Source organism: Dasypus novemcinctus, chromosome 6, assembly GCF_030445035.2.
Source record: "Dasypus novemcinctus isolate mDasNov1 chromosome 6, mDasNov1.1.hap2, whole genome shotgun sequence".
NCBI classification, from domain to species: Eukaryota; Metazoa; Chordata; class Mammalia; order Cingulata; family Dasypodidae; genus Dasypus; species Dasypus novemcinctus.
Window position 1 is genome coordinate 44715803 of NC_080678.1, and position 72089 is coordinate 44787891.

The following is a 72089-nucleotide window of genomic DNA, read 5'->3' on the forward strand; positions in this document are numbered from 1 at the left end:
ATTCAAATCAAAATACAATGAGATACCGTCTAACTCCCATAAGATTGGCAGCTGTGAAAAAAAACAGAAGAATACAAATGCTGGAGAGGATGTGGAGGAATGGGAACACTCATCCACTGCTGGTGGGAATGCAGAAGGATCCGACTATTCTGGAGGACAGTTTGGAAGTTTCTCAAAAAACTAACCATAGATTTGCCATATGACCCAGCAATTCCACTACTGGGAATATACCCAGCAGAACTGAAGGCAGGGACACAAACCAATATATGCACACCAATGTTCATAGCAGCATTGTTTTCTATCACCAAAAGTTGGAATTGACCCAAATGCCCATCAACAGATGAGTGGATCAATAAAATGTGGTATATACATACAATGGAATACTACTCGGCTGTAAGAACAAATACACTACAAACACACGTGATACCATGGATGAATCTTGAGAACCTTATGTTGAGTGAAGCAACCCAGGCATTGAAGGACAAATACTACATGACCTCAATGATATGAAATAAGTAAACCAAGCTGCCTCAGAGAGCTAGAGACTGCATGGTAGGCTTACAGGTAATTGGGGGCTAGAGGAAGAATGTAAGCTGACACCTACATGGGTGAAATCTATGATAAGCTGGAGGTAAGTATTTGTACAAGGAAGGGATAAAATGGGGGCATAGGGTTAACTTTGGTTGGGGCTTTGTGGGCTTGAGGGGGGCGAGGGATGGGAGGATGGACAATATTGCCAACGAAATTTTGTGGGAGAGTGGGGCAACATACGAACATAGGAAATTGTCAGGTATTTGGTTGAGATTATAATGCTGAGAAAACCTTTTTAAAAATATAATAAGGAAAGTTACCTGTTTAAGATGCTTAAAGGGAATAATCTGACACAGGACAGGCTCCTAAGGAATAGGTGAATGCTCATTTTGCTATAGTGGGTTATATCATTGGATAGACACCCACATAATGAGATTGAAGATATACCCACATCTTGGGGAGGACTGATGCCCTCAAATAGAGAGACTTGTATCTCTCAAGAAAAAGGATGGCTCCCAGGGCATTAGGGCAGTTGAGCATGTCAAGCCCTCAACACTGTTGCAAGTATCTCTGAACATGGCCCTTCAAGCAATGAAGAATGACTGTCACTGTGGGCCCTAAGGGGAGGGGGAAAGAGGTTTTAAATAGATGGAACCAATGTAACTGTGTGGGCAATAGAAGTTTCCCACGGTACGCAAGGATGGATATAAGATGTAAAATCACACCAAAAATATATAGGGGCTGATAGGCTAAAATGTAAATCATAATGTAAAACATAAGATAACTAAAAATTTAGAAAGTTGTATAGTCTAAAATATAAACCACAATGTAAACAAAAAAGTTACCTTTTTTGAAAGCTATTGTCTCAATATCTGTATCAGCTTCAGTAAATATAGTATGAACATGTAAAAAGATTATTGCTGTGGAAGGGAAAAGGTTTTATAATGGATATGTGGGAGTACTGTATATTGTATATATGAATTACTGTGATCTAAAACTCTTGTGAAGATAAGCTTAATAATTAGAAAAAAGAAAAGAAAAAGATAGGATGTAGACACTGAGGAAAAGATGTAAGTAGTTGTTTTGCCAATTTGCATACAGGGCAACACTTATCGCAGTGATGGAAGGCAAAACATCAAAAACAAAGCTTTTGCATTTTTAAATTTTTTGATACCCCAATTTATTTTTACTGTAATTTTTCCAAATCAATATGTATTCTATATCTAACCTTTAAACTCATTGCTATATTCCATTTTACTATTAATGGAACCTGGCAATATATTGGGCTTCACTTTTCAGGAAGTTTTGGATCACAGACAGGTTCAACAATGGCAGGGGAGGAATACTGGTGTGGGATGTTATTGACAGTGGACACATGGTTGGCAAGGAGTTCTACAGGGCATGTATCCAGGGTACATAAAAATGTTTGGATATTTTCATAGTGGACACAATTAAAAACAACAACTGAGGGAGTGCTGAGTTCTTAGCCAGGGGAGCTCTATAACAGTCCCTAAAGGAACAACAACAATCCCCTAAGTGCAACGGCAAAGACCAAAAAAGAATGAAGGTCCAACAATGAGCCCTTGATACTAATGACTATGCTTGTGAGCCTGTGCACCTGAAAGAAGAACAAGGCCTAGACCTGCAGGGTGCCTAAGAGTTACCTCCTGAGAGCCTTTGTGTTGCTCAAATGTGGCCATTCTCGAAGCCAAACTCAGCATGTAAATGCGTTGCCTTCTCTCCAACATGGGACATGACTCCCAGGGATGAGCCTCCCTGTTGCAGAAGGATTACTACCAAGTACCACCTGATGCTGTAACTAGAAAATGACCTTGAATAAAAGGGTCAACTCGGACCAGCAGACTATCTCAGTCTACACATAATACCAGGAGTTAAAAATGCTTTTTGACCTGAATCAAAAGGGAAATGGAAAGGACAAATGAGTTTATATGGCTATGAGTCTCCAAATCTCCAAAAAGAGCTGAGACGTTATCAGAGGGGTTGCCCTTATGCACACCTCAGCAGAGTCCCAGACACAGCAAAAGTAGATACAACCCTGGGTATTGGTTCTTCTGAGGTCTACAGGATCCCACAGGTTCTATGGACATGGCAGATGGAGTTCAGTGCCATGTCAGTTGGCCCTTCTTTGGAGTTTGTGTTTCTGTGTGATGGAGCTGGACTCAGATATGATCTTCGTTCATAAGCCTCTCCTGTTACTTTCACCAGAACTGTAGTTGGTGCTGGGGTTTAAAATATACCCAGGGGACCTGAATCTCTGGACTGACCACATGATAGCTAGGCCCTGAGCCTCAACAGACTTCAGCTGCTACACCTGGTTTATTGAACTTACCCCACTCATCTAACATGGAGTTGAAGAAGGTCAACCACCACAGCATAGATCCAAGAGTGCCTACAACTGAAAGCAGGAGGATTGCATCCAGCATCCATGTTGAATCTAAGTCCCCTCTTGATATAGATGTGGAGTGGACACAACCATTTCAAGGTCTACAGGATGGAGGAATAGAATATGAATTAGAGTGGACTTACTGATATTCTATTCATGAGCTATTGTGATTAGTAGTCTTAGAAAATATGGCATTCGTGTGGAGAAAGTGGCCATGGTGGCTACTGGGGGTGGGGAATGGGATGAAGAGTTGAGATGTGGAAGTGTTTTCGGAACTTGGAGTTGTCCTGCGTGATGCTGCAGGGACAGTTACTGGAAATTGTATGTCCTCCCATGGCCCACTGCGTGGAATGTGGGAGAGTGTGGGCTATGATGTGGACCATTGACCATGATGTGCAGCGGTGCTCAGAGATGTATTCACCAAATGCAATGAATGTCTCATGATGATGGAGGAGATTGTTGCTATGGAGGGAAGAGTGGGGTGATGGGTTTGGGGGGTGTATGGGGACCTCATTTTTTTGAATGTAATATTAAAAAAATAAAGACAAAAAAAGTGAAAAGAGAACCTGCAAAATTGGAGAAAATATTTTGTAACCATATATCTCATAGGAGACTTATATCCTGCATATATAAAGAACTCCTATATCTTGAAAATAAAAAGATAAGCAACCCATTTAAAAAATGGGAAAAAGATTTAAACAGACACCTCTCCAAAGAAGAAATACAAATGGCTAAAAAGCACATGAAAAAATGCTTCAAATAAATAGCTATTAAGGAAATGCAAATCAAAACTACAATGTGATACCATCTTACTCCCATAAAATTGGCAGCTATGAAAAAAAAGAAGACTACAAGTGCTGGACAGGATGTGGAGGAATGGGAACACTCATCCACTGCTGGTGGGAATGCAGAAGGATCCAGCCATTCTGAAGGACAGTTTGGCAGTTTCTCAAAAAACTAGCTATAGATTTGCCATATGAACCAGCAATTCCACTGCTGGGTATATACCCAGTAGAACTGAAAACAAGGACATGAACTGATATATGCACACCAATGTTCATAGCAGCATTGTTCACTATTGCTAAAAGTTGGAATCAACCCAAATGCCTATCAACAGATGAATGGATAAATAAAATGTGGTATATATATACAATGGAATACTACTCAGCTTTAAGAATGAATACACCACAAACACATGTGGTAACGTGGATGAATCTTGAGAACTTTACGTTGAGTGAAGCAACCCAGGCACTGTAGGACAAATGCCTCATGACCTCAATGATATGAAATAAGTAAACCAAGCTGTCTCAGAGAGCTAGAGACTGGATGATAGGCTTAAAGGAATTTGGGGGGTAGAGGAAGGTTGCGAGCTGACACCCACCTGGGCGAAATCTATGATAAGGTGAAGGTAAGTATTTGTACAAGGAAGGGGTAAAATGGGGGTATAGGGATACCTTTGGTTGGGGCTTTGTGGGCTCGAGGGGGGCTAGGGATGGGAGGATTGGTCAGATGGCCTAAGAAATTGGGGGGAGGGTGGGGGAACATATGGACATAGGAGATTCTCAGGTATGTGGTTGACAGTATAATGTTGAGAAAACTTTTTCAAAAATATAATAAGGGAGGTTACCTGTTTAAGATGCTTAAAGGGGAGAATCTGACACAGGGCAGGCTTCTAGGGAGTATGTGAGTGCTCATTTTGTCATAGTGGGTTATAACATTGGCTGGAGACCCATACATTGAGAGCGAAGGTATACCCACATCTTGGGGAGGACTGATGTTCGAGAGAGGGCATTGCATCTCTCGAGAGAAATGGTGGCTCCCAATGCATTAGGGCAGTCGAGCATGTTAAGCCCTCAACATTGTTGCAAGTATCTGAATATGGCCCTTCAAGCAATAAGGAGTGATTGTCATTGTGAGCCCTGAGGAGAAGGGGAAAGAGGTAATGAATAGGTGGACTCAGTGTAACTGTGGGGCAATGGAAGTGTTCCACAAAATTATGCAAGGATGGATATAGGACATGTTAAATTACACCAAAAATGTATAGGGGCCTATAGGCTAAAAGGTAAATCATAATGTAAAACATAAGATAATTAAAAATTTAGAAAATTGTATAGTCTAAAATATAAACCACAATGTAAACCCAAGTGTAACCTTGTTTGAAAGCTATTGTCTCAATATCTGTACATCAGTTTCAGTAAATAAAGTATGAACATATAGAAAGTTTATTCCTGGGGAAGGGACAAAGTGTCTATGTTGAATATGTGGGAGTACCATATATTGTATATATGAATTACTGTGGTTGAAAAATTTTGTGAAGACAAGTTCAACAATTAGGAAAAAAAAAAGAAAAAGAAAGGACTTAGATACTGAGAAAGAGATGGAAGAAGTTGCCTTGACAATTTGCATACAGGGCAACACTTATTGCAGTGATGGAAGGCAAAACATCAAAAACAATGCTTTTTCATTTTTTAGTGTTTTGATACCCAAATTTATTTTTACTTTAATTTTTCTAAATTAGTATGTATTCTATATCTAACCTTTAAACCCATTACTATATTCCATTTTACTATTAATGGAACCTGGCAATGTATTTGGCTTCATTTTTTTGGAGGTTTTGGACCACCAAGGGGTTCAATGGTGGTGGGGGAGGAATACTGGTGTGGGTGTTACTGGGGGGGGGGCACATGGTTGGGGGGAGTTCTCCAGGGTGTATGTGTGGGGTGAATAAAAATGTTTGGATATTTTCATAGTGGTTGGGAATGACGGCTGGGGGAGTCCTGAATTCCTGGCCAGGAGAGTTCTGTCGCATTCCCTAATAGAACAGCAACATTCCCCCGAGTGCAATGGGTAAGACCAATAAGGAAGGATGGTCCAACAATGAGCCCTTGATGCTAATGACTATGATTGTGAGCCTGTGTGCCTGAAATAAAAACTAGGCCTAGAGCAGCAGGGTGCCTAAGAGTTACCTCCTGGGAGCCTCCATGTTGCTCAAATGTGGCCAGTCTCAAAGCCAAGCTCAGCATGTAAATGCATTGCCTTCCCCCCAGCATGGGACATGACCCCTGGGGATGAGCCTCCCTGTTGCCAAGGGATTACTACCAAGTACCAGCTGATGATGTGGCTGGAGAATGACCTTGAATAAAAGGGTCAACTCAGACTAGCAGAATATCTCAGCCTACATGTAATATTGGAAGTTAAAAATGCTTTTTGACCTTGAATAAAAGGGGGAAATAGAAAGGACAAATGAGTTTATATGGCTATGAGTCTCCAAAAAAGATGTGGGAGGTCATCAGAGGGGTCACCCTTATGCACACCTCAGCAGAGTCCCAGAGACAGCTAAAGTAGATACAACCCCAGGTATTGGTTCTTCTGAGGACTACAGAGACCCACAGGTTCTGTGGTCATGGTAGATGGACTTCAGTGCCATGTCAGTTGGCCGTACTTTGGAGTTTGTGTTCCAGAGTGTGATGGAGTTGGACTCAGACGTGATCTTTGTTCGCAAGCCTCTCCTGTTACTTTTACTGGACCTGTGGTTGGACTGGGGTTTAGTGTATACTCAGGGGTCCTGAATCTCTGGACAGTCCATGTGATAGCCAGGCCCTGAGCCTCAACAGACTTGCAACTCCTACCCTCTGGTTTATTGGACTTACCCCAGCCAGTTAACAGGGAGGTGAAGAAGTCAACCGCCATACCAGGGAGCCAAGAGTGCCTACAACTGCAAACAAAATTGTATTCATCTTCCAAGTGGAATCTAAGCACCCTCTCGATATAGAGGTGGAGTGGACATAACCATCCCAGGGTCCACATAATGGAGGAATAGAGTCTGGATTAGAGTGGACTTATTGATATTCCATTCTGAAACTATTGTGATTAGTAATAAAAGTAAATGTATTGCATTGAGGTGGAGAAAGTGGCCATGGTAGCTGATGAGGGTGGGGCGTGGAAAGAAGAGATGTGATGTGGGGGCATTTTCAGGACTTGGAGTTGTCCTGGGTGGTACTGCAGGGACAGTTACTGGACATTGTATGTCCTCCCATGACTCACTGGGTGGACTGGGGGAGAGTGTAAACTATAATGTGGCCCATTGACCACGTGGTGCATCAGTGCTCAGAGATGTATTCACCAAGTGCAATGAATGTCCCATGATGATGGAGGAGGTTGTTGTTATGGGACGAGTGGGGTGACGGGGGTGGGGGGTATATGGGCACCTCATATATTTTTAATGTAACATTAAAAAAATGAGTAAAGACAAAAAACAAACAAACAAAAAAACACTACCCCCCCCAAAAAAAACAAAATGAAACACAAATAGAATAAAGATTTATTTATTTATTCCCCGCCTCTCCCCACCCCAAAAAGAAACCAGTCGTATGGTCTATAGCATACAGTTGGTATATTTTTGCAATACCCCCTATTAACAAGGTACCTTCTTTGCCACTGCAAGAATATTACAGTATTGTTATTAACTATATTCATAAATTACATTAATTGTATTTTCCCCACGCATTTGAATAGTCTTGCCACCTTGTTATAGTGATATACATTTGTTCCAGTTTATAGAAGAACATTCTTGTATTTTTAATATTAACCGCAATCCTCATCCACCCCCAGGTTCCCTAAGTTATTTAGTCCCAAGATTTTCTCTAGCTTTCTTGCAATTGACATTTACATCCCTAGACTACCCCTTTTAGCTACCTCTTTATAAACCAGCTTTGTTAATTATACTTAGTATAATGTCTTACCATCAACTTTATCTATTTCCACACTTTCAGAGTCAAGGTAATAAAAAAATCTACATACAGTAATCATAGTACCCCTTTCTTCTTAACCTGCATCATGTCACCTAAAAGCATATACTATAGGTTTTAAGTTCATGTGTTGGCTTATTTACTCAGCATAATATTCTCAAGATTCATCCTTGTTTCATTATGTGTCCCAATTTCACTTCTTCTTATAGTAGGATAGTTTTCCATTGTATGTATATACCATGTTTTGCTTATTTATTTAATTAGTTAATGGACACTTGGATTGTTTCTCTCTTTTGACAATTATGAATTATGCCACTGTGAACATCAGTGTGCAAATGTTTGTTCACTTTACTGTTTTCAGTTTTTCTGGATATATTCTTAGTGAGGGATTACCAGATCATATAACAGTTCTATATTCATCCATCTGAGGAAAATCAGTGTGCAAATATCTTTTGAATTCCTGCTCTCACATCTTTGGGTGTATGCCTAGTAGTGGTATTGGTGGCTTTAGAGGTTTCTCCCTTACAAGGTTTATAAGGATTAACTGATCACAAGGTTCATAATGGGTAAAAACAGTGACTTGCATTCCCATGATATAGCACAGTCCCCCATCCATAGCCTACATGCTTAGATACAGCTCATTTCCTCAAAAGAGTAGACAATGGAGCCACATGGCTCCACCAACCCCTTCTGTATCCCTAGAATTCACCACTCCATAGTCATACAAGGAAAAAAATTCACCTCTATAGCTCCCTATTGACACTACCAAGACCCCAAACCCCTCCCACTGATCTAACCATTTTCCCACCTGGAGATGTATTGTATAAATTCATGACTGCCTCTGCCAGAGGCGGGCTGAAGTCTCTTGTCAGACTCCTGACATATTGGTTGGGGGACTGAAATCTATTCTTCAGACCCCCTCCATTGAGAGAGCATCTAAAAAATTTTCTGCCTGCAATCATCAGTCTCCATGTTCCAGTGAGCACAATTTTTCTCTAACAGGTGGGTCATATGGTAATTCTATACTTATCTTTCTGAGGAACTTCCAAATTATTTTCCAGAGTGGCTGCACCATTTTATATCTCTTCCAAAAATGAAGGAGTCCATTCCTTGACATCCTCTTCAACACTTTTTACTCTCCATTTTATAAATAGCAGTCATTTCAGTGAGTGTTTAATGGTTTAATTGTGGTTTTGATGTGCATTTCCCTAAGGGCTCTTGATGTTGAACATCTTTATTGTGATTATTGGCCATTTATTTATCTTCTTTGGAGAAATGTCTATTCAAGTCTTTTGGCCATTTGAAAATTAGGCTGTTTGTATTCTTGAATTGTAGCAGATACACACACATACACACACACACATATAATTGTAAAAACCTTTATCAGTTATGTGGCTTCCAAATATTTTCTCCTGTTCCGTAGTTGTCTTTTGTATCCATATTGAAGTCCTTTGAAACATAAATGTTTTAAATTTTGATGGTCTCATTGATCTATTTTTTTCTTTTGTTGCATATGCTTTTGGTATAAAATCCAAGAAACCGCTGCCTAGTACATTTCTTGAAGATGGTCTGCTATACATGATTAGAGTAATTTTATAATGCTTGTTCTTATATTTAGGTCTTTGACCATTTATATTTTATTTTTTGTATATGATATGGGTGGAGGTCCCCCTTAAATTCTTTGAATATGGATATCTTGATTTCCAAGACACATTTATGTGGTAGGAACGAGAAAATACAGGGCTTTTATTGCGCAGCTGATTTTTATTGCCCTCTGTTGCTTAAGAAGCAACATCTCTTTGAATTTCCACATTAAGAGCCCAGGGTCTTTTCAAAATGCCAGAAGCAAGTGTCAGGAAAGCAAAGCCAACAAGAGCAGAGGCTGAGCTGAGGATGCTGCCCAGGCCTATGCCCTTTCCTCACCTGCCTAGTTTCTAGGTCGTCATCTACAAATACTCCAGAGTGGGCTGGCTAAACAACAGGACCTTATCTCACAGGTTTGGAGACCAGCAGTCCCAAATCATGCACTGGCAGACCATAGTTACTCCTGGCATCTGTGGTGTTTGGTGGGACTGGCCTACAGTCCTGTGGTCCCTTGGATTCTAGATGCAGCTCTGCCTGTGACACATGGTGACCTGCCTCTGCCCCTTCTCTGGTTTCCTGCTCCTCCTGCTCAGTCACCTTCCTATAAAGACTCCAGCCATAATGGATAAGAACCACCCTTACTCACTTTGGCCTCACATTAACTGATAACATATTCAAGAATCCTATTTACCCATAGTACTGAGAGTTAGAACTAGAACATGTCTTTTCTGAGGGACCCCAATCCCCAAAACCACCCTTTGGTCTCTCCAGCAGTGCACCTTCACCAGGCCCTTCCTCATCGCTGAGGGTCAGTGAGGTAGACCTTGATACTCTGTCAGCCACATTCCTCCTAGGCAGAGTTCCTGACAGGATACATAGGTACGGGTCCCAGCATTACCAGCCACTCATGTCCACCATGTGCTAAGCTTCTCAGTCACCCTAGCAGCTCTTATGACCAAGTTCCAGGTTGTACGACCCCTGGGAAGCCCATACTTCCCTATCCCTGCTCACCTGTGCAAGAAGATAGACACTGAAAGACAATGACCTGCCTGAGGCATGATCCTTAGGCGAATGGACTGCTCTGCCCTCAGGACACAAACAACCAGATCAGAGGGGATGATGGACATGAAGGTGACAGGAACTAGAGCACAGCATGAACATCTAGGTAGATTTTTAAGAGGGAATTCAAAGACCCTGTAGAAGATGCTTTCTACCAGAATTTGTTTAGACGATATGTTCTGGAAAGGTGCAGTAACAGGCCTAGATATAGTCTATGGGGGATGTACTATAAGGTGCAGTTTAATCCTGTGTCCAACAGCTGCATTCCCATGTATTCCCATCTGCCTCTGACACTTTGCTATTCTTACTGGTTTGTCACATAGATACAGAAAGTCTCGTCCCTTATGATGCTCCTTTAATTTTGGGAACCACAGGGTGCTTGGCCCATCCATTTTCTGAACCAAGACTGTTCACCTCTGAGTACCTGCCAAGAACCAGCTACCCTGTAAACACACTGGTGCTCTTCCAGAAACACAGAAAAGCAGTTGCTAGTGTTGTATTATATAGAGATAGTGAGCCTAGAGATATGGTCTCTAATGTCTAGAACCTATTTAAAACACTGATTGGGTTCACATAGAAGATGCTGTGACACAGATATTAGTGCCACTGTGATAGCTGCTGGAATCCGAAAGGTTCAGGCTCTGGAGCAGGCTCCAGACCACACAGTCTGACCTGTTGTTTGTAGGGTGAGACTGGTCTGGGCCCCGCATCTGATCTCATCTCTTCAGTACTGGATGCTTCAGCAATGCTCTCTTCTCCCACATTCCCCCACATGCCCACATGTAAGTTCTGGAAATGGATGGTGGTGATGGTAGCACAACAGTGAGAGTATAGTTAACAGCAGTGAATTATATATGTGAATTATACAAGCAATTGTGGTTAAAAGGTGATATTCTAGGTTCTATATATGTTATTAGGTAAAAATAAGAGATAAAAATTAAAAGGTAGAAATTAAAAGGTAAATCATAGGAACATACAACACAAGGAACCCTATTTTAAATGATGGACTATAGTTAATAGGGCGATCATAAATATGTTCTTTCATGAATTATCTCAAAGGTAACCACACTAAAGCAAGGTGTTATTAATAGAGTTATATAAGGGAAAAGCACACCTTAATATAAGTTATGGGCAACAATTAATATTACAATGAACCTATTCTTTCTGTGTTAATAATGAGGACAGACACTATACAGGACTGCCAAATTTTATACATGATTTTTTCTATAAAACTACAACTTCTCTAATTAAAAATTAATGCAAACAAACAAACAAACAAACAAACATCCCAGGGCCTATGTGTAACTCTGTCTCAGCCTGGATACAAGGGAGAGCTACTTCCATCCCCATCCTATAGTTGGAAGGCCCCAGACACCCAAGGGCCAGCCCGAGATCCCGTTAGGACGTCAATAGCTGCAGTCCAAAGGCAGCATCTTGAATAGGTGGGCACAGTGGGGTCGGCCCGTCCTTCCTGATGAGGTGTTGATGGCCCCAGTGACACAGGCAGTTCTTCTGGTAAGATGTGGATGAGGTGAGCAATAGCCTATGTCCAGACCTCTCTTCCCAGAGAAAGTTGATTATTCCTGTACCTTCTGGAGGCCCGCATAGCAAAGGGGCACAGATATGGGTGGGTCCAGCCCTACTCTGGATAGGTCATCTTACTTGCTAAAAGGGATTTAATTCTTGATTAAATCAAGGATTTTGAGATTATCCTGGATTAGCTGGTAGTTCCCATGTACACACTAGAGTCCTAGTAAGAAGGAAGCAGGGCCTTCAGAGTTATTGGTAGGAAATGTGGCAGCAGAAAATAGAGGTTGGAGTGATGTGAGCTAAGATTCATGAGTCAAGGATGCAGGCGGCTTCCAGAAACAGAGAAAGGCAGGGAAAAGGATTGTCCCCTAGAACCTCTGGATGCAATCAGAGCTGCTGATGCCTTAACATTAGCCAAACGAGACTGATGTTTGAGTTTTGACCTCCAGAACTGCGTGATAATAAGTTGTGTTGCTTTGAGGAACTAAGTTTGTGGTAATATGTTACAGCAGCAATAGGAATTGATATAAACAGTATCTACTTCATACATTTGTGAGAAAGATTCATGTAAAACATGCAAAGTGCCAAATACTGTGTAAGGAGAATCATGCTTCGTAAGCTTAGAAAAAAGTGGTGATGGAAGGGTGTTACAAATTTCAGAAAGACTTAGGATGGATTCACAGAAGTGGCATAGAACAAACTATAGGGCGCTTGTTTGCCTACATCTGTGCAAACAATTACATTAATATCTTTTCATTGCCAGGTAATTAGGTTTAAAAGGTACATAATGTAATTGAATTTGCACCTTCTTTTTTTAAGTTGTTTTCACATGTGAAATAACTATTTCCATTTCTTCTTCTGTAATCTGTACATTGGAATCATTTGCCCATGTTTCTGTTATCTCTGAAGTTTCCCTGGCAACCAGTTAGTAGAAAAACAACAAATTGTAGGATATTAGGTATAGTCTGAAGCTTAATTTTGTAAAGAATTGTATTAATGCATATGTCACATTATTTTTAAATACATATTTAAGTTTACATATATGTAGAGATATGTGTAAACAAATACACATATTTGTCATCTTAAAAATACATGCCAAATTTTAAATGGCTTCCCATGGGAGATGAGCTGGGAGATCTGTAACAGGTGAGGCCACTTCTCAGTTTCTACACTTCAAGACAGAAGGAGGAAAAAGATGACCATGATTTGAAATGTGTAAAATATCCAATTGTCTATGTTTTAGAGATAATGTGATGTTAATGACCTCGGGACAAAAGTATCAAATTACTATCACACTTAATGTTAAGTGTAGAAGGACATGGTAAGAACTAGTAAAATAATAAAGCCTGATGATATCTTGGAGACATATTGTTCTCTTGTTGGGGAGAGATGTGACAGATGGAAATTCTTTTATGAAGCCCAAAATGAAAAAGATTGTTTTGAATAATCCATTCCTGTGGGTGTGAGGCCCTTTTGGTTGGACTACGTCAGTGAGGCCTGATTCAGGTTGAGGCTTCTCCCTGTCTCTGGGTCTTATATAAATGGAGACCCAGAGAGAAAGGAAGCTGCTATATTTAGTCTGGCCTTGTGAGAGAAAGGACTCCAGGTTTGCCCATAGTGGAGTTCAAGGAGAGAAGCCCGAGGGGTCAAGGAGCTGAGGCCCAGAGAGAAATGTCTGATCAACCACAGAGTTCAAGGAGAAAGTCAAGAGAGACAGGCAGACCTGCCATCTTGCCTGACTGCCAATAGTGGGAGGCTGAGTTGCCAGCAGCTGATTTTGGTGAGAAAGCATCTCTAATGTTGCCTTGATTTGAACATTTCACAGCCTGGAACTGGAAGATTTTATCTAAACAAATTACCCTTTATAAGAGCCAAACCATTTCTGGTACTTTCTATCAGCAGCCCTGTGTCAAACTAAAACAGAAGACTAACATCCAGAACACATGATCAATAGTATGGAAACATATAATAATAATGGAACCTAAGTTGTTAAAACAGGAAGTATTAAAATAGTTCAAATCTTCCTTTAGTGTTGATGTTAACACCAAAGTGGGGACATGAATTCTCATAGCTCAATGCTCATTTCTCCCCATGGCTGATCTTCTCAATATGTCCCACAGCTTGGAACTGCTCGTTGACACACTTTCTGTCACCTTCAAATCCAAATCTACAGCGACTGTCTGCATCAATTGTCCATGAGATCTTGTCTGTACAGTTCTCTTTCATCTACTCTTTGTACTTCTGTTTAAGTGTTCAGCATGTCCTCTTGGACTGCGTTTACTTTTCTTCTTTCATTTCTTACTTTATTATGTATAAATGAAGGAAGGTCTCAGAAGAGAACCAAAAAAATAACACATTTCTTTAAAACACAAAGAACACTGCATGCCTGTGAATATACACTCAGTACCATTTCTTTTGCTATGATTCACAGTGATAGAGTAATAACTCAGTATAGATAAATTACTAAGGCATGTGGTGGGTCATATCATACTACAGAGCGGGGAGAATAGCAGGTAAACTTGTGCAGTGAAATGCAGAACACAGTCCTTAATGGAGGTTGGATTCCCCCTGGATCTTCAGGGCATGGGGAGATGTGGACAGGGGAGGTCAGAGAGGATACCCCCAGCAGAGGGAGGGAGGTGAACGATGCCCTGAGGAAGGCAGTTGTAGGTGACAACCCAGCAGCAGGCAAATGGCCTGCCCCTTCTTCAAGCAGGAATGAAACAAAGCTGGTACGAGGGCAGCACAGAGACAAACTCAGTCTCACCTGGGGTAGTGTCAATGTCCTTTGGGTTCACCAGAGACTTCAGGGTAAATTTCTGCAAGATGGTTGTCAGGAATAAAAACAGCTCCATGCAGGCCAGGCCCTCACCCACACAAATTCGTTTTCCTGGAAATCAAAAAGACAGGAACATGTTCTTGAATATTGCTGTTTCTGAACTACCACAGAACACTCAGTAGTTACATGTTGAATGATTGTACTTGGATGATTTGAAGACAGGACAGAGACACTTGCTAAATCTTATTTTAGTGGGCACTCCCTACTCTAAAATGTTGATTGAGAGCCAGAACTCTGCCAAGTACTTCATTGAGTATTCCCTCATTACAAATGCTCTTTTAACCCTGATGTTTCTGTCAATCTTTTCTTGAGAATCACAAAACATTGCTTGTCCAAGAGGGCTGAAGAGGGGAGTACTGTGAAGAGTGGGCTCACAAATATATCTGTGCTTCTGTTTCTACCTCTGATGCAAATATAAGTCAAGGTTTTTTCCCTCATGTTCTTTCAAAAGCATTTGCCTAAACCTCTCATCCCATCACTTAAAATTTTTGAGGGCTTCCTGTGCCTGCCCTATGGGTTCAGCCCAAATTATTTGACTGGGCCCTTTACAATTTTTCCCAGTCTGACATTCCATGATCTTTCCATCTTCTCTTTACACCCTAAACTCTCAGCTCCAGCCATACCATTCTTCATCAGTCTCCAACACACTATGCCATTTCAAGCCATAATGCCACACTTTTTTTTTCTTTTTCCTAAGATGCATTATTCTTGAACTTGTTTACAGCCTAGGTAAAAGTAAATTCCTCTTTACAAAATTGTGATACCCTCAGGCTGTAGATCCTACCCCTCACTGGATTTCTTCAGTGTCATATCCAGGCTTCCATTGAAACATGGATCACCTTGATTCACAACTCTCTCTTTATTTACTTATATACCCTTCTAAAATGTGCATTCCTTGAAGGCAGTCCTTCTCACCTTGGTTCCACACTGTCACATCCAAAACAAGCGTGAAAAGCCATAGAAAAACTTAATTCAATTTCACATCCTGAGACTCAGCACACACTGCAGAAGTGGAGACCCCACTATACAATACGAAGAGTCATGAATGAACAAAGAGCAAGGTGCTCTGTATTCGGTGATGCATTCTGCGAAATCCCAAGGGTTCATTTACCTGACAGTTATTTCGCAGGCAGGTCAGAATTTTTCCACCTAAAGCAAACATTCTGCTCCTTTCCTTGTGTCTATTACTTTTGTCATCATGCCTTGAACTCTTTTCTTTCCTTGCTCCCTGCCCCTTGTGACTGCTGAAATGCAATTTCTTCTATTCCAGTGTTACTTATTCCATTTTATGCTTCACTGCTGGTCATGTGTGAGGAGGAAGAAGGCAACGTCCCCTCTTGTCCCCTACTGCAGCCTGTGCTTCCTTCTCTCACAGATTTGGTCGTATTTGATTATAATGATCTGTCAACTTATCTCCTTCCCTCACTGCAGTATGAGCCACTTGAAGGCCTATTCTGTGCTTGTGGATTCTTATATCTGCAAGCTCATCAAAGGGGCAAGGGGCACCCTTAGAAGATACACAGGGAAGTGGTGGTATTTTTGATTCCTTGTTGGGGGAGGTGAGGACAGTTGAGGTGAGTTTCCCCTTCTAGGAGACTGTGTGGTAGCTCCGTGATATATCTGGAGGCAGAATTCAATCAATCCGTACTCTAGCTATCTCATTTGGCAGAATTTTTTCAGCTCCATTACAGCCCCTCTCATCTGACCCAATAATGAGGATGTCGGCTTCGGTGGGAACACAACAGGGAATGACTGGTGTGTGATGATCATGCACAAAAAGCAGTTCTACCAGCCCCAGTGTAAGCATTGTGGAAGCTCCAAATGATCCCCAAAAGAATCTCATCCCCTGAAGGACAGATGGACATCCATTTCTATTACCTGATGAGAAAGCCATGAAGTAGTCACTCTTCTTAAAGTTGCCACTCTCATCCAGAAAGTGGCCAGGATCAAACGTCTCTGGGTTGGGGAATTCTTTCTTATCATGCAGCACAGAAGTCAATGATATTAATACGGTCATGCCCTAAAATGGACAGATTGATAACCTGAATTACAAAGAATTCGTAGTGCTGGAAGAAATGTAGGAAATCATTTAGCCTAATGTCTTTGACATATAACTGTGGAAAACCATGTTTGAAGAAATGAAATGATGTTTCCAGGAAGACAGTCCAAGTAATAAGCAGGAATGTGCATAAGGCCAGTGGCTTCGATCTTGCTAAAGTTGCCTTCAGTCCATTTGAAGTACTGAGCACTTGAGTAGCTGAGTGACAAATTTTCAAAATCCTCTCTCCTTATCCCCAAGTTGGATGGAGCAGCAAGAGCTTGACTTCATCCCTTCAGTTTCACATGTGTAATATGTAAATTATAGTTTAAAATAGAAGTCTCTGTTGGCCCTTGAAAAGTCAGAAGTGTCTGATATCTGTTCATGGGCCTTTTTAAAATAGAGGTCTTATCTAATTAAAAATGACCTTTGCTGGGTTATAACACTTACAATAACTACTGTTGAATGTAAATAATGCAATTTGGGGAAGCAGACTTGGCCCAGTTGTTAGGGCATCCGTCTACCATATAGGAGGTCTGCGGTTCAAACCCGGGGCCTCCTTGACCCATGTGGAGCTGGCCCATGCACAGTGCTGATGCTCACAAGGAGTGCCCTGCCATGCAGGGGTGTCCCCCACCTAGGGGAGCCCCGCGAGCAGGGAGTGTGCCCCGTAAGGAGAGCCGCCCAGCGTGACAGAAAGTGCAGCCTGCCTAAGAATGGTGCAGCCCACTTGGAGATCTGACAGAACAAAAAGAAACATAGATTCCCATGCCGCTGACAACAAAAGAAGGGGACAAAGAATATGCAGCAAATAGACACAGAGAACAGACAACTGAGGTGGGTGGGGAAGGGGAGAGAAATAAATAAATCAATAAATCTTTAAAAAAATAATGCAATTTGTTCTCTTAATTAAAAATATAGAAGAGCTTTCTTTGCAGATAAATACAAGCTAAATAGTGATAGCAAAATTAGAACTGTCATTTTGCAACAATTCACTCAAGTTCATCAATTAATAGTAATTCTGCTGGGTGAATTTTTTGGAAATAGAATATTCATAAGGTCTTAAAGTATTATACTACAGATTGTTATTAATTACATATGAAAAACATCACGTATGCAGTGGAGAGCTCTTGTAGGTACTCCCCACTAAATGAGAAATTTAGCATCACCAGTAATTGGATAATCTGATACTATGTGCCACCATTTCTCTGATATAGAGCAAACACATCAACCATTTAGTGTTCTTGCCAAAAGTATGTAACTAGAATCTAATCCTGAAATACACCTCACAAAATCAGACTGAGAATCCTTTTATGTAACAATTGGTTGGACTCCTTTAAAATGTGAATGTATTAAAGGAAACAAGCACCCAAAGAAAGTTAGGAAACTAAAGGGCCAGATAAAAGAATAAATACAATAAAATAAAATCAGACAATTTACTCATAAAAATGTAAATGAAAATAAAAAAAAAAAGAAAAAAGAATAATGGAATATTATCTACCAGGGAATGGGGTCAGATTAAAGAATGGGGAGTTAAGGTACAGAGATTCTATTTGAAATGATTAAGTTTCAGTCATGAATGGTAGTGATGATAGCAGAACATTTTGAAGGTAACATGATACTGAATTATACATTTGAATGTGGTTAATAGGGGAAATCTTAGGTTGTGCATATGTTATTAAAAAATAAAAAAATTTAGACCACCTAGGATTGTACAATACAATAAACCCAATTGTAAATGATGGTCTGTAGTTAACAGTACAAATACAAAAATGTTCTTTCATGAATTGTAGCAAATGTAGCACATTAATGCAAGGTGTCACCTGTAGGATATTATTTGGGAATTCAGTATTGAGTGCATGATTTTTACTTAAACCTATATCTTCTCTAATTAAAAAAAGAATTCATGATACATGAAAATACATGAATCTGAAATTTCAGTTTCCATTGCTCTTGGAACACCGCCCTCTTCATACCTTTACGTTTTGTTCCGAGCGCTTTCATGCCACAATGGCAGAACTGAGTGTTGGCAACAGAGACCTTATGGACCCAAAACTGGAAGTGTTTTCCCTCTGACCTGTTACCAAAAAAGTCTGCAGATTCCTGTTTTAGATCATGATCTTCATGTAATGCAGTGAGTCCATCTGGTGGTAAATAAATTATTTATCTGACTGGTAGGAAAGGAGCAATCACCTACCCATAGCTGCATGTTCCTTATGTAGATGAAACGGTGCCATGTCCTCAGGCTCTGAGCATTCTAAGCTCAAAAGACCTGAGTTGGAACATAAGCCCTTAATGGGCGTCTGCTTAGCAGATGCAATTCTCCCTGCAGCCAAATGTTGTAGATAGTGAGATTGTTAGGCCCTCTCTGAATCTACGGTCTATTTTCAATTTTGTTTGTAATATAATAGGAAGAGAATTAAGTTTGATTGACAACCAAATATTAATAAAGTAAAGGCTTTTCCAGGTTGTGTCCTTGGATGAAAGAGTGTACTTGAAAGTTATAATCCTTGGTGGGAACAAGGTCCATTGCTTCATGGTAATGACCTTGATTCCCTCTTCCACAGATGGTATAGAAAGTGCAAACTTACCAAACTACCCAAATCTTTTTATCATCATAATAGATTTTTTAGCTGTTTTAATTTTATATAATAATAATATATGCTGCCATAAATTTGGGGATGAAGTATCTTATAGCATACGAACTAGAAATTATGAAAAGAAATAGAGAAACCACATGTTAGAAGGCACTGGAAAAGTAACAAGACAAAAGTTGCGGCCAAGTTTAAAGAGGTGGAAGAAACTTGGAGAGGTAAAATGACATCTTTAGTCAGTTTTAGGCTGTGTTCATTTTCAATTTTGAAGGAGGGAGGATGTTATATCCTTCTGTTATCTTAGTGGAGGAGGGCTGAATACTTTCTGAAAGAAGACAAACATTACATATGCCTCTCCATTTTGTATAAATAATCTTTGGCATTTAGCAAAAATTATGAGGTATCCCAAAAGATACCTTAGTGTTCACAAAAACAAGAGAGAATGGGATGAAAGGCAATAAAATATACCATGGTAGAGAATATTTCCCACCTATTTTAAGGCAACTATTACCTTAATATCAGAAATCTAAGAAGAAAAAGATGATAAAGAAAAATTGTGACCAACATATTTTATGAACATAAATACAAAATTAAAAAAAAATCCAGATATCTGTTTATATATTTACGTATGCATGTACATAGCTGAAGATATGTATGTGTGTGTGTATTTAGTGGGGGCATTGAGGCAAAAATATATGATGGTATCTGACAATCCATTTGATAATATTTTGAACCCATTTATGATAAAAACATGCAAAAATTAGAGAATAGGGGTATGTCCTTAATTAGATAAAGAATACTGAGAAAATATATTTAAATTGAGATCTACAAAAAACCAAAACACAGCCCCTCCCCCCCCCCCAGGAATGACCAGTAATTCATTGCTGGATTACTATCCTAGAAATCCTAGCATGCAAAATAATGCAGCAAATATAAATCAAAGTCATAAGAATTTCAAAACAAGAAATAAAACGAATATTAACCCAGATTGCAGGATGTGTTGGTAGAAAATCGAAATGAATTTACAGATAAATCATTAGCAAAATTAGGTCAATTTTTCCAGGATAGTGCATGTGACATCAAAATAATAAAATCAATTACATGCCCATATACAAAAAAAAGAGAAGGGAATGCTATTTAAAATAATTATGCTATTTATAATAACATAAAAATATTAATTACCTAGGGAAAAGCATAACAAAAATATGTAAACCACTACACTGAGAACATAACATAATTTAGAAAATTAAAGCAAGCACAAAGAAAATGCATGCATTTGCTATAATTAAGAATTGAAAGATTCAATATGTCAAGAAGTTATTTCTTTCTGATTGTATCTGTAGATTTAATGTTGCCCAACAAAACTCCTAGCAGAGTGTTTTGGGAATTTGACAAGCTGATATTAAAATTTATTCAGAGATGTAAACAGCTAAGAGTGGCAAAAACAATAACAAAGGGGAGCAAATTTGGAAGACTCAGACTGCCTGATATCAAAATTTGTTATGAAGCTTTATAATCCCAAACTGGAAACAATCCAATATCTATCAAGGTGTCATAGGTATGAGGGCTGAACTTTCCTCATCTCCCCTGAGTAGAGAGCATTGGAATCATGCCAGAAGTATGTGCCCTTCAAATGCACTGACATGCAGTGTAGGGGAAACAAGTCTTACCTTGGGGAAGAGGTAGTTTCTGAATTTAATGTCCTGGGTCACCGCATGGGGCACATTGCTGGGGATGAGGTCAATGTATCTCTGGATCTCGTGCACCACTGCGTCCGTGTAGGGCATGCTGCTCCTGTCCTGCATGCAGGGGCTCCAGTGTCTGCCAACCACAAGGTCAATCTCTTCCTGGACTTTAGCTGATAAGACAGAAGTAAACAATGATGCAAAAGGAGAAAAATGCACATTTGCCACAGCAATTCAGGATTACAGGCAGTATTACGAAAGTGTCCTACATCATTATAAACATGTTTACCTAGACATAGAGATCAAATTGCCATAATGTAGTTACATATAAATTTCCTATATGATAGGCATAAATGTAAATTGGTAAATAACTATTATTGGAACACAAGATAAATAATACATAGGAGTAATGAGATGTTTAAAATATCAATAGTATATAATTAACTCAAGAAATTGCTGTCTTTGCAGAAAGAAAAGCAGAAATCAAAAATAATGTTGTGTTGAAGTAATACATATGTTTTCTTTATTTTTTTTAATGTTACATAAAAAAAATATGAGGTCCCTATATAGCCCCCACCCCCCTCACCCCACTCCTCCCACATCAACAACCTATTTCATCATCATGGCTCGTTCATAGCATATGTTTTAAAATTAAATTCCACCCTTGGATCTATATGGGCATACATGTTTGTCTGTGCAAGCAACAACATTATACAATCCTAGGCCAAAGCAAATATGCATGTAGCAAATCATCTTCCCTGGAACTCAGAGAATGCACTGAAGCTGAAGGGCTTCTCCTATTGCCCCCACATTTCCTCACCCCTTTCAGTCAACATCCTTTTATTCAAAGTGTCATTTTTATTCCTTCATCAACTTTGGGCATGTTAGAGCTGGTGGCTGTAGTAATGGATCTTCTGGAACACAGTGAACATTGAATACACTAGGCAGTGTCCTGCCAACTTCTGCCCTGAACTTCCCCTTACCCACCATGTGTGGTCATACCTGCGACCTCCGGGTGCTTCAACAGGAGGTCAACATATCTCAGGGTGGTGCTCGTTGTCTCCGTCCCAGCACCAAACACATCTAATACAGTCATTACCAAGTTTTCAATGGTAAATTCAGAGTGTTGATTGTGTTTCTCCTAGGGATGATGTGATGAAATTATTTGTTGATATGTTTGCCTGCATATTTAATCACAATGAATCCAAAATAACTCAGATTGTTTTAAAATTAAGGAAACATAGAAATTAGAGAGTACAGGGTATGAAGATGTATTGTACAGTATATTAGAGACAATATGTTAGTTGTTCCAATCTTTATTTCCTACTCCTTTAAGCCTATCTTGCCTATTAATTCTATTTCCCTGTATAATTTAGAGTTTGATTGGCCAAGCAATACAGTTCATGTCCAGGAGATCTAAGCTGAACCCTGCTGATGCCACTTTACTCTTTATGTCTTGGTCAAAACACAGATGTGATCTTGGAGGTCAGGCAGATATCATCTTGGGATAGGAGGATATACATGAAGCTGAAGGCCTATATAGGAAACGTGGTAAAGAAAAATGGAAGGTACCCAATTTTGGGATGCTTCAGGGCTACCATGTTGGCCTTAGACTGACCCAACAGATTCTTTTTACTTGAGACAAATGAACCCACTATTTTTTAAGCCATTATTAACTGGGTTTTCCCCTACATGATGACTAGCAATAATTGACTGAAAAGGGTAAATAAGGTCTGTACCATGTATGCTGTTATAAGTCTGAGTCCAAGAGTTTGCAATTTTCTTCCGTTAAAGGCAATATTGAGTCTCTGCTGGAGACTCAATATTGCCTGCACCCTCATTGTGAAACCTAAATTGTGCAAAAGATAATATGGCAGCACAACCTAGAATGGGTTATAGAGAATTAATTCACCATACAGGGCGGGTCAGCGGTAATTTATTCCAGATACGAGTAATTAGGCAACTCAGTCTGGGAAACAAGAGCAAGAAGGAGTAGGAATACAAAGTGGAAGAGACACAGCAAACGTAAAGGCCAAGAGTTTCGGCATTAACTGCCCATGTGGGGTAAAGGAGAGAGACACAGTAGGGTTAATGCAGATGCCAAGGCCAAGGGACTGACTGAAAGGAGTGCTCAGGAATTGAAGTTGGGGTAGTGGAAAGCACTTGAACTATAGTTACCCTCCAGCCCCCTCCTGCCCCCTCATTCTCCTCTAGGTGTATGCCATGATCTTTTCCATCTTCATTTTACAGATGGCTAGTTTGTATTTTTCATTTCTTTGTAATTGCTTCGATTTCATCTGAAGTGTGCGTTCTGTTTCTCCTCAGGTAGATTACTAGTGCCTAAGAGAACAGGGCCCATGGATTCTATTTATTTAACAATTCAGGAAAATCTTCTGTGATGCTTTGTGCAGATCAATGCATACAATAGGGGCATAAAGTGTTCATCTATCATTATTTGTCTGATCACTTAAACATCCCTAGTATGTAGAGAATTAATCAATGGACCAGAAAATACACCAGCAAACTAATAACTGAGTTGTCCATAACACTGTACCTGTTCCATTTTGATCAGGAAACAATCAATAAAGTCCCGAGGATTGTTAATATCCAGGGATTCTTGGTGTTCTTTTATTTTCCTCAAAACAAAACTTTTAAAAAAATCATTGTTTTTAAGGTATTTGTTATGACTCCCAGGGAAATAACCTATGAGAATCGGGAAAGAATTGCAGACCTAAAATAGAAAATAAATCATTTATTAATTTAATAAAAACACTGAATGAAGGCAAATATGCCATAATCCCAAACTCTGGTTAGAAACTGGAGCTATAATGCTGAATAAAAGTCACCTCTGCACTGAATACTCTGTGGTGATAGATTTGAGGGAGAAAATTTTGACCAGAGAATCAGTGATAATAATCATTTCCTAAGCTTTTACATAACTGTTAGAAATTTAAAATGCATATAGGAATGTTTTCATTTTTACATATACTCTTGCCTATACTTTGAAATAAAGGATGGCATGTAATACTACGATTCACATTTTGTACATGAGGATGGTATGTAAGCAATTTTGGCAACCTGAAACAGCACAAAGGTAATACCTGCTGTTTCTATCTAGCAGCCTCAGACATAGAATTGGTATTTGAAAACATTGAAGGTACCATAAAACCCAACTTTGCATTTTAGAGATAAAGCAGCTGTGTACCAGAACAGTTAAGTGACTATGCTAAGATCACACAATTATCATTTAGGCAGATAGCAGGACAGGCCATGTCAGCACAGCTCATACTGCATAAACTAGATCATATTGTAATCACCAACCCAGTGACCTTGTCAGCTAACATCCCAACTGGAGCATCAAACTCCTCTCTACTCAGTGTTTCGTGACAGCATCATTGTCCCAACATATTTCCTCCTTGATACCCTAAATTAGGATACTTCTGCCAAGTAATTTGATGAAGAGGTCTTTAGAAGACTAGCTGTGTGGGAAATATAAGACTATCACCAAGAGCTTCGGGTCTGCATTGAGTGCTATTGGTCTGCTTTTGGGAGTCACTAAATACTTTATGGAAACTGGATTTAGGGTTTAATGGAAAAACCACTCAAGTGGGAATCAATGGATTTGAATTTGAGCTCAATATTCTGGGCAAGTGTTTTCTTGCATGCAAAAGAAAGAGCTTGCCTATCTTTCCCCAGTGTTTGTTGCCAAGCTCTGGCCAGGACACTGGTATTAAAACATCACTTCACAATTTGATCTGCACTGAATGTAGAACTTGTCAGAACAGGAAGACATGGTTTTTCAGAAATAAAGGATCTTGGTCTCACCTGGATCCATGTAGAACTTACAATCCTGAGGTTTTCATTAAGTTTTTCCATCAAGTTAAGAAATTCCTGATCTGTATAATCAAAACAATTCTGGAAAATAATGGAGCAGATCACATTGCAGGGAGCACAGCTCAGGACAAAAGTCGGATCACAGGGTGATGCTAGAAATTGGAAATATTTTAAAAACACCATTAAAACACACCTATGAAACTCTCTTTGTTAAATAGGAAACTAAGAAATGGTAATTTCAGAGTTACTAAAGCATTATCTATAAAGAAATTCTCTTATCAGTAAGAAATTCAGCATGCATAAAATCAATATATGATTTTTCCATCAAACTCAATTGACCATTCCATCACAATTGGTTTAATAATTGTTCTCCAAGTATCCTATTACCTCCACTGCCTTTATTTACACTTTTCTAACCCAAAGTATCTGTATTTTGGGGGAAATAAGAAAAGAATGTAAAGGGGCAACTCTTTAAACCTTCTAAAAATTCCAATTATCAGTGCAGAATGACCTCTGTCTACAAAGACTATAGACAATTAAGCATTGATGTGGCAAGGTTGATGATAGGGAACTCAAAAATCTTAAAATAAGCAGTTGATGGAACCATATAGAGAACAATAGAGGGGAGGTCTAAAGGGGAAAGGATTATGGGTAAATTAAATATTTTAAATAGCAGATGTTAAACAGTCAAAACCATCTGTTTTGTATGAGAAGAAACTATAGTAATAAAGAAAACTCTTGAAAAGTCATATTGCTTGCCAAAAAAGCAAATCAAGAAATTTCTTTTCTAATTTAAATAACAATTATAGCAGGTAAAAAGGTTAAAGAATGAATACAGACATTTTGCTTCTTCATTTCAATACAGAAAAACAACACATCCTGATCTAGTGGTGTTTGTCACCACCGATCAAATCCTCAAATTTAATTTATTGGACAAAGCTACCATCTTTGTGGATTTCTGTGATTTTGCTCAATATAAACCATCAACAGAAATTAGCATGCCTTAACATATGTTAAAACTGACCACAATTTTTGTCAATTCCATCATAGTAGAGATGAACAAAATTAAAGCAGAGGAAAGTTTTCTTATGGTGGGGGATTTGTAAGTGAAACCATATTAATCAATGATAAATAAACTTTATATGCAAAAGCTCACAAATTCATATCAATAAAATAATTAAGGGTGACTTGAATCAGGTGTTGTGAAGAAATGATAAGCAATTGCCTAATAGGAACCACATTGTGGTCGATGTTCTCCCTTTGCAGGTGAGAACAGAAACATTACAAGGCTGAAAGCTTTCAGAAAAGGTTTGTTTTTAACTAGGTTCATGAAGGCTAATTTGGAAGGCTGTGGGATTTGTGCATGTGATTCACAGCTAAAACCTGATTTTCAATCTTTCCTTTCACTTCATTTGGAAGAGGGAATGATAAACAAGGTAATTTGGAAAATAAGTTGAAAGTCAGAGTCATGTGACAATGACTTTACAGGTCAGAAACCTGGGTGTGTGGGATAAATAATTACCATGAACATTCTAACACAAATTCCAATAAAGTGGAGGAGAATGGTAACCAAAGAAGCAAAGAAGGACAACTTACACTAGGCAAGACAGAGTGAGAGTTATTAATAGCAGTTGATAATCCAGTTAAGTAAATCATTATCAGCCCAGTATTTATAGCCTGGTTTTTGTGTATTGTAGAAAAGAATGCCTTGGCATGTATTTCTTATATAAATCTGTTGTGTAAGTGTGAGTAACATTAAACAATTCCTGTTGGTAGTTTATAGATATCCTGATTTTACAGGGAAGTCACATGGTGAGCATTCCCCTGGGAAGCCCACAGGTGAACATCATCACTGGGCAGAACTGCAGGCCTGAGCCTTGGAGGAAGCCCTCAATCATGCTCATGAGGAACAGCACATGTCACTTGTTTCATGCTCTGCAGGGCCATGATGAGGCTGCTACATAGTGTCCATGGATAAGTGCTCCCTGGTGAACTGTTCTTAAATAGATACCCACGTGAATCTAAGGGGGAAACATGGTTCTTTAACTCTTGGAGAAAATGAGACTCAAAACCCTGTATCCTGTGAAGCAACCCAGGCATTGAAGGACAAATACTACATGACCTCAATGATATGAAATAAGCAAGCTGCCTCAGAGAGCTAGAGACTGAACGATAGGCTTACAGGAAATTGGGGGGTGGAGGAAGGATGTGAGCCGACGTCTGCAGGGGTGAAATTTATGATGAGCTGGCGGTAAGTATGAACACAAAGAAGAGATAAAATGGGGGCAAGGGGTTGCCTTTGGGTGGGGCTTTGCGGGTTTGAGGGGGGCTGGGGACGGGCGGATGGGTAATATTGCCCAAAAAGTGGGGGGAGGGAGGGGTAGCATACGAACATAGGAGAGCGTCAGGTGTTGGTTGAGAGTAAAATGCTGAGAAAATCGTATCAAAATATAATTAAGAGGGTTATCTGTTTAGGATGCTCGAAGGGGATGGTCTGATGTGGGACAGGCTCCTGGGGAATGTCTGAATGCTCATTTTGCCAGAGTGGGTGGTACCATTGGGTAGAGACCCAAGTGGTGAGAGTGGGGGTGGACCCACATCCTGGGGAGGACTAATGCCATCAAATAGAGGGGACTGTATCTCTCGAGAGAAAGGGTGGCTCCCAGGGCATTGGGGCAGTTGAGCAAGTTAGGCCCTGAACACTGTTGCAAGTATCTCTGGACGTGGCTCCTCGGGAAAGGGAGGTTGGCTGTCACTGTGGGCACCAAGGGGATGGGAAAATGGATGTTAAATGTGTGGAACCAAAGTAAATGTGGGGTAAGAGAGGAGTTTCGCGAGGGTACACAAGGATGGATATAAAACATGTAATATTATACCATAAACATATAGGGGATGACAGACTGATAATGTAAACCATAATGTAAAACATAGGTTAACTAACAATTTAGAAAACTGTATATCCTAAAGTATGCACCACAATGTAAGCACAGATGTCACCTTGTTTGAAAGCTATTGTCTCAGACTCTGTACATCACTGTAAGTAAATATGATGTGAATAGGTTGTAAGAGTATCGCTGTGGAAGGGAAAAGGTTTTGTGGTGGATGTGTGGGAGTGCTGTATATTGTATATATGAATTGCTGTGGTCCAGGGCTCTTGTGAAGAGAAGTTCAATAATTAGGGAAAAAAAAAAAGATAGGATATAGAATTTTTCCAAGTCAACATGTATTCTATATCTAACCTTTAAACCCATCGCTATATGCCATTCTGCTAGTAAGGGATCCTGACGTTATATTGGGCTTCAATTTTCAGGAAATTCTGGATCACAGAGTGGTTCAACAATGGCAGCGGAGGAATACTGGTATAGGATACTATTGACAGGTGATATATGGCTGACAGGGAGCTATACAGGGCATATGTCCAGGGTGCATGGTAATGTTTGGATATACTCATAGTGGCAACAATTAAAAACTACAGCTGGGGGGGTACTGGGTTCCTGGCTGGGGGTGCTCTGTCGTGGTTCCTAGGGGAGCAGTGGCAGTTCGCCAGGTGCAGCAGCAAGGAACGGGAAGGAATGAGGGTCCAACAGTGAGCCCCTGATACTAATGACTATGCTTGTGAGCCTATATGCCTGAAATAAGAACAAGGCCTAGAGCAGCACTGTGCCTGGGAATTTCCTCCTGACAGCCTTCATGTTACTCAAATGTGGCCAGTCTCGAAGCCAAACTCAGCATGTAAATGCAATGCCTTCCCCCCAGCGTGGGACATGACACCCGGGGATGAGCCTCCCTGGCACCGAGGGATCACTATCAACTACCAACTGATGATGCAACTGGAAAATGACCTTGAATTGAAGGTTCGATGTGGATCAGCAGAATATCCCTGTCTATATATAATAACATGACTTTAAAATGCTGTTTGACCTAATGTAAGGGGGAAAAGGAAAGGAGAAATGAGTTTATATGGCTACGAGTCTCTAAAAAAGAGTCTGGAGGCTGTCAGAAGGATTGCCCTTATGCACAACTGAGCAGAGTCTAAGAGACAGATAAAGTAGATACAATCCCCAGGTACTGGTTCCTTGGAGGGCTAAAGAGACCCACGGGTTCTATGATCATGGCAGATGGGGTTAACTGCCATGTCAGCCATGGGTTCTATGATCATGGCAGATGGGGTTAACTGCCATGTCAGATGGCCCTTCTTTGGAGCTGGTGTTTCTGCGTGATGAAACTGGACTCAGATGGGATCTCTTTTCATAAGACTTTCATGCTACTTTACTGGAATTGTAGTTGGTGTTGGGGTTTAAGATATATTTAGGGGATTTGAATCTCTGGACTGACAATATGATAGCCAGGCCCTGAGCCTCAACAGACTCCAGCTCCTACAATCGGATTTATTGGACTCACCTCACTCAACTAAGATGGAGTTGAAGAAGGACAACCCCCACACCATGGAGCCTAGGGTGCCTACAACTGAAAGCAGGAGGATTGCATCCAGTATCCATGTGGAATCTGAGCCTCCTCTTGACATAGAGGTGCAATGGACACAACCAATCCAATGTCCACAGAGAAAAGGTGGCATTGGAGTGGGAAAAGTGGACATGGTGGCTGATGGGTATTGGGAATGGCAGGAAGAGATGAGATGTGGAGGTGCCTTTGGGACTTGGAGTTGCCCTGGATGGTGCTTCAGGGGCAATCACCGGACATTGTAAATCCTCACAGGGCCCACTGGATGGAATGGGGGAGAGTATGGGCCATGATGTGGACCATTGACCATGAGGTGCAGAGGTGCCCAGAGACATACTTACCAAGTGCAATGGATGTGTCATGATGATGGGAATGAGTGTTGCTGGGGGGGGGGGGGGAGTGGTGGGGTGGGGGTGGTGGGGTTGAAGGGGTCCTCATATATTTTTTTTAATGTAATATTTTTACAAAATCAATAAAAAAAATTTAGTTTGTTGGATGTGTCTTCCTGATTAGAATCAGTTTGTGCACCTTTTGTCAGGAATGATGATTTTCTTCTCATGGTATCTATTCTATGACAACCAATTTCACTGTTCTATCTTGGAATCTGCCCACTTTGATTACTTCTTTAGGATAGTGTGTAGCAGTCTACTGTAAACTTGCTCTTCTTACCTTCGTAATTTAGAAGTATTTTATGGGTAGGTTCTTTGAAATGAAGTAGATGAACTATCTACTCCTCAACAAGTTGTCATTTTTTCACTTATTTTATCATTTTGGAACATACTGTGAGAGCTTGACTTTTTTTGGGAATCCCAGAAAAGTCATGTTCTTAGAACGACTCCATTCCTGTGGGTTTGGGGCCTGTTGATTGTGTTAGATTTAGTTAAGTGAACTTTGATTAGATTGCCTTTCATTAGTTTACATTAGAGCCTTTGATTGGACTGTATCAGTGAGGCATGAGCCAGATTGGGTCCCTGCTCTCTTGGAGGAGTCCTATAGTAGCAGAGAAGAGAAAGCAGAAACACAGGAAAAGACCAGCTGCCAGATTATCATGTCACATGAGAAAGGACTCCAGGGTAGTGTACAGCTGCAGGAAGAGAAAAATCAGAAAAGGCTGAGAGAGAGCCAGGAGACTTGAATCAGTGGAGCAGCTGAAGCTGAAAAGGGAGACCCTGGAAGGACAAGCCATATGCCTGACTGCCCACAGCTAAGCCCAGGGAGAAAGTGAGCCTGGAGGAGAAAGCAGAGCTTGGTTGCCATTGGTATTTTCCACATGGCAGAAGCCCAAGATTGTCTTCAATTGCAATTTGGTGAGACAGCATCTCTGATGATACCTTGATTGGATATTTTTACAGCTTCAGAACTATAAGATTTTACCCTTAATTAATTTCCCATGTAAAAACCTAAAACTAACATACATGGATTACATTTTATTCAATGGGTTATAACCCATTATTAACATTATTTTGATGCTGAAATTGTCTCCTCACAGTTGAATTCCTTTGACATATACCCATGAGTTCTTTTTAAAAATCAATTTAATTGATTTATATAAGTAACATATACAATTTATCCAAAGTATACAGTCTATGGTATATGGTATAATCTCATATTTGTGTGTTCATCACTTCAATCATCATTGGAGCATTTTCAAAATTTCGATAATAATAATAATAAACAAAAAATAGAGAAAGAAACAATTCCTCTCCTTTCAATCTATGTTTCCCATGCTATACATAGCTACTCTTTCTGAATATTTTTATACAATTACTTATTTGTTGATTAGGCAGTTTTTTCAGATATATTCACATACCATATTATTTATCCAAGGTGTATAATTTGGTTCTCAGTATAAACACAGTATGTATGTTCATTACTTCCAAAATTTAGAACAATTTCATTCCTCCAGAAAGAAAGACTCCACATTTCTTAACATTCCTTCCCCATTCTTATATAACCAGTAAACTAATTTCTTCTACATAAAGTAATGTATAATTACATTAAAATTTTTTAAAATCTTAAAAAAAAATACTTAGATCATGCAAAATGTTACATTAAATAATCTAAGAGTTCCTGTATACCCACACTCCCCACTCCGCCAAATGTCCCACATCAACAACCTCTTTCATCAGTGTGCCACATTCATTGGATTTGATAAATAAATTTTGGATTCTATGAATAAATTTTGGAACATTGCTACACTGCATGGATTATAGGTTAAATTGTAGTTTACACTCTCTCCCAGTCCATTCACTGGGTTATGGCAGGATATATAATATCCTGCCTCTGTCCCTGCAATATCATTTAGGACAACTTCAAGTCGCAAAAATGCCCCCATATCACATCTCTTCTTTCCTCTTCCTGCCCTCTGCAACTCCCATGGCCACTGTCTCCGTGTCAATGATACAGTTTCTTCCATTTCTAGAGTCACAATAATTCTATAGTAGAATATCAGTAATAAACTCTCATTTACATTTTACTCCTCCATCCTGAGGACCCTGAGATGGTGATACCAACTCCACTTCTATATCAAGATGGCACTTAGACCCCACTTGGCTGATGGATGGGATTCTTTTCTTCCAGTTGTAGACCCTCTCAGTTTCCTGGATAATTACATTTTATAGAAAAGGAATCACACATTATGTAGTACTCTATGAGTAGTCCTTATTACTAGGCCATGCTTCTTTTTATGATTTGTATGAATTGCCATTACAATCAAATCATGGGTCCACTTTCTGGGTCACCTCTATTTTGGAGATCATCTGATCCAGAAGGGTCTTTAAAAGGCTGACCTGGGCTAATGCTGATCTTACTGACTAGGTTCTCTTTACAAGTTCCAGTTTCCTTAATATGGTTCCTTTGAACTTTTTTCAATTAAAAGCAAGTGTTGAAAAAAAATTACAGATTACTGATCACAGGAACGATTTGGCTGTTGTACTGGATAATTATCGTTCATCTATTATAATGTTGTTTTATATTCATTTGGTCTCTTCTATGTCTTTTTTGGTTACAATTTTCTTGGCGTATCTTTTTCCAACCTTTCACTTTTACCTTGGTTGGGTTCTTACTGCTGAGGTCAGTCTCTTGCTGACAACATATAGATGCCTACTATTTTTTTAATCCATTCTATCAGTCTATGTCTTTTGATTGTTCAGTCCCTTAACATTCAGTGTTAATACCATAAAAGGCATTACTTACTTCATCCATTTTGTCCTTCTACTCTCTGTTGTCCTATCTTTCCATTGTCTGTCTTATCCTTTAGTTTATTTGTAAGCTCGTCTCCAAATCTTTCACCCTTGTTTGTTCCTTTCAGGCTGCAGCACCCCCTTAGGATCTCTTGTAAATTTGGTCTTTTGGTAACATATTCTATCAGTTCTTGTTTGAACTCACCCTCAAATTTGAAGGACAGCTTTGCTGGATACAGAATTCTTGGTCGACAGTTTTTCTCTTTCAGCACCTTAAATAATTTGCACCACTTCTCTCCTCCGTGGTTTCTGATGAGATGTCAGCACTTAATCTTATTGAGTTTCCTTTGTATGTGATAGTTTTCTTTCTTTTGCTGCTTTTTTTTCCAGTTCAGATATTCTGTGCTCCAAATCACTAATTCCGTCTTTGAGCAATTCAAATCTGCTCTTATGTGCCTCAAATGTGTTTTTAATCTCATCCTTGTATCTTTCATTCCCATAAGGTCTGGTACTTTTCTTTGCAGGCTTTCAAATTGTTCTTCATGCTCTCCCATTGTCTTCTTAATATCCTTTATTACTTTAGTCATAATTTCTTTAATTTCTTTGAAGTGATTTAGGATAGTTGCTTGATTATCACTGATTAATTGTGTTAAATCCTGTATCTCTTTAGGATATTTGCTTTGTTCTTTTGGCTGGGCCATCTCTTACTGTTTCCTGTATGGCTTGTAATTTTTTGCTCATGTCTAGGCATCTGAATATGTAGGCAAATTTACTCTTATGGCTAATTTCTCTGTCTTGCTTTTTTTTTTTTTTTCCTTTCAGTTCTTCTGTGATAAATGGTTCAACTTATTCTGAGTCTTTAAAATTGCCTAGCTCATGTTTTCAAAATCAGGCCAGTGACTCACTAGTGGTTTGCAGATTTACTCCCAGGGGTTAGATACCAAGAGCATGAACAGTTTTTGTTCATTCAATTTCAAGACTGGTTGGTAGATGGTGCTAGTCAGTGAACCTTTTTAGGGAGATGTTCCAGTCTGGTCTTCTCCAGATCAGAGATTAATCGCAGGCTCTGCTGGCCAAATTCACGGAAGAAAAGTTCGCTGACCTCCCCTCACTTGTGCCTTGAAACAGCTGACAAGGAAGATGATGTTTGCTCCCCTCTCCATCAGCTGCAGTGGGCCTGGTGTTTTACCCCAGTTTAATGTCTTTGGGGTAGGGTAGGGGCGCCCTTCCTGGCAACCACAAGGACTTCGTAACTCAAATGTGTCATTTCAGCTCCTTCATCTCTCTGTCCCTCACCTTCATGGGAGCTGTGTAGCCCTGTCCTGGTCTGCTGACTCTCGAAGCAGGTCCCTCAGATGACTTTTGACTCTTTCTCCCTTGTTTTTGTGAGAGCATTCAATTCTGCCTGTTAGTTTGTTGTCATTTTCTTGCAATCCCATCCCATTAATTTTTGAGCAATTCCTATTTTCTTGCACAGTAAGATATTCCAGGCTCATCAGGTATGTTTCTTATCCCAGCTCTCCAACCAGTGATTTCTCAAAGGAACCTTGTTTATCTAAGTTGTCCTATTTTTTTTTTTTATGGCAATGTTACAAGTTACTCAGTTAACGATAGATAATAACTGCAATTACAAAAACATATGCTTTAGTCAGCAGCTACACTCCTCCCTTATTTTGGTCATTCGTCAATTTGAGGGATTTGGGAAAATGTTAGCTCTGTTTCAGGCTGAAAAGGCACATACTTATTATGGGGCAGAGGAATTGAAATTTTTTCTTGCTGTTGAAGATACTCTTTGCTTTTGACTGGGGCTAGTCCATCATCGTTTTCTTAGTTGTCCATGCAGGCCTAAAGAAGTGGAAGTAGGAGTTAGCTGCTTATTTGCTGAGTTTCAGGGCTCACCTGGCATAAGAAAAATTTGAAGGCTCTAAGAAATATAAAGTAAGTAGAAGTATCAATACTAGGTACTTGTAAATGAATATAACTATGTTATTTGGGAAAATATCCTTTCATATGTTTCCAGATAGAGCCTGCTGATGGGGTGTTGATTTTATGTGGCTGTGTGACTTACCCATGGTGTTTGGACATCCCTAGGGCCTCAGGAGCACTTTTGTTTGAGACTTTGTTTACTGTGGCAGTTAGTGAAATTTGGCTGAGACCTGCATAAGCTTCTTGAATGATCTTCTGACCCACTATGAAATCTCTTAGGTATAAAAACTCTATTTTATTCAATATTTCCCCTTTTTGATCAAGGTCTTTCTCCAGTACATCACAGATTAATGCTTGGTAATAATCCCTCAGTGCCAGGGAGACTCATCCCTGGGAGTCTTATCCCATGTCGTGGACAATGTAGTGAGTTTATTTCAGAGTTTGACTTTGGTAGAGAGCACGCTTGAGAAACAAGGTGGTTTCAAGAGGTAACTCTTAGGCATTAATTGTTATTAAGCTTAGTTTAATTATTACAGGAATAAGGTTCATAGGTGTAAGCATTAAAATGGAAGGCTTGGTTTATTGACCTATTTTCTTTTATGGGGTAAGGCTTATACGTTCTCGTGCTTTTGGTCATCTTATTTGATAATGTAACTGGACTCTCCAGAGGGGAAGTTTAGTATTTTAAAAGCTTCTCCCATTAAAGCAGAAGTTCCTTCTTCCCCTTTCCAGTTAAATATATCCCAAACCCATAATAAGGGAACCCTTATATTGCTTTTTCCTACATGTTTTGAAACATCGGTAAATGTAATTATATAGAAGGTGTTCTTTGTGCTGGGGTTCTTTCGCTCAACACTAAAAAAAAATCATTCATTTTTTTACCTGTAAATAATTCATTCCTTTTTATTACTGAGCAGTCTTCCATTGGTGATGGTATGTATGTGTATACACTCACTTGTTGATGTGTATTTGTCCTGTTTTTGTTTTGTTGGTTTGTTTTTTGGGTATCAGTAATGAAACTGCTATGAACATTTTTGCCCAAGATTGTGAGGACATGTTTTCAGTTTTTCTGGATAAATCCAAGGAGCACAATTTCTTGTCATAGACTAGGTGCATGTTTGATAGCTGTGTGAGAAAATAAACTATTCTTGAAAATAATTTAAATTTTCTTCTCACACCAAGAGTTATGGGAGTCTTCCTGCTATTCCACAATCTTGTGTGATATTTGTTAATGACAATCGTTTAATTATAGGCATATGGGACCTCTGTGTGGTTTTTTACATCTCCTTGATTACTATTGGTATCGCTTATTGGCCATTCCCATATGTTCTTTCATGAAGTGGGTTTTCAGGATCTTTGACCGTTTTTTAAAATGGATTGTTTGTTTTTTAAGTATTGGATGATGACACTTCTTTAGAATTCTGTATAAAAGTCCTTTGTCAGATATATATACTGCAAATATTTTCTCTGTGACTCTGCTCTCTATTCACTTTATTATCAGTGTTTTTTTTTCCCATTTTTTCCCTTTATTTTCTTTTCAATGTTACATTAAAAAAATGTGAGGTCCCCATATAACCCCCACCCCACCCACCCACCCCTCCCTCATCAACAAACTCTTCCATCATTGTGGCACATCCACTGCAACCAGCGAATACATTCTGGAGAACTGCTGAGGCACATGGACAGTGGTCCACATTGTAGTCCACACTCTTCCCGAGTCCACCCGGTGGGTCACGACAGGACACACAATGTCAAGCATCCATCCCTGCAGCACCACCTAGGAAAACTCCAAATCCTGAAAATGTCCCTGCACCATATCTCTTCTTCTCTCTCCCAACCATCAGCAGCTACCATGGCCACCCTCTCCACATCACTACTACAATTTCTTCCCTTACTAATCACAATATTTCCCCAGCAGAACACCAGTAAGTCCACTCTAATCCATACTCTACTCCTCTATCTTGTGGACCTGGGAAGGCTATGTCCAGTCCCTCTCTACATCAAGAGGGGGTTTAGATTCCACATGGGTGATGGGTGCAATTCTTCTGCTTGCAGATGTAGGCACTCTTGGCTCCCTGGTGTGGTGGTTGGCCTCTTCACCTCCCTGTCAGCTGGCCAGGGTAAGTCCAAGAAACCAGAGGGTAGGAGGTGCAAGTCTGCTTAGGCCTAGGGCTTGACCATCACATGGACAGTTCAGAGATTCAGGTCTCCTGAGTATATACCAACCCAAATGCCAACTACAGGTCCAGTAAAAGTAACAGAAGAGGCATATATAGAAAGGTTATATCCTTTCCAGGATATATCCAACTCCATCACACTCAGGAACACAAACTCCAAAGTAGGGCCAACTGACATGGCCCTGAACTCCAGAGCCATCTGCCTTGACCATAGAACCTGTGGGTCGCTGCAACCCTCAGGAGAACAAGCACCTGGGTTTCCATCTACTTTGGCTGTCTCTAGTACCCTGCTGAGGCATGCATAAGCATCACCCCCTGATGACCTCCAGGCTCTTTTTTGGAGACTCATAGCCATATAAACCCATTTGTCCTTTCCATTTCCCCCTTTTATCAAAGGCCAATATGCAGTTTTTAACACCCGATATTACATGTAGGCTGAGATATTCTGCTGGTCTGAGTTGACCTCTTTGTTCATGGTCTTTTTGTATTTACATCAGCAGTTGGTGCTTGGTAATACTCCCTCAGTGCCAGGGAGGCTCATCCCTGGGAGTCATGTCCCATGCTGGGGGGAAGGCAATGCATCTACATGCTGAGTTTGGCTTAGAGAGTGGTCACATTTGAGCAACATGGAGGCTTTCAGGGAGTAACTCTTAGGCACCCCACAGCTATAGGCCTAGTTCATATTTCAGGCACACAGGCTCATAATCAGAACCATCAGTATCAAGGGTTCATCATTGGACCATCTATCTTTATTGGTCTTTGCCATTGCACTTGGGGGATTGTTGTTGTTCCACTGGGGAATGTGATAGAGCTCTCCTGGTCAGGAATTCAGCACTCTCTCATTTGTCATTTCCAACTGAAACCACTAGGAAAATATCCAAACCTTTCTATGTACCCTGTATACATGCCCTGTAGAAATCCCTCCCAACCATGTGCCCTCCACTAGTGACACCCCACACAAGTGCTCCTCCTCTGCCATAGTTGAACCTCTCTGTAGTCCAAAGCTTCTTCAAAAAGGAAGCCCAATATATTGCCGGGTTCCCTTAATAGAAAAAGGGAATATAGTGATGGGATTATGTTGTCTGGCCCCTCACGACCCAACAAGTTAGCCTCCTTCTCAGAGAATCCCCCGACATGCAGGCACTTCTCCTTATGTTTTCAGGAACTTTCGACAACCATTTCCCGCAACACCGGCTCCTCCAAGGCCTACGCCTGCTCCCTATAGCAGCGCCTAACCACTTCCCATTCCCTCAAAGCCTCTTCCCAACGCTACCGTTGCTTTTACAGATGCCTCCAAACGCAAATTTGCAGCGATCATTTACTGCCCCAACTGCTCTCAGCCCTGCTGTCATGCTTATCCCCATCAGTCCTCTGTGCAGGTCGCCGAGCTCCGAGCTATTACCCTAGCCCTCCGCCTCCTTGCCGACCGCCCGGTAAACATCTTCACTGACAGCCTTTATTGCCTGCAAGTTTGCCAAGTTCTTGCCTTCTCAGCATTCCTAGTGCCCATCAATTCCAACCCAGACTCCATCAACACGGCTCTCCTTACCCTTCAAGGCCTGCTTGAAGAGCGTCGACACCCCTGGTTTATTGCCCACATTAGGAGCCACTCTGGCCTCCCCAGCCCTCTGGCCCATGGCAATCACCTAGCCGACCAAGCAGTCCAAGCAATCTCCCTTCACGCAGTGGCCCTGGCCACGATAGCTGGGGACCTTATCAACCAAGCCAAAACATTACATGCGCGCTTCCACTTTGGAGCGCCCGCCTTACATCGACTTCTTCCAGATCTGCCTATTGAAACCTGCAAGCATCTGGTGCGTGCGTGTCGCTCGTGCACCCCCTTGTTGCCCCTGGGCCCGCTTCAGCCCCAAGGGGTTAATCCCTGTGGACTGCGCCCTAACTCCAGATGGCAACTCGACATTACCCATGTCCCACAATTTGGCCGATGGAAATTCCTCCACGTTGCAATAGATACCTTTTCACACCTTTGTTATGCCACTGCCCTCCCTGGAGAGTCAGCCAAGTACTCCATCCAAGCGCTCAGGGAAGCCATCCTCTTCATGGGTGTTCCATGGGACCTAAAAACTGATAACGGCCCCGCCTATCGGAGCACCGCCTTTGCCAGCTTCCTTAAGCTTTACAATATCACCCATCACTTCGGCATTCCATACAACCCACAAGGACAAGGGCTCGTTGAATGCGCCCATCAGTCCCTCAAAAGCCTCATCCAGAAAATCAGAAACACACAACCTCGCCTCACCCCCCGCGAGACTGTCACACAGGTGCTCATCCAGCACAACTTAATGACCTTTGACTCTGAGGGACTATTGCCTATCCACAAGCACTGGGGGCCTTCCTTTCGGCCCACCCCCGCACCCCTCGTTCTTTGGCGCGACCCGCTCACAAATAAGTGGAACGGACCTGCACCGCTCCTAACCCAAGGATGTGGATTCGCCTGTGTCTTCCCGGAATCAGAACCACAACCTATTTGGGCCTCGGGCCGACTTATCAAACCCTTCACTCCTCGCGGTCTGGCTAATCTCCCAACCGGAGACCCCAACCCCACCAGCAACGCCCCAATGCCTTAGATAAGAGTCAAACTCCTTTCCTCTCTCCTTCTCCTTCCCCCCCATTCTCCTCTTCTTATCTTTGCAGATGCCACCCACCACCTCGCCTTCAGATTCGCCTAACTGCCCATCAGCACCCAGCCCAGAGCCTACTCCTCAGCTCACCCGCCGTGAACGCCGCTGCTGCCGCCTCCTTGCCCATCGCATGCACCAGTTAACCATCAATAGCCCTGAGGATCTCCTCCAGCCGCAGATACTTCGCCTCTTCTGGCTCGCCCATGCCCAGGCATCCTCTACCACTCCCCCTGCCCAGAATACTCCCATCCTCCTTCACATCCTCATCATCATGCTTTCTCTCGCCTCCTCCACTACCGCCAACCCGAATCACCAACCTTTCAACTGGACTCTTTCTCAGTTTGACAAACTCATCTCCTTCAATGTGACTGTAGGCGCCCCCTCCTTTACCCTGCCCTTTTGTCAGCTCGCCGGCTTCCAGCCCAAGCATCAAACAGCCAATCTGCGCTCCTTTGTCAATTGCGAAAAACTTGGCCCCACTCGCGAGGAGACTATAGCCTCATCCGCCACTGGTTTCTATATCTGCCCTGCTTCCACCCTTGGCTGCCAAGATCCAACGAATTTCTTCTGCCCCTCCTGGGGCTGTGAAACAATAGCCTACGGCTGGTCCGGAGCCCCAAATAAAGATCCCCATCTCTTTCTCTCAAGCACCACCCCCCTACAAACCAGACTGTCCGCCGGCATCACGTTTTCAATCAAAAATCCCAATGATGATCAATGGTTGACTGGCCGCACGTGGGGAGCTCGCCTATATGCACGTGGTTACCACCACGGCAGCCTCTTCACTATACAAAAGCGCCATACAACCACCTCAACACGTTCCTCTGCCATCGGTCCAAATCGAGTTCTCGACCCCCCTAAGGCTCAACCTCCCTCTCCCTCTCCATCTGGCACCTCCCCTGCCAGCACCTCCCTCAGCTCCCATGCCCCTAAGCCTCGCTTGCCCCCTGTGCGATACTCCAACCCCCTCATTAAACTGATCAACGCCGCATATACCTCTCTAAACGCGTCTCACCCCAACCTAACTCGAAACTGTTGGCTCTGTCTCTCCCCCTCTCTCCCTCTCTATGAACCTATCGCTACCAATCTCTCCTTCACTGAATCCGCCAATCAGAACCCTACCGAATGCAATTGGAATGTCTCCTCTATCCCTTTAACCTTTCAATCTGTTTCCTCCACTGGACACTGTGTACATTCTCATCAAGGTCCCCATCCCCTACTGAGCGCCTGCTCCAACTATTCCTCTCCCAACGCTCTCACCAAATTTTTAATCCCACATAACACCTCCCAATGGCTTTGCACCTCCACCGGACTAACCCCCTGCCTCAGCGTCGCCATGCTCAACGCCACTAATGAAACTTGCCTACTCATCTTCCTAGCCCCTCGAGTTCTCTTTCACAGTGATGACGAATTCTTCTCCTCCCTTCAACGGCAAGAGTTTCCCACCCATGTCCAAAAAAGAGAGCCTATCACTGCCATCCTTACAGTGGGTACCATCCTAGGCCTTGCAGGGGCAGGCACTGGCATCGCTGCCCTCGCCACACAGTCCTCTGCTCTTCCCTCACTCAGACAAGCTGTCGATGAAGACATCACCTACCTCCGAGATGCAATCAAATACCTCAAAGACTCCCTCAACTCCCTCTCTGAAGTAGTCCTCCAAAACCGTCGTGGCCTTGACCTTCTCCTTATTAAAGAAGGGGGCCTATGCGCTGCCCTTGGAGAAGAATGCTGCATTTACGCCAATTCCACTGGCCTGGCCGAAGACAATCTAAAAAAGGTCCAAGAGGGACTTGACAGGCGCCGCCGAGAGCGAGAAAATGCAAACTATTTTCCTAATCTCCTCCACACTCTCCTCCTGTACCTTTCCCCCTTTTTAGGCCCGCTCATTGTTCTCATTTTAGCCCTTACAGTGGGACCTTGGGCTGTCCGAAGGATAGTCCGTCTCGCCAAAGATCAAGCAAACGCAGTCTTCAGCTCCTTCGTGCAAGTTCACTACCAACGCCTCGCCACCAACGAAAACCCTCCGCGTCGTGCAGGCTGCACCCGCGCAGCCCATACCACCCCCCTATAAACCCCCTCCTCTTTCCCCCCGTGCTCTTCTCCTTTGTCTTTCAGAAACCACCCAGAGCGCTTCCAGACTCGCCCAGCCGTCGGCCTGCACCCGTTCAGGCCTTCTCCGCCCACCACCAGCGTTACCTCACCTGTCTACACCGGCCCACACTCCAGTCGCCACCCTCCTTGCCTCCCTGCCCCCTCCCCAACTGTCCCCATATTCCCATCGCCCCGCCAGCCACCCAGTCAGGAGTCCGTTCGCTGGGGATGGCAAAGACGGACACGCACTAGGGCCCAGTGCCATCCGCCTGACCCACAGGCATGGGTGTACCGCCCTCTGTGTAGAGGGGATCTTGGGCCGCACCACCCGCCCCCCCTCACTGGTCATGCCTGCCCAACCGCGAGGGCTCCTTTGACCTCGGTGCAGGGCCAAAATCACCTCTTCCTCTCCCCATTCCCCTCCCCACAAAAATAAAAAAGGGAGCAATTGTTCCCCACCTCACTTCCCCTGCCCGCTAGCCATTAGTAACCTCCTTACTCTATAGCCCTCTTTAGCAGCAGCTTATGCTGCTGCCTCCCCTCACCCCTCCTCCTAGCCTTTGTTCCCACCCACATTGCCAACATGTAATCTGCCTCCCTCCTTAACCACTGCTTACCTCATAGCCATCTGCCCTTACCCACCTATCCACCGCCACCCGGTAGCTAGCCCACCCTTGCACTAACCTCTCCCTCACCCAGCACTATATAACCAAGTGCACTTCCTCAATAAAATAGACCTGCGCATAGTCCTCGACTCCATGGCGTTCTTCCACCGTGCTGCGCGTCCCCACCACACCTTGAGCCGCCTGCTGCCTGCTCAAAGGGCCCCCGGCCCCCCGGCAGCTCTCCCTGAGCCAGCTGAGCTCTGCAGCCAGCGGTAGCGGTGTAACAGGATTAAAGGTTAGATATAGAATACATAGAAATTTAGAAAAATTAAAGAAAGGAAAAATAAATTGGGGTATCAAAGAAATGAAAAAATGAAAAAGCTTTGTTTTTGACATTTTGCCTGTCATCACTGCTACAGGTGTTGTCCTGTATGTACAGTGGCAAGGCAATTTCTTTCATTTCTTCCTCAGTGTCTACCTCCTTTCTTTTTTTCCTGATTATTGGGTTTATCTTGACATAAGTTTTAGGTCACAGTAATTCACATATACAATAGACAGTACTCCTACATATCCAAACCCTTTGTCCCTTCCCCAAAACTGATCTTTTTACAGGTTCACATTGTATTTGCTGCAGCTAATGTACAGATATTGAAATGATAGCTTTCAAACATGGTTCCATTTGGGTTTACATTATGGTTTATATTTTAGACTATACAATTTTCTAAATGTTTAGTTATCTTGTGTTTTACATTATGGTTTCCATTTTAGCCTATAGACTTTTATACATTTTTGGTGTAATTTAACATGACCTATATCCATCATGGCATGATCCTGTGGAACACTTCCTTTGCCCCACAGTTACCCTGATTCCATGTATTCAACACCTCTTTCCCCCTACCCTCAGGGTCCACCATGACCATCAATCTTTATTACTTGAGGGGCCATATTCAGAGATACTTGTGAAAATGTTGAGGGCCTGACATACTTGACTGCCCTAACCAATTGGGAGTCACCAATTCTCTCAAGAGATACAATTCCCTCTGTTTGAGAACCTCAGTCCTCCCCAGAATGTGGGTATACCTTCACTCTCATTGTATGGATCTCCACCCAATGATATAATCCATTACGACAAAATGAGCACTCACACACTCCCCAGAAGCTTGCCCTGTGTCAGATGCCCCTGCCCCCAAAGCATCCCAAACATGCAACCTTCCATATTACATTCTCTAAAGAGTTTTCTGTGCAGTACAGTTTCAACCACATACCTGACAATCTCCCATGATCAAACGTTCCCCTCACTCTCTCCCTAATTTCTTGAACAATCTGACCCATCCTTCTGTCCCTAGTGCCCCTAAAGCCCACAGAGCCCCACCCAGAGTTATCCCTCTGCCCCCATTTTATCCCTTCCCTGTACAAATGCTTACCTCCAGCTTATCATAAATTTCACCCAAGTAGCTGTCAGCTCACAACCTTCCTCTACCCTCCAACTACTGTAAAGTTTATCATCCAGTCTCTAGCTCTCTGATGCAGCTTGGTTTACTTATTTCATATCATTGAGGTCATCTAGTATTTGTCCTTCAATGCCTGGGCTGCTTCGCTTAACATAAGGTTCTCAAGATTCATCCTTTATATCACATGTGTTTGTACTGTATTTGTTCTTATAGCTGAGTAATATCCCATTGTATGTATATACCACATTTTATTTATCCATTCATCTGTTGATGGGCATTTGGGTCGATTCCAACTTCTGGCAACAGTGAATAGTGCTGTTATGAATATTGATATGCATATATCAGTTTGTGTCCTTGTTTTCAGATCTTCTGGGTATATACCCAGCAGTGGAATTGCGGGTCATATGGCAAATCTATAGCTAGTTTTTTGAGAAACCGCCAAACTGTCTTCCAGAATGGCAGGATCCTTCTGCATTCCCACCAGCAGTGGATGAGTGTTCCCATTCCTCTACATCCTCTCCAACAATTGTAGTCTTCTGATTTTTTGATAGCTGTCAGTCTTATGGTAGTAATGGTATCTCATTGTTTTGATTTGCATTTCCCTAATAGCTAAGGATTTCGAGCATTTTTTCATCTGTTTTTTTTTAGCCATTTGTACATTATCTTTGGAGAAGTGTCTGTTCAAATCTTTTTCCCATTTTTTAAATGGGCTCTTTGTCTTTTTATTTTTGAGATATAGGAGTTCTTTATATATGCAGGATATAAGTATCTTATCAGATATATGGCTACAAAATATTTTCTCCCATTTTGCAGGTTCTCTTTTCACTTTCCTGACAAACTCCTTTGAGGTGCAGAAGGCTTTAATTTTGAGGAAGTCCCATTTATCTATTTGTTCTTTTGCTGCTTGCACTTTTGGTGTGAAGTTTATGAAGCTGTTTCCTATTACAAGGTCCTGTAGATGCTTCCCTACTTTGCTTTCCAAGGTTTTTATGGTCTTGGGTCTTATATTTAGGTCTTTGATCCATCTTGAGTTGATTTTTGTATAAGGTGTAAGTTGGTAATCCTCTTTCATTCTTTTACATATGGATATCCAATTCTCCAGGCACCATTGTTGAAGAGGCCATTCTCTCCCAGTTGAGAGTGTTTGGGGGCCTTGTCAAATACCATATGGCTGTATATATGAGGAGCTATATCAGAACTCTCAATTTGGTTCCATTGGTCAGCATGTCTCTCCTTTTGCCAATACCATGCTGTTTTCACTACTGTAGCTTTGTAGTATGTTTTTAAGTTAGGTAGTTTGATTCCTCCAATTTCATTTTTCTTTTTAATATGTCTTTGGCTATTCAGGGCCTTTTTCCTTTCCAAATAAATTTCATAATTACTTTCTCTAGTTCACTAAAGAATGATGTGTTGATTTTTATTGGGATTGCATTGAATCTGCAGATCAGTTTTGGTAGGATAGACATCTTAATAATATTTAGTCTTCCTATCCATGAACAGGGGATATTCTTCCATTTATTTAGGTCTTCTCTGATTTCCTTGAACAGTTTTGTGTAGTTTTCTGTGTATAAGTCTTTTACCTCTTTAGTTAAATTTATTCCTAGGTATTTGATTTTTTTATTTACTATTGTGAATGGTATTTTTTCCTAATTTCCTCCTCATATTGCTCATTATTGGTGTACAGAAATGCTACTGGTTTTTGGGCATTTTTCTTGTAACCTGTGACTTTACTGAACTCATTTATAAGTTCTAGAAGCTTCGTTGTAGACTTCTCAGGGTTTTCTATGTATAGGATCATATCATCTGCAAATAGTGAAATTTTGACTTCTTCCTTTCCAATTTGGATGCCTTTTACGTCTGGTTTTTGCCTCAGTGCTCAAGCAAGTACTTCTAAGACTATGTTAAACAGGAGGGGTGATAGTAGGCATCCTTGTCTTGTTCCTGATCTTGGAGGGAAAGATTTTAGGATTTCACCACTGTAAATGATGTTAACTGCGGGTTTTTCATATATACTCTATATCATGTTCAGAAAGTTTCCTTCTATTCTGATCTTTTGCAGTGTTTTTATCAAGAAAGTATGCTGTATTTTGTCAAATGCTTTTTCTGCATCTATAGATGTGATCACGTGATTTTTTTCCTTCAGTCTGTTTATGTGGTGTATTACATTATTTGATTTTCTTATGTTGAAACATCCTTGCATACCTGGAATGAACCCCATTTGATCATGTGTATAATTTGTTTAATGTGTTGTTGAATACAATTATCAAGTATTTTGTTGAGGATATTTACATCAAGGTTAATTAGAGAGATTGGTCTGTAATTTTCCTTTCTTGCGGTGTCTTGGTTTGGCTTTGGTACTAGAGTAATGTTGGCATCATAGAATGAGTTAGGCAATGTTCCTTCTGTTTCCATTTTTGGAAGAGTTTAAGCAAGACTGGTGTTAGTTCCTTCTGGAATGTTTTGTAGAATTCACCTGTGAAGCTCTCTGGCCCAGGGCTCTTTTTAGTTGGGAGTTTTTTAATGACTGATTCTATCTCTACTTGTGATTGGTTTGTTGAGATCATTAACTTCTTCTTTTGTCAATGTTGGCTGATTATGTGTTTCTAGGAACTTGTCCATTTCCTCTAAATTGTTGTTTTTGTTGGAATACAGTTTTTCAAAGTATCCTCTTATATCTTTATTTCTGTGGGATCAGTGGTGATATCTCCTTTCTCATTTCTTAATTTTTGCATTTGCATCGTCTCTTCTTTTCTTTGTTAATCTAGCTAAGGGTTTGTCAGTTTTCTTGATTTTCTCAAAGAACCAGCTCTTAGTTTTGTTTGCTTTTCAAGTGCTTTCTTATTTTCTATTTTATTTAGCTCTGCTCTGATCTTTGTTATTTCTTTCTTTCTTCTTCCTTTGGAGTTAGTTTGTTGTTTTCCACTAATTCCTCCAAGTATGCATTTAGTTCTTCAACTTTAGCCCTTTCTTCTTTTTTGATGTATGAATTTATGGCTATAAATTTCCCTCTCATACTGCTTTTGCTACATCCCATAAGTTTGGATATGTTGTGTTATCACTTTCATTAGTTTCAAGGTAGTTATTAGTTTCTTTTGAGATTTCCTCCTTGACCTACTGTATTTCTAAGAGTCTGTTGTTTAACTTCCAAATCTTGGTGTCAAAACTTGGTCTCTGACCCTTGCAGATTTCCAGCTTCATTCCACTGTGGTCAGAGAAATTATTTTGTATGATTTATATCTTTCTAAATTCATTGAGACTTTTTCTGTGACTTAGCATGTGGTCTATCTTGAAGAATGAACTGTGTGCACTCGAGAAGAATGTATAGCCTGCTGTATTTGGGTATAATGTTCTGTATATGTCGATTAGGTCCAACTCCTCTAATATATTGTTCAAAGTCTTTCTTTCTTTATTGATTCTCTTTTGAGATGTTCTGTCCAAAGATGATAGTGGTGTATTAAAGTCCCCCACTATAATTGTAGAGGCATCTATTCCTTCACTTAGTTTTTCCAGTGTTTGCCTCACGTATTTGGAGTCACCCTTGTTAGGAGCATAAATGTTTATGATTGTTCATTCTTCTTGAAAGATTATCCCTTTCACTAATATGTAGTGTCCATCTTTGCCTTTCACAATTGTTTTGCATTTAAAGTCTATTTTGTCTGATATTAATATAGCTACTCCTGCCCTTTTTTGGTTATTATTTGCTTGTAAGATTGTTTTCCAGCCATTCACTTTCAACCTCCTTGAATCCCTGGATCTAAGATGTGTTTCTTGCAGACAGCATATAGATGGGTCATATTTCCTTATCCAATCTTCCAGTCTGAGTCTTTACAGGTGAGTTTAATCCATTGACATTCAGTGTTATTACTTTCAAGGAATTACTAATATTAGCCATATTTTCTTTGGATTTTTTTGGTCATATTCTGTTTTTCTTTTTCTGTTTTTTCTTTTTAGTTGCTCTTACACTCTCCTCCAACTCTGTCTCTCTTGTTTTTTTCTTTCTTCCTGCAGAACTCCCTTTAGTATTTCTTGAAGGGCAGGATTCTTGTTGGCATACTCTCTTAATTCCTGTTTATCTGTGAATATTTTGAACTCTCCATCATTTTTGAATGCTAACTTTGCTGGATAGAGTATTCTTGGTTGGAAATTTTTTTCTTTTAGTACCTTCACTATGTCATGTCATATCACTGTCTTCTTGCCTCCATGGTTACAGATGGGAAATCAGCATTTCACCTTATGGAGCCTCCTTTGTATGTGATGGTTCTCTTTTCTCTTGATGCTTTTAGTATTTTCTCTTTGTCTTGACTGTTGGATAACTTGACAAGCATACGTCTTGGGGTAGGCTTGTTGGGATTTATGCTGTTTGTGGTGTGTTGTCCTTCCTGGACATGGACATGCATCTCCCTCAATAGGTTTGAGAAGTTTTCAGCCATAATTTCCTCCCAAACCCCTTCTGTCCCCTCTCCCTTCTCTTCACTTTCTGGAATGCCTATAATACATATGTTTGCATGTTTTGCATTGTCATTCAGGTCCTTAAGCCCCTGCTGGATTTTTCTCTTTTTATTGACTATTTCTACTATCTGTTTAATTTCGATGTACTGTGTTCCACAACACTTAATCTCTCCTCTGCCTCTTCAAGTCTACTGTTATTTGCTGAGAGTGTATTTTTGATTTCTTGAATTGTGCTGTTCATCACCATCATATCTGTTATATTTTTGTGTATGATTGCAATTTCTTCTGTATTCTCTCCAATTGTTTTCTTTTTTTTAAATTAAAGATTTATTTATTTATTTATCCCCCCCCCAGTTGTCTGTTCTCTGTGTCTATTTGCTGCGTCTTCTTTGTCTGCTTCTGTTGTTGTCAGCGGCATGGGAAACTGTGTTTCTTTTTGTTGTGTCATCTTGTTGTGTCAGCTCTCCATCTGTGCGGCACCATTCCTGGGCAGGCTGAGCTTTTTTTCGTGCTGGGCAGCTCTCTTTATGGGGTGCACTCCTTGTGCGTGGGGCTTCCCTATGCAGGGGACACCCCTGTGTGGCACAGCACTCCTTGCACGCATCAGCACTGCATATGGGCCCGCTCCACACTGGTCAAGGAGGCCCGGGGTTTGAACCGCAGACCTTGTTTTTTTCGTATTCTTAATCTCTTTTTTCACTTCATCAAATTGGTTGCTAATATATGTTTTGAGATCTTTAATTACTTGTTCGATGTTCTGCTCCTCTTCTTGGTTTTTAGTTTGTTCATTGGATTGTGGCATGTTTTCCTGATTATTGGTTTGGTTTGTAGTTTTTTGCTGCTGTCTGGTCATCATTTTATCTTGAATGGGTTTAGTCATTTGCTTAGCTTCTTTGTCTAGTTTGGAATTTAATTAGTAGTTGTTTTTGTGTGGATGTTAAGTCTTCTCTTTGTCACTTTTTTATTCTTATTCTATTTCCTTGTCATTGGCTAAGTTCATTTGAAGGAAAATATTAGGGCCAGAGAAAGCAAAAGGAGTAAGAAAAGAAAATGAATAATAGTAGTATTGATAGTAAATATTAACAGAGGAACCATGTGAGATAAAGGAGAATGGATATTAGAGTCATGTAAGGTATGTAGAATTATAACAGCAAGAAAAGTAGAGTACATAAAAATCTGAATATGGGGAGGAATACAGTGTGAATTAAAAGGCCTGTGTGTTCAAGAGAGAGGGAAAGAGGAAAGAGAGGACAATACTATAAAGAGTGAATATAAGGCAGAAAACAGAACAAAGGTATTAGTAATAAAAAGTCAAAAAAATAGGGGAGCTAACAAAGAGAGGTGTAATGTGAGAGAAACAATCAATGATGGAGGATAGAAAGATGTAGAGGAAAGGGAATAGTGTTGGTGACCAAAATCAATACACACAGAAAAGAGTAAATGGAGGATGAGGAAATACAGCAGATGTGAAGCTCTCCCTGCAGCACCTAATGTAAGAAGAATAAGAAAGCAGAGAAAGAAAGAAAGAGGGAAAAAAAAGGGCAAAAGGGAGTGGGGAAGTAAGCAGGAAAAAAAAAAGAGAAAGAAAGAAAAAAGAAAGAAAAAATGGCCTTGGGGGGATAAAGAGGAAGGAAAAACAAGGAAAAACCAACCAAATACTAGGGAAAGTTTCAAGCTAGAAATCCTGTTTGTAGTTAAATAAGACGCTTAGGGATCTGACGTTCCCCCTTTTCTCCCTTCCTCACTTCCCTCTCTCCCAAGCAGCAGAAAAGCTGCCTGAGAGGTCCGGTAGGAGATTCAAGTGGGTCCTTGATGAATCAGCTCCGCACAGAAAACAATGACTCCTAATTTCCAGAGAGAGAGCACCCACACCTCACCAGGAACCTCAAGTATGCTATTGGAGGCTTGGAAAGTAGCACCTACAGTCCCTCTCCTTTAGGTGTGATATGAGAGGGTTTGTTGATTTTCTAACTTCACCTTCTCCCAGGCCAAGTTTCCTATCCCAGGGTATTTAGGTGAATTGGGCTTTCTCAGCCGATTTGCCACTCTCTCTTCCCAGACTCTTCCCAAGCCAGCCGGTATGCTCCTTCAAGCAAAAGAAAAGAAAAAAAGAAAAGAAAAACAGTGGGTGAAACATCAGAAAATCGAACCCACACTAGCCAGTCCCCCTACTGCACCCCCCACTGAATCCCTCTCACCCACAGAGTCAGTCCAAAACTGGAGGGCTAGGACAATCCCGGACCTCCAGGAGCACTGGACTTGGGAAAGGGAAGTCCAGGACTCTGCAGACCCAGGGCACGTATGTCTGTGGAACATGGACTACGGGGGCTTAGGGGACACGGATCTGGGGACCATGCATCCGGGGATCACAGGGCCCAGGAACGGCCACCGCACAACCAACAGTTCTCAGGAATCACTGCAGATGCCAGCCCCAGGGAGAAGGGTCCCGCCAGCCCGCAGCTTCCGACCTCTGTACTTGTAAGCCACAATTCTACCTTTAGCAAGCAACACCTCCACCACTCTCTCTCCAAATTGGTGTCCACACACCCTCTGCCCTGCAAGCCCCCAAGACAGCCTGCTCGGCAAGACTCCAACCCCACCCAGCCACTTCTTCACAGGAGAGACTGTAACATGCACTCACTCAGACACCATCTTGCCCTTCCTCTTCATTGTGTTTTGATGATCAGAAGTTTTAAATTTGATGAATTCCAATTTATCAATTTTTCTTCTAATATTAGCACTTTTGTGTCCTAAGTAGCCTTTGTCTGTCTCAAATTCCTACATGCTTACTTCTAGATGCATTATAGATAGGTGTCTATGCTGAGTTAATTTTTGTATATGATGTGGGCTGTAGGTCAAGGATCATTTTTCCATGTGTGGTTATTCAGTTTTTTCAATTACGGCTATTGAAAAGACTAGTCTTTCCCTTTTTCAGATAATCATTTGAGTGTAATGTGTATGCATTTCTGGGCTTTTATTCTGTTACAATGACCTAATACCTCTAACCATACTTAACTTAAATTCCTACTAGTATTATTTTGGTAGTTTCTATAGGCTTTTCTACAAAAATGATAATGTTGACAGAAAATAAAAAGGTAACTTCTTCCTTTCTAAAAAAAAAATGCTACTATGAGGGCCTCCCTCTATCCAGGAAACACACCTTTTGCCAAAAAGACGTTTTACTATCTCATGGAAGAATGTAGCTAAAGAATATTCAAGATGGTCAAAAAACCCTCTCTATTGAGATACCCACTATGTCCCATCTTTACCTTCTTACCAGCACTATTTTAATTGACAGGCAGAACATTATTTTTATCCTTGTTTCTCATATGAAATACTTCTTCTTCTTTCTTTCTATCTTCATTTTCTGAAGAAGGCTTTGACCTTCATCTGGCTGCATGTACTTTCAGAGAAGACTCAGAGAAAAACAGTAAAACTGACAAGGAAATTTGGTTGTTTCTGTGACATAACATTTCTAAGAATAAAAAATACAACATTTCCATATACTGCCTATTGTTGGCACTTAACACTGGTGACGTACCTTCAATACAATTGGGGTAAGAATGTTAACATATTACTGTTAACTATAGTTCTTATTTGCTTTAGGGGTATTTTCCTCCTATACCATCCATTATACCACCTTACATTAGTGACATACTTTTCCTATAGATCCTGAAGAACATTTTTATATTTGTATTATTACTCACTATCCTCAGCCACAACAGGGTTCACTGTTATACAATTCCATTTTATCTCCCAGCTTTCCTTCAAGGAATATACATGACCCAATACTTCCTAATTCAGCACTGTCAATTAATTCATAATATCGTACTTCCATCACCTCTATCCATTACCAAATCTTTACAATGAAACTAATTATAAATTTTGCGTAGATTAAGCACCATCTCCCCCTTCTTTACCCCATACTATGTCTAGGTAACCTATCTGCTAGAGTCTACCTCTATGAGTTCACTTATTATAATAACTTCATGTTTTTCAAGTCCGACAATATTTGTTCTTTTGTGTCTGTCTTACTATACTCTACATAAGATCCTTGATGTTCATCTATGTTATTGCTTGCATCAGTCCATCATTCCTTCTTAACTAAATAATATTCCATCATACATATTTACCACATTTTTTTAATCCATTCCTCTGTTCCTGGACACTTGGGTTGCTTCCATCTTTTAACAATTGTGAATAACAATGCTGTGAACATTGTTGAGCATACATCTGTTCATGCCCCTGCTTTCACTACTTCTGGATATATACCTAGTAGCAGGATTGCCAGATCATATGGCAATTCTATAATTAGTTTCTTCCTCAGGATCTGCTGAACTGTCTTTCACCATTCTTTCATTATGCCTTTATTAGGGATAAAGTGAACCATGGAACTATTGCCTATCACTAATTGCAAAGATGCTTCCTGATATTTCTTCTAACAGTTTGATGGTCTTGGCTCTTATATTTAAGTCTTTGCTACATCTTCAGGTAATTTTTGTGTAGGATGTGAGATAGGGATCCTCTTTTAAATATGGATACTCAGTTCTCTCAGCACTATTTTGTTGAAGAGCTTATTCTGTCCCATTTGAGTGGACTTGGAAGCCTTGTCAAATATTAGTTTCCTATAGATGTGATGGTCTATTTCTGAACTCTCAATTCCATTCCTTTGGTCATTATGTCTATCCTTGTGCCAACACTGTGATGTCTTCATCATTGTAACATTGAGCTTTGTTATATGCTTTAAAGTCAGGTAGTGAGAAGTGGGGCAAGATGGCGTCTGAGTGAGTATACCCTCATCATCTCTCTGCAAAGGACCAGCTGAGTGGGGAAAGAATCTTACCGGAGCAAGCTGTTTTGGGAACCTACAAAGGAGGAGGTGTTTGGATGTCAATTTGGAGAGACTTCGACAAAAGTAGTGCTTGCTCAAGGTAAAACTGAGAGTTTCTAACACTGAATTCAGAAGTTGTGGGAAGGCAAAACTCTTGCGCCTAGTTCTGAGGGCTGCAGCATTCCCTTAAAACTGCCGGTCATGTGGCGGCATTCCCAAGCCCTGTGTTCCCCAAACATGCATTTCCCAAGCCCGTGTTCCCTGATCCCCTGTAACCCACATTTCACAGACCCACAAACCCCAAGTCCCCATTATCCTGGGCATCCATTTCCCAAACCCAGCACTCCCCAAAATCTGGCTTTCCCCTAGCCCTCTGGTCTTGGACTAACTCCGGGAGTGGGAGGGTTTTGGTGGGAGGTGCATAGTGGCTGAGAAGTTCAGGTTCAATTTTCTGTCCCCTCTCCTTCTTTTTGAGCTTGGAAGAGCATACCAGTTGGCTTGGGGAAAGCCTAGGAGGAGAGGATAGGCGAATATGCTGAGAAAGCCTTATTTACCTACATGCCCTGGGATAGGAAACTTGGTCTGGGAGAAGGTGGAGTCAGAAAATTATCTAGCCCCCCTGTAGCACAGCTAAGGGAGGGGGACATTAGGACATGCTTTGCAGGCTTCCAATAGCATATTTAGGGTTCCTGGCAAGATGTGGGTGCTCTCTCTCAAGAAATTTTTTTTTTAAAGATTTATTTATTTATTTAATTCCCAAACCCCCCCCCCCCCCGGTTGTCTGTTCTCTGTGTCTATTTGCTGCATCTTGTTTCTTTGTCCGCATCTGTTGTCGTCAGCGGCACGGGAAGTGTGGGCGGCACCATTCCTGGGCAGGCTGCATTTTCTTTTGCGCTGGACGGCTCTCCTTACGGGTGCACTCCTTGCGCATGGGGCTCCCCTACGCGGGGGATACCCCTGCATGGCACGGCACTCCTTGCGCGCATCAGCACTGCGCATGGGCCAGCTCCACATGCATCAAGGAGGCCCGGGGTTTGAATCGCGGACCTCTCATGTGGTAGATGGACGCCCTAACCACTGGGCCAAGTCCGTTTCCCTCTCTCAAGAAAGTAAGTCATTATTTTCCATGGTGAGTTGGTTCATCACAGACCCATTTGAATCTCCTACAGGACCCCTCACACAGCCTTCCTGCTGCCCTGAGAGGAGGAGGAAGTGAGGGAGGGAGAAAGGAGGAAGGTCAGACTCCTAAGCAGTTTATTCAACTGTGAAGAGGATTCCTTGCTTGAGGCCTTGTCTGATCTTTTTTGTTGGTTTGTTTTCTTGTTTTTCCTTCCTCTTTATCCCTCATGACTATTTTTTTTTCTTTTTTCTTTTTCTTGCTTCCTCCCTTCCTCCTTTTTTTCCTTCATTTTTCTTTTTTTATATTAAGTGCTGCAGGCAGCTCTGTTTCATCATCCTTGATTTCCTCTTTTCTCTGTGTACTGATTTTGGCTACAAACACTATCCCCTTTCCTTTACATCTTTCTACCCTCCATCATTTACTGTTTCTCTTACATTCTACCTCTCTTTGTTTAGCCCCCAATTTTTCTGAATTTTTATTTCTAATACCTCTATTCTGTTTTCTATCTTTTATTCACTCTTTATATTATTTGTCCTTCTTTCCCTTTCCCTCTTTCCTGACCACACTGACCTTTTAATTCATAATATGTTTCTCCCCATATTCAGTTTACTATCTCATTATAGGTATTCCACTTTTTTTTTTAACTGTTGTAACTCTACACAGCTTACATGAGTTTAATATCCAGTCTCCTAGATCTCACATGGTTTTTCTGCTAACATTTACTATCAATACTACTATTATACTTTTCCTTTTCTTACTCGTTTTGCTTTCTCTGGCCCTAATATTTTTCTTCATGGGAACTTAGCCAACAACAAGGAAATAGAATAAGAAGAACTAAGTGACAAGAAGAAGACTTAACAAGCACACAAAAATGACAACCAATTAAACCCCAAGACTGGAAAAAGAAGCTAATCAACTGAATAAATATATCAAAAAAAAAATGATGACCAGACAGCAACAAAAAACTACAAACCATAGCAATGATCAGGAAAACATGGTCCCATACAATGAAATTAAAACCAGGAAGAGAAGTGGAACATCAAACAACGAATCAAAGCTCTCAAAATATATATCATGGACCAATTTAATGAAGTGAAGAAAGAGATTAAGGATATTAAGGAAACACATGGAGAGCATATAGAAGAAACTGTAATCATGCACAAAAAGATAATGGATATGATGGTGATGAACAGCACAATTCAAGAAATAAAAAATACACTCAGCAAGTAACTGCAGATTTGAAGAGGCAGAAGAAAGAACTAGTGATGTGAAAGACAGTACATCTGAACTCAAACAGATAGTAGAATTGATTGATAAAAAGATAGAAAAAATCCAGCAGGGACTTAGGGACATGAATGACAATGCAGAATGCACAAACATACTCATTATAGGCATCCCAGAAGGAGAAGAGAAAGGAAAAGGGAGAGAAGGGACATTGGAGGAAATAATGGCTGAAAACTTCCCAAATCTATTGAGGGGGTTGGATGAATGTGTCCAGAAAGCACAATGCACCCCAAACAGCATAAACTCTAACAGGCCTACCCTAAGACATATACTTGTCAAATTATCCAATGCTCATGACAAAGAGAAAATAATAAAAGCAGTGAGAGAAAAGAGAACCATGACATACAAGGGAGGCTCCATAAGATTAAGTGATGATCTCTCATTTGAAACCATGGAGGCAAGAAGGCAGTGGTATGACATAGTCAAGGTACTAAAAGAAAAATATTTCCAACCAAGAATACTCTATCCAGCAAAGCTAGCATTCAAAAATGGTGGAGAGTTCAAAATATTCACAGATAAACAGAAACTGAGAGAGTATGCCAATAAGAAACCTGCTGTTCAGGAAATACTAAAGGAAGATCTGCAGGAGGAAAGAAAAAAAAAACAAGAGAGACAGAGTTTGAGAAGAGTGTAAGAACAACTAAAAAGACAAAAAGAAAAAAATCAAACATAATATAACAAACATAAATCCAAAGAAAATATGGCTAATTAAGTAATTTCATGAAAGTAATAACATTGAATGTCAATGGATTGTACTCACCTGTTAAGAGACACAGATTGGAAGATTGGATAAGGAAATGACCCATCTATATGCTTCTACATGAAACACATTTTAGACACAGGGATTCAAGGAGATTGAAAGTGAACAGCTGGAAAACAGTCTTATAGGGAAACAATCACCAAAAAGGGCAGGAGTAGCTATATTAATATCAGACAAAATAGACTTTAAATGCAAAACTATTGTAAGAGACAAAGATGGACACTACATATTAGTGAAAGGGATAATCTTTCAAGAAGAAAGACCAATCATAAACACTTATGCCCTAACAAGTGTGCTGCCAAATAGTTGAGGCAAACACTGGAAAAACTTAAGTGAAGCAATAGATGCCTCAACAATTACAGTGGGGTACTTTAATACACCACTATCACTATTGACTTTGAACAATATATAGAGGAGCTGAACCTAATAGACATATACAGAACATTACACCCAAGTACTGCAGGATATACATTCTTCTCAGGTGCACATGATCACTTTCCAAGAGGGACTGCATGTTAGACCACAAAGAAAGTCTCAATGAATTCAGAATGTTTGGAATCATGCAAAGTAACTTTTCTGACCACAGTGGAATTAAGCTGGAAATGTACACGAGCCAGAGACCCAGATTAGACAACAAGATATGGAAGTTAAAGAACACACTTTTAGAAAAAGAGTGGGTTAAGAAGAAAATCTGAAAAGAACTCAATAACTATCTTGAAACTAATGAAAATGATAACCCAACATATCAAAACTTATGGGATGCAGCAAAAGCTATACTGAGAGCAAAATTCATAGCCATAAATTCATACATCAAAAAAGAAGAAAGTGCTAAAATTGAAGAACTATCTGCACACTTGAAGGAACTATTAGAAGACAACAAAGTAACCCCAAAGGAAGAAGAAAGAAAGAAAGAAAGAAAGAAAGAAAGAAAGAAAGAAAGAAAGAAAGAAAGAAAGAAAAGAGATCAGAGCAGAACTAAATGAAATAGAAAATAAGAAAGCACTCAAAAAAAAAAAACAACAACAAAGAGCTGGTTCTTTGAGAAGATCAATAAAATTGACAAACCCTTAGCTAGACTAACAAAGAAAAAAAGAAAGAAGATGCAAAAACACAAAACAAGAAATGAGAAAGGCGATATCACCACTGACCACACTGAAATAAAAACTATCATAAGAGAATATTTTGAAAAACTATATTCCAACAAGAAGCACAATTTAGAGGAAATGGACAAATTCCTAGAAACACATAAGCAGCCTACATTGACAAAAGAAGTCATTGACAATGTCAACAAACCAATCACAAGTAAAGAGACAGAATTAGTCATTAAAATCCTCCCAACTAAGAAGATCCCTGGTGTAAATGGCTTCACAGGTGAATTCTAACAAATATTCCAGAAAGAACTAACACCAATCTTGCTTAAACTCTTCCAAAAAATCAAAATCAAAGGAACATTGCCTTACTCATTCTATGGTGCCAACATTACCCTAATACCAAACCCAAAGAAAGGCACCACAAGAAAGGAAAATTACAGACCAATCTCTCTGATGAATCTAGATGCAAAATCCTCAACAAAATACTTGCTTATCATATTCAAGAACACATTAAATGAATTATACCCCATGACCAAGTGGGTTTCATTCCTGGTATGCAGGGATGGTTCAACATAAGAAAATCAATCAGTGTAATACACTACATAAACAGATTGAAGAAAAATATTAAATCTATAGATGCAGAAAAAGCATTTGACAAAATACAGCACCCTTTCTTGATAAGAACACTGCAAAAGATTGGAATACAAGGAAACTTTCTGAACATGATAAAGGGCATATATGAAAGCCCCACAGCTAACATCACTTACAATGGTGAAATCCTAGAATCTTTCCCTTTAAGATCAGGAACAAGACAAGGATGCTCACTATCACCCCTTCTATTTAACACTGTGTTATAAATACTTGCTTGAGCACTGAGGCAAGAACCAGACATAAAAGGTATCCAAATAGGAAAGGAAGAAGTCAAAATTTCACTATTTGCTGATGACAAGGTCCTAAAAATAGAAAGTCCTTATAAGTCTACAACAAAGCTTCTAGGTCTTGTAAATGAGTTCAGTAAAATCTCAGGTTATAAGATCAATGCACAAAAATTAGTAGCATTTCTGTTCACCAATAATGAGCAATATGATGAAGAAATCAAGAAACAAATACTATTTATAATAGTAAATAAAAAATCAAATATCTAGTAATAAATTTAATTAAAGATGTAAAAGACTTATACACAGAAAACATATAACACTGTTCAAGGAAATCAAAGAAGACCTAAATAAATGGAGGAATATTCTCTGTTCATGGATAGGCAGACTAAATATTATTAAGATATCTATCCTACCCACACTGATCTAGAGTCAATGCAATCTCAATAAAAATAACAGAGGATATTTAATGAACTAGAAAAATTAACTATGAAATTTATTTGTAAAGAGGCCTTGAATAGCCAAAGACATATTGAAAAAGAAAAATGAAATTGGAGGAATTACACTATCTGACTTCAAAACATACTACAAAGCAACAGTAGTAAAAACAGCATGGTATTGGACAAGGATAGACACACTGATCAATGGAACTGAATTGCGAGTTCTGATAGAGATCTTCATATATACAGTCATCTGATATTTGCCAAGGCCACAAAACCCACTCAACTGGGAGAGAATGGCCTCTTCCACAAATGGTGCCTGGAGAACTGGATATCCATATGCAAAAATGAAAGGGGATTACCATCTCACACCTTATACAAAAATCAACTCATGATGAATCAAAGACCTAAATATAAATAAATACCTTGGAAAACAATGTAGGGAAGCATCTATAGGACCTAGGAAATGGCTTCACGAACTTCACACCCAAAGTATGAGCAACAAAAGAACAAACAGATAAATGGGACTTCCTCAAAATTAAAGCCTTTTGCACCTCAAAGGAGTTTGTCAAGAAAGTGAAATGACAGCCTACCCAATGGGAGAAAATATTTGGTAAATATATATCTGATAGGAGACATATCCTGCATATATAAAGAACTTCTACATCTCAAAAATAAAAAGACAAACAACCCATTTAAAAAATGCTCAAGGGATATGAACAGACACTTCTTCAAAGAAGAAATACAAATTGCTTCAAAGCACATGAAAAAAAATGCTCAAAATCATTAGCTAAAATCATTAGGGAAATGCAAGTCAAAACTACAATGAGATACCACCTTACTCCCATAAGACTGGTGGCTATCAAAAAAACAAAAGACTATCACTGTTGGAGAGGATGTGGAGGAATGGGAACACTCATACATTGCTGGTGGGAATGCAGAAGGATCCAGCCATTCTGGAGGACAGTTTGGTGGTTCATCAAAAAACCAGGGCAGCTAACAGGGAGTTGAAGATGGTCATCCACCACACCAGGGATTCAAGAGAGCCTACAACTATAAGCAAAAGAATTCCATCCATCATCTATGTAGAATGTAAACCCCCTCTTGATCTAGAAGTGGAGAGGACATCACCAAATGTACACCAAATGGAGGAATAAAATATGGACTAGAGTGGACTTACTGATATTCTACTATAAAACTATTTTGATGAATAATAGAAGAAATTTTAGCATTGAGGTGGAGAAAGTGGCCACAGTAGTTGCTGAGGGCAGGGAGAGGGTAGAAGAGATGCGATGTGGGGGCATTTCTGGGATTTTGAGTTGCCCTTAATGGTATTGCAGGGTCAGATGCTGGAATTTATATATCGTGCCAAAACCCACTGAATGTACTGTGGGAGAGTGTGAACTACAGGGTAAACTATTATCTGTGTAGTGCAGCAGTCCCCCAAAATGTGTTCACTGAGCGCAATGAGAGTGCCACAATGATGAGGGAGGTTGTTGGTGTGGAAGGAGTGGGGTGGAGTGGTACGGGAAACTCTTACATTTTTTAGTGTAACATTTTTTGTGTGATGTATATATCTTCAAAAAAATACAATTTACAGAAATGATGTGGTGGGGGGATGGGGAGTGGGTTATATGGGAGCCTCTTATGTTTTTTGTTTTTTTAATGTTTTTAATGTAACATTTCTTGTGATCTATTAATTTTAATTAAAAAATATTCTGTTACCATAAACAACAACAACAACAACAAAAACACTAGCTATAGATTTGCCATATGACCCAGCAATTCCCCTGCTGGGTATATTCCCAGAAGAACTGAAAACAAGGACACAAACCGATACATGCATACCAATGTTCATAGCAGCACTATTCACTATTGCTGAAAGTGGAATCAACCCAAATGTCCATCAACAGATGAATGGATAAATAAAATGTGGTATATACCTTCAATGGAATACTACTCAGCTATAAGAAGGAATATAGTACAAAACATGAGATAGCATGGATGAACCTTAAGAACCTTATGTTGAATGAAGCAAGCCAGGCATTGAAGGACAAATACTACATGACCTCAATGATATGAAATAAGTAAACTGAGCTGTCTCAGAGAGCTAGAGGCTGGTAATAGGCTTAAAGGAAGTTGGGGGGGGAGGAGAGGAAAGTTGTGAGCTGATGCCTACATAGGTGAAATCTATGATAAGCTGGAGGTAAGTGTTTGTAAAGGGAAGGAATAAGATGTTGGCTTAGGGATATCTTTGGGTGAGGCTTCACAGGCTTGAGAGGATCTAGGGGTGGGAGGATGGGTCAGATGGCCCAAGGAATTGGGGGGGGGAGGGCTGGGGGGAACAGTTGAACATTTCAGATTGTCAGGTATGTGGTTGAAACTATAATGTTGAGAAAACTTTAGAAAATATAATAAGGAAGAATTACCAGTTTAAGGTGCTTAGGGGGAGCATCTGGCACAGGGGCAGGCTTGTAGGGAATGTGTGAGTACTCATTTTGTCATAGTGTGCTATGTCTTTGGGTGGAGACCAATACAATGAGTGTGAAGGTGTACCCACATCCTGGGGAGACCTGATGTTCCCAAAGAGAGGGTATTGTGGCTCTGAGAGGATCACTGGCTTCCAATTAGTTAGGGCAGTCTAGTATGTCAAGCCCTCAGCATTGTTGCAGTATCTGTAAATCTGGTTCCTCAAGTACTGAAGATTGAGTGTCACAGTGTGCCCTGAGGGGAGGGAGAGAGAGGTACAGCATGGATGGAAGCAGGGAAACTGGGGGGCAATGGAAGTGTTCCACAAGACCATGCAATGATGGATATAGGACATGTTAAATTACAGCAAAAACATATAAAAGTCTTTAGGCTAAAATGTAAACCATAATGTAAAACATACAGTAACTAAAAATTCAGAAAATTGTACACTCTAAATTATAAACCATAATGTAAACCAAAATGGAACCATGTTTGGTAGCTATGTTTCAATATCTGTACATCAGCTTCAGCAAATATAACATGAACATGTAAAGAGATCATTGCTGGGGTAGGGGAAAAGGGTTTGATATTGGATAAATAGGAGTCCGTATATTGAATATGTGAATTACTGTGATCTAAAACTTTTGTGAAGACAAATTTAAAAATTAGGAAAAAAAAGGATGTAGACATTGAGGAAGAAATGAAAGAAACTGCCTTGTCACTGTATATACAGAGCAACACCTTTTGCAGTGATGAAAGGCAAAATGTCAAAAACAAAGTGTTATAGTATTTTTTCATTTTTTCATACCCCAATTTATTTTTACTTTATTTTCTTTTTCTAAATTAGTATGTATTCTATTTCTAATCTTCAAACCCATGACTATATTTCATTTTCCTATTAATTGATTTTGGCAATATATTAGGCTTCATTTTTGAAGAAGTTTTGGACCACAGAAAGGTTAAATTATGGCAGGGGAGGAACACTGGTCTGGGGTATTATTGATAGGGGGCACATGGTTGGGAGGGAGCTGCAGGGTGACTAAGAGTTACCTCCTGAGAACCTCTGTGTTGATCAAATTTGGCCACTCTCTAAGCCAAACTCAGCACATAAATGCATAACCTTCCCCCCATCATGGGACATGACTCCCAGGGATGAACCTCCCTGGTGCCATGGGATTACTACCAATCACTAACTGGCGATGCAACTAGAGAGAGACTTTGAATAAAAGGGTCAATTTCAGACAAGCAGAATATCTCAGCCTACAGGTAGACTGAGATATTCTGCTGATCATGTGTTAAAAACTGCTTTTTGACCTTGAATGAAAGGGGGAAATGGCAAAGGCAAATGAATTTATATGGCTAAGAGTCTTCAAAAAATAGTTGGGAGGTCATCAGAGGAGTTGTGCTTACATATGCCTCAGCAGGACTCCAGAGATAGCCAAAGTAGATATAACCCCAGGTCATGGTTCTCCTGAGGGTTATGGAGACCCACATATTTTATGGTCACAGCAGGTGGCTCTGGAGTTCAATGCTTTGTCAGTGGGCCCTACTTTGGAATTTGTGTTCTGAAGTGTGATGGAATTGGACTCAGATATGAACTTTCTACACATACCTCTTCTGTCACTTTTACTGAGCCTGTGGTTGGCACTAGGGTTGATGTATACTTAGGAGACTAGAGTCTCTGGACTGTCCATGTGCCAGCAGGGCCCTGAGCCTCAGCAGAGTTGCAACTCCTGCCCTCTGGTTCATTGGACTTACCCAGGTCAGCTAACAGGGAGGTGTAGATGGTCATACACCACACCAGGGAACAGAGTGTGCCTACAACTGCAAGCAGGAGAAATGCATCCATTATTCATGTGGAATCTAAGCCCCCTCTTGATATAGAGGTGGAGTGGACATCACCATCCCAGGGTCCACAGGCTGGAGGAATAAATATGGATTAGACTGGACTTACCGACATTCTACTGTGGAGCTATTTGACTAGTAATGGAAGAAATTTTAGCATTGATGTGGAGAAAGTGTCCACAGTAGGTGCTGAGGGCAGGGAGCAGGAAGAAGAGATGTGATGTGGGGGCATTTTTGGAAGTTGAAGTTAAATGATATTGAAAGGAAAGATGCTGGACAAAATATATCCTGGTATAACCCACTGAATAGACTGGGGGAGACTGTAAACTACAATGTAAAATATCATCCACGTGGTGAAGCAGTGCTCCAAAATGTCTTCAGCAAATGCAATGAATGTGCCACAATGATGAAAGAGGTTTTTAATGTGGGAGGAGTGGGGTGAGGGGGAGTGGGAGATATATGGGAACCTTTTATATTTTTTGAATGTAACATTTTTTGTGATCTATGTCTTCAAAAAAATACAATTAAAAATTGATGGGGGGTAGTAAGTGGGGTATATAGGAACCTCATGTTTTTTAATATAAGTTTTGTGTGATCTATTAAATTTTAAAAAAGATAATTAAAAATAATATAAAATAAAATAAAAATAAAGTCAGGTAGTGAGCATCCTCCAACTTTGTTTTTCTTTTTCATGATGTTTTCGAAAATCAGGACCCCTTAATGTTTCAAATATGTTTGATAATTGACTTTTATATCACTACACTACCACTTTCAGCCATCCCTTTACAAACCAGCTGTGTTAGTTATACTCAGTATAATGTTTTACCATCAACTCTATTTCCACACTTTTAGAGTTAAAGCAATTAAAAATTCTACATACATTAAGCATAGTACCCCTTCCTTCTCAGGCTGCATCGTATCTCCTAGTAACATATACTTTAGGCTTTAAGTCCATGTGTTGGCTTATTTCACTCAGCATCATGTGCTCAGGGATCATCCATGTTATCATTATGTGTCCCAACTTCATTTCTTATTATAGCAGGATAGTATTCATTGTATATATATACCACATTTTGTTTATCTATTTCATCAGTTGATGGACACTTGGATTGTTTCCATTCTTTGGCAATTGTGAATTATGCCACTGTGATCATTGGTGTGCAAATGTCTGTTCACATCATTGTTTTCAGTTCTTCTGGATATATTCCTAGTGAGGGATTACCAGATCATGTAACACTTCTATATTTAGCTACTTGAGGAAAATTGGTGTGCAAATATCTTTTGAGTCCCTGCTTTCATGTCTTTGAGTGTATATCTAGTAGTGATATAAGTGGTGTTAGAAGTTTTCCCTTACAAGATTTATAATGATTAACTGATCACAAGGTTCATAATGTGTAAAAACAGTGCCTTGCATTCCCATGACATAGAACAGACCCCTATCTATATAGCCTACACACTCAGATACAGCTCATTTTCTCACAAGAACAGGCAAAGGAGCCACATGGCACTACCAACCTCTCCCGCATCCCTAGAATTCACTACCCCTAGTGTACCACACCCTAGCCATACAAAGAAAAACATTCACTTCTACAGTTCCCTATAGGCACTTCAAAGGCCAAACCTCCTCGCAATGACTAAGCATTTTCCCACCTATAAACATACTGCATAAATTCATGACTGCCTCTGCCAGAGGCAGGCTGAAGTCTCTCTTCATGGCAGCTCCCCTGCTGCCATGCCAGCAGGGAGGGGGTGTGAAATGTATTCTGAAGACCCCCCTCCATTGAGAAGGCTTCCCAATAAAGTTTCTGCCTGCAATCTTAATCCCTGTGTCCCAGCGAGCGCTGTTTTTTCTAAAAGGTAGAGATATGATAATTCTATACTGAATGTTCTGTGGAACTGACAAATTATTTTCCACAGTGGCTGCACCATTTTCTCTCTCTTCCAACAGAAAACCCATCTTTCCATGTCTTGGCATCCTTTTCAACACTTTTGACTCTCTGTTTTTTAAATAGTAGTCATTCTAGTGAGTGTATAATCGTTCGAATTGTGTTTTTGATTTACATTTCCCTAAGGGCTGTTGATGTTGAGCATCTTTTCATGTGATTATTGGCCATTTATATATCTTCTTTGGAGAAATGTCTATTCAAGTCTATTGGCCATTTGAAAATTAGGTTGTTTGTGTCCTTGAATTTTAGGAGATATACACAGACACACACATATAATTACAGAAACACTTATGAGATATGAGGCTTCCAAATATTTTTATTCCATTCTGTAGGTTGTCTTTTGCAGCCATAATGAAGTCCTTTGAAGCAAAAATGTTTTACATTTTGATGGTCCTATTGATCTATTTTTTCCTTTTGTTGCACATGCTTTTGGTATAAATCTAAGAAACTATTGCCTAACAGAGTTCTTGAAGATGCTTGGCTATGTGTAAATAGTTGAATTTTATTGTGCTGGTTATTATATTTAGGTCTTTGACCTATTTATACTTATTTATTTTATTTTTCCATTTTTTATTAATTTTTAAAAAAACATACATAGATCACACAATATGTTACCTTAAAAAATATAAGAGGTTCCCATATACCCCACTCCCCAGAGCCCCCATTCCTCCCACATTGACAACTTCTTTCATTAGTATGATATATTCACTGTATTTGATGAGTACATTTTGGAGCATTGCTACTCAACATGGATTATAGTTTATGTTGCAGGTTATACTCTCTCCCAACCATTCAGTGGGTTATGGCAGCATCTATAATGTCCTACATCTGTCCCTGCAATATCATTCAGGACAACTCCAAGTCCTGAAAATGCCCCCAAATCATGCCTCATTTTACTTTGCCTGCCTCCAACAACTTGCATGGCCACTGCCTCTGCATCAATGATATAATTTCTTCAATTGCTAGAGTAACAATAATTTTATAGTAGAATACCAGTGAGTCCACTCTAATCCATAGTTTATTCCTCCATCCTGAGGACCCTGAGATGGCAATGTCCACTCCATCTCTAAATTGAGAGGGGGCTTAGATCTCACATGGCTGATGGATGGAATTTTCCTGCTTGCAGGTGTAGAATCTCTCAGTTGCCTGGTGTGGTAGTTGACCATCTTCACCTCCCTGTTAGTTGACCTGGGTAAGTGCAATGAATCGGAGAGTAGGTGCTGCAACACTCCTGTAGCTCAGGAAGCAGCTGACACATAGAAAGTAGAGAGATTCAAGTCTCCTGAGCAAACACTAACCCCAGTGCAAAACAAAGATTCAGTAAAAGTGACAGAAGAGGCATGCATAGAGAGGTCACATCTGAGTCCAATTCCATGACATTCAGGAGCACAAATTCCAAAGTAAGGCCCACTGGCAAGGCACTGAACTTCAAAGCCATATGTCATGACCAAAGGACCTGGGTGTCTCTGTAGCCCTCAGGAGCACACCTGTCTGGGGTTGTATCTACTTTGGCTGTTTCTGAGATCCTGCTGAGATGTGCTGAGCATAACCCTTCTGATGTCCTCCCAACTAAGATTGAATACCCTGAGCCATATAAACACATTTGTCTTTACCATTTCCTCCTTTTATTTAAGGTCTTTTTCTAGTTGTATCACCAGCTGATGCATGGTAGTAGTCCCTCAGCACCAGGGAGGCTCATCCTTGGGAGTCATGTCCAATGCTAGGAGGAAGGTAATGCATTTACATGCTGGGTATGGCTTAGAGAGTGGCCACATTTGAGCAACATAGAGGCTCTCAGGAGGTGACACTCAGGCACCCTGCAGGTCTAGGTTTAGCGGAATTTTCAAGCACACAGGCTCATAAACATAATCATCAGTATCAAGGACATTTGATGACCCATTTATATTTCACTTTTGTATATGAATTGGGGTGGGGGTCACCTTTAATTCTTTGCATATGGATATGTTATTTTGCAAGCAACATTTCTGTGGTAAGGACAAGAAAGTATAGGGTTTTATTATGCAATTGATTCTTGTTGCCCTCTGTTGTTTGAGAAACAACATCCCTTTGAATTTCCATATTAACAGGGCAGTCTTCTTCAAAAAGTCACAAGCAAGTGTCCAGAAAGCAAAGCCAAGAGGAGCAGTGGCTGAGCCGGGATGCAGTGCTGGCCTATGCCCTTTCCCCACCTGTGTAGTTTCTGGTTATTTCTGTGGTAGTTCATGACAAATACCCTAGAGTGGACTGGCTAAACAACAAGAATTTATCTCACATTTTTTGAGAACAAGAGCCCCAAATCACATACTGGCAGACCATGCTTTCTCCTGGTGTCTGTGGTATGCTGGTGAGGACTGGCCTATAGTCCTGCTGTCCTTGGCTTATAGATACAGCTCACTTGTGACACATGGTGATCTCCTCTGTCCCTCCTCTGGTTTCCTACTCCTCCTGCTCAGTCACCTCCCCATAAAGAAACTAGCCATAGTGGATAAGGGCCATCCTTACTCAGTTTTCCTCACCTTAACTGATAACACATTCAAGGATCCTATTTACAAATGAGATCCCAACCGGAGGACTGAGAGTAAGGACTAGAATATATCTTTTTTGAGGGACTTCAATCCCCAAAACTGCCCTTTGGCCTGTCCAGCAGTGCACCTTCACCAGGATCTTCCTTGTTGCCGAGGGTCAGTGAGGTAGGTTTGATACTCTGTCAGCCACACTCCTCCTAGACAGAGTTCCTGACAGGATATGTAGTACTTGTCCCAGCAATACCAGCTCCTCAATACCATGGCAGCTCTTGTGACCATTTCCCCTGGTCTTAGAACCACTGGGAAGCCCACAGTCCCCTATCCCTGCTCACCTGTCCAAGAAAGTAGACACTTGACTGGCCTGAAGCATGATCCTGAGGCAGAGATGGACCTCTGCCCTTGGGGTACAAACAACCAAATCAGAGAGCATGATGGACATGAAGGTGACAGAAACTAGAAGAGAGCATGAACATCTCAGCAGGGTTTAAGATGGAATCTAATGACCCTGCAGAAGACGCCTTCTACCAGAATCTGCCCAGAAGGTTTGTTCTGTAAAGGTGCAGGAAACAGGCCTTGATATAGTCAACGGAGGAGCTGCTGCAGGGTATATGTTAATCCTGTGTCTCCCAGCTGTGTCCTCATGAATTCCCATCTGCCTCTGACCCTTTCTTATTCTCACTGTATTGTCACATAGATACAGAAACTCTCATCCCTCATGATGCTCCTTTATTTCTCAGGACCACTGGTTGCTAGGCCCATCCATTTTGCACACCAAGATTGTTCACTCCAGGGTACCTGTCAAGTACCAGGTACTAGTGTTATCCTCTAAACACACTGTTGCTCTTTCAGAAATAGTGAAAAGCAGTTGCTAGTGTTGCATCAAATACATAAGTGGACCCTAAGCCTCAGTGACACTCATATGATCTCAAATCTCTAGAACCCTATTACAAACACTGACCAGGCTGATATTGTAGGTGTTAGGATGCAGATACTAGTAAGACTGTGATAGCTGCTGAGGTCTGAAGGGTTTGGGCTCTGGACCAGGCTCTTGATCACACAGTCTGACCTATTGTTTGTAGGGTGAGACTTGCCTGGGCCTCACATCTGAGTTCCTCTCCTCAATGCTGGAAGCTTCAGCAATGCTCTCTTCTCCCACATTCCCCTACATGCCCGCATGTAAAGTTTGAAAATGGATGGTGGTGATGGTAGAACAATATTGTGGGTGTAATTAACAGCAGTGAATTATATATGGGAATGTGTTTCAAAGGTGAAATTCTATTCCTTTAGATGTTTCTAGAATAAAAATTAAGATGAAACATAGGAATTTATAATACAAAGAAAACCCTGTTTTAGATGATGGATATAGATAATAGGACAATTATAAAAATGTTTTTTCATGAATTTTAATAAAGGTAACCACAGTAATGCAAGTTGTTAATAATAGGGTGATGTAGCAGTTTGATATAATTGATGAATTCCAAAAAGAAATATTGGATTATGCTTGTAATCTGATCTGTACCTGGGTATGACTGAGTTATGATTAGGGCATTCAGTTTCCACTCCTTGGTGGATGGGGACTCACAGATAAAGGTGTGACAAAGAACAGAGTTGAAGGTTTTTAATATTGGAGCTTTGATATTGGAGTTTGGTGCTGAAGACTTAATCTGGAGTCATGGGAAGTCAGCATGCAGAGAAGAGAGAAGCCAGCCCCAGGAAGGAAGAAACCTTGAAGCCAGAGTAAAGCAAGTCCGAGGAATGTAGGAACCCAGGATACCTGAACCCTCGCAGACATAGGCAGCTATCTTGCTTCAAATAGGCTTTGTTAAGGGAAGTAACTTATGCTTTATGACTGGTATCTGTAAGCTCCTACCCCAAAACCAACCAGGTTCTGGTATTTTGCATCAGCACCCCTTTGGCTGACTAATACAGGTGGTATAAGGGAAAATACACCTTAATATAAACATAGATAACAATTAATAGTACAATGAAACTATTCTTTTCTCAATTTTAACAAAGGTACCATAGTAATGCAAAGTGTTAAAAATGAGGGAGGGTGGTATATGTGAAAGCTGTATTTTTTACATAGCTTTTTCTGTAAAAGTACTTCAAGTAGAAGGAGGAAAAAATGAGTATGGTTTGAAGTGTACAAATGTTTGAATGTCTATAATTTGGAGACAACACGATGCTAATGACTTTAGGACCAATGCATCAAATTACCACCACACTTATGTTAAGTGTATAACAGTGTGATGCCGATAGAAAGAGAATAAAGCCTGATGATATCTTGAAGAGTTATTGTTCTCTGGTGCAGAGAAAAGAATAACATCCAGAACACATGATTAGCAGTATGGAAACATATAATTATACTTGAACCTAAGTCAGTAAACAGGAGGTATTAAAATAGTTCAAATTTTCATTTAGTGTTGATGGTAACATCAAAGGGGGGACATGAATTCTCATAATTCAATGCTCGTTTCTTCCCAAGGTTGATCTTGTCCATATGTCCCCATAGGTTGGAACCGCTCACTGACACACTTTCTGTCACCTTCAATCCCAAATCTCCAGTGACTATCTACAGCATTTGTCTACACAATCTTGTCAGACGAATTCTCTTCTTTCCACTCCTTATGCTCCCATTAAGAGAACGAGCATGTCCTCTTTGACTGTGGTTTACTTTCCCCTTTCATTTCTTACTTTATTATGTACAAATGAAGGAAAGTTTCAGAATAAACCAAGGAAAACTAACACATTTCTTTAGAACACACAGAATACTACATGCCTATGATTTGACATAAATTTTTTTTGCTATGATTCACAGTGATAGAGAAATAACTTAATAATTTATCTAATAGTTAGAAGTAACTCTATTAAATTATTAAGGCATGTGGTGGGCAATATGATATTACAGAGCATGGAGAATAGTAGGTAAATTTGTGCAGTGTAATGCAGGAGACTGACCTTAATGGAGGTGGAATTCCCCCTCGACCTTCAGGGCATGGGGAGATGTAGACAGGGGAGGGCAGAGAAGTTATCCCCAGAAGAGGGGGGAGATGACCAAATGCCCCTGAGGAGAGCACCTGTAGGCGATGGTATAGCAGCAGACAGATGGCCTGCCCCTTCTTCAAACAGGAATGAAGCAAAGCTGATATGAGGGTGGCACAGAGAGAAATACAGTCTCAATTGGGGTGGTGTCAATGTCCTTTGGGTCAACCAGAGACTTCAGGGTAAATTTCTGCAAAATGATGGTCAGGAATAAAAACAGCTCCATGCGGGCCAGCCCCTCACCCAAACAAATTCATTTTCCTGGAAATTATAAACACAGGGGTAGATACTTCTAGAACATTCTGTTTCTGAAATACGACAGTGCACTCAGTAGCTATATGGTGAATGACTGACTTGAGGGGTGAATTGCAGGCATGACAGAGACATTTGCTGATCACCTAAATCTTTCAGTGGGCACTTACCACATTAAAATATTTATTGAGAGTCAGCAATATGCAACTTACTTCACTGAATATTTCCTCATTACAACTGCTCTTTTGACCCTGAAGTTTCTGTCAATATATTCTTGAGAATCACACCCACTTTGCTTGTCAAAGTGGGATGAAGAGGGTAAAACTGATAAGAGGCATCTCACATACATAGCTTTGCTTCACTTTCTACAACAGAAGCTAATTCAAGTAATGATTTTTTCCCCTCATGTACTCTCAAGAGCATATGCCTAAACCTCTCACCCCATCACTTAAATATTTGAATAGTTCCTGTGCCTGCCCTATGGATTAATTCCAAATAATTTGACCTGGCCCTTTACATTTTGTTCCCAGTCTGGTTTTCCATGATCTTTCCTTCTACTCCCTATAAGCTCAACCTACATCTCCAACCGTACTACCTTTCATCAATCTCCAGCACAATGTGCCATTTCAAGTCATAATGTTATGTGTTTTGTTTTGTTTTGTTTTTTCTTTTGTCTTAGATGTATTACTCGAACTTGTTTACAGTCTAGGTAAATATACTTTCCTCTTTATAATTTTGTGATCCCCTCAGGATGTAGAATCCTGCCTTCACTGGATTTCCTTAGCATTATATTCAGGCTTCCATTGGAACATGGATCATTTTGAATCACAATTCTTTGTTTGTTTATTTATCTAAGTTATAGATGTACATTCCTTGAAGACAATCCTTGTCATCTTGGTTCCATGCTGCCAGATCCAAAGCAAGCATCAAAGGCCATAAAAACACTTAAGGCAATTCCTTGTCCAGAGTCTCTGCACATACTGCAGGAGTGGAGTCCCCACTATCCACTATGAGGTGTCATGAATTGAAGGAAGAGCAAGGTGCTCTGGAATCTATGATGGTATCCTGCCAAAATCCCAAGGGTTCCTTGATCTCACAGTTATTTGGTAGGCAGTTCTGAATTTTTCCATCTAAAGCAAATATTCTGCTCCTTTCCTTGTGTCTATTACTTTTGTCCTCATGCCTTGAACTCTCTTCTTTCCTTGCTCCCAGCCCCTTGAGACCACTGAAGTGTCATTTCTTCTAATCCAGTGCTTCTTATTCCATTTTTTACTTCACTGTTGGTCATATGTGAGCAGGAAGTAGGTAACTTCCCCTCTTGGCCCTTAGTGAAACTTATGCTTGCTTCTCTCACAGAACTGGGCATATTTGATTATAATGATCTGGTCACTCATCTCCTTCCCTAACTGTAGAGTGGCTTGATGCCTATTACTTCTCATGCATACTTATATTCCTGAGCTCATCAAAGTTCATCAAAAGGTGAGGGGCACCTATAAAAGATACTTAGGAAAGCTGTGATATTTGTGATACCTTTCTTAAGGTTTTTGAGGACTGTCTCGAGTTTCCTTTTCTAGAGGAGCGATTTGTTAACTCAATCTGGAGGTAGAATTCAATCAACCCATACTCTACCTTCCTCATCTGGCAGAACTGAGTCACCTCCCATAGAGCCCCACTAATCTGACCCAATAATGCGGACATAGCTTACAGTACAAATGTAAATATGAATGATGGTGGTGTCATGATCATGCACAAAGAGCAGATCTACCAGCCCCAGGATAA

The 72089-nt window shown here is 40.5% G+C and overlaps 1 protein-coding gene and 1 pseudogene across 1 annotated transcript; both read right to left on the reverse strand.

The window, feature by feature from the left end:
* Positions 1 to 7250: 7250 nt before the first annotated feature.
* LOC101436676 (cytochrome P450 2C42-like) lies at positions 7251 to 34561 on the reverse strand. The gene is made up of 7 exons (XM_058299491.2): positions 34558 to 34561; positions 24838 to 24998; positions 23567 to 23743; positions 22015 to 22153; positions 20998 to 21185; positions 16574 to 16715; positions 7251 to 14746 (listed from the first exon to the last, which is right to left on the reverse strand). Exons 1-7 carry the CDS (start codon positions 34559 to 34561, stop codon positions 14565 to 14567), a joined length of 993 nt encoding a protein of 330 aa, XP_058155474.1. The 3' UTR covers positions 7251 to 14564.
* Positions 34562 to 70137: 35576 nt separating this feature from the next.
* Positions 70138 to 72089, reverse strand: part of LOC101435423 (cytochrome P450 2C9-like) — a 14426-nt pseudogene continuing 12474 nt past the window's right edge.

What these genes read in the sequence shown, in the direction of transcription:
- LOC101436676 (XM_058299491.2), bottom strand. An exon ending in GAAACTACCTCTTCCCCAAG is followed by an intron (nt 16,716 to 20,997) that starts GTAAGACTTGTT and finishes TGTCCATTTTAG; the next exon opens with GGCATGACCGTATTAATATC. An exon ending in CTTCATGGCTTTCTCATCAG is followed by an intron (nt 14,747 to 16,573) that starts GTAATAGAAATG and finishes TTTGATTTCCAG; the next exon opens with GAAAACGAATTTGTGTGGGT.